This window comes from Bacillus rossius, chromosome 3 (genome assembly GCF_032445375.1).
Source record: "Bacillus rossius redtenbacheri isolate Brsri chromosome 3, Brsri_v3, whole genome shotgun sequence".
Lineage (NCBI taxonomy): Eukaryota > Metazoa > Arthropoda > Insecta > Phasmatodea > Bacillidae > Bacillus > Bacillus rossius.
Window position 1 is genome coordinate 57,985,208 of NC_086332.1, and position 50,835 is coordinate 58,036,042.

Here is a 50,835-nt window from a genome sequence, read left to right on the forward strand (position 1 = left end):
TCTGGAAGCAGGTCTAATTCGTTTTGAATTTGGCTTGGTTTTCAGACAGGGTTGAAGTGCTGGAGAGACAAATTGCTCCCAGCTCATGGTCCTGCACCTCCACTGCGAGTCACGTTAGAAGAGATGTTTCCGCGACCCGACGTTATCTGTTGAAGACCCGGGTGGTAATGTAAAATCAACATCCCCCCCCCCCCCCCCCCCCCACTTTCTAGCTACGAACTACATTAATTGAATGAATAGCCTACCAGCGAACAGTGATTTCCTCAAGAATATGTAGAATGAATAAAACTAATCATCGATGTAATAATTGGATGAATCAAATTTTGGTGTGATACTTATAAATTTTTGTTTATGTAATTGTTTGTTGTTAAAGTTGAGTATGTGTTGTTATACTAATATCGGGCCGGCCCTTTCTCGAAAAACGTAAGTATATTGTTAATATCATTAATTGGGAAACTTATAAATGCCAAATCAAATGGAAAACAGAATTGATTATTTACATTTTTAAATAAAACAGGGAACCTATAGACCCAGCTACTTGTGTAGTGTTAATTTATTTATGATATACCTTCTTCCCTTAAACGATCCACCAGCTCCCAAGTTGCTTGTGTCAGGGAGTTCCAAATTGTCTTGTTCTCCACCTCGTGCCACCTCTGGTCAATAATTTATTTTTCTTATTATTCTTACCCAGCAAGTTTCCAAGGCTCTTTTTAATTGATTTAAAATAAATTAATTTTGAGGCACGAGGGGCGTTACACTAGTAAGGACATATTTGGCATTTTTGATGACGTAAATATTAAGAATGTCCAATAAGCAAGTGTCCAGAATGAAATTACTTCACCTGCTCATACTATTGCAATAAGCTAGACTTTTAATAGTAGTAACACTCCAATAAAAAAATATTTATTATAAACAAAACAAGCAAGAAGATAACCAAAGCTTAAGTATTGTACATAACAGCTTTTTGAAATTATACATATAACCATATTTTAACACACAATCAAATGCAGTATTTTGCACCTTCGAATATGAAGGGCCTGAAATATTGGTAACTCCATCCAAACAAGTCTTCACAATAGTTGGTAACATGTTGCACATTTTCCATTAATGATGAACGTAGCTAACTAAGAAAGCGAATTGACATTTTCTGCTCAACATCAGTTCTCTCTAAAGCACTGCAAAACTCTTCAAATGAGATCATCTGATCACCATTCTGATCTGCTTCTAAAATGGTTCTTTCTGCAATGCTTGTCAACTGCTCCTCACTGCAACACATGTAGGAAACATTAACTAAATTTGTTTTTAACACAGACCCCAAATATTTATAGAGTACTAAAAATTGTGATATCAAGTCTGTGTTGGTATCAACATTCTACAAATCATGAATTTAATTTTTTTTTTAATTACACAGTGCATAATATTTATTATGTATGTATTCTATTAATGAATTATATTCAAAAACTATTCCTTTAATGAACCAGTTTCCTTAAAAGCAAAACTGATTTAGAATTAAGTTAAAAATAACACTGAATGAGGTGATACATGTGAGCAAGTTTTTATTTATTTAAAATTGTGACATGCCCACATGGATGGTGGGCACAACGAATATACAAGACAAACACAAGGTTATCACCGCAAACATATGGACTCCCACCCCCGTAGGCACCACAGCAGGTAAGAACAGCACATGGCCAACACATGAAGGCAAGAGTACCATATATTAGCGGTGACAACACATATAACAAACACAGCAACTACAATACCACCACAAATATTATTAAGTACATACAACACAAAATAATAAACAAAAAAGAGAAAAAAAAATTTGTTATAACTATTTACTAGAATGAAAAATTACAAATTTCAATTAATTCATCCGATAGAATTAAAAATCTAATTTATTGTAATTAAAAATTACCCCATAAATAAGGTCATTTTTGTTATTAATTGTACATAAAGTAGATCTTAAAGAACTATTGAATTGTGGTACTCTCAAGCCAGTATTTTCAAGGATAAACTTACATTGAATTTTAGAGTTGAAGCAATTTTGAATAAAGAGTACATCATTGTAGTGTCTACGAACTGACAGAGGTGTATGGATAGAATAAGTAAATATCTTTATATTAATTAATTTTATTGTTTTATTTTGAATGCTTTGAATTTTATTGCTATCAGTCAACTTGATGTTGTTCCAAATAATAGAGTAATATTCTAGTTTAGAGCAAATTAAAGAAAAATTGAGGGAAAGAATAGGAGTCTAGGAAGATCCCAAGATCTTTTATTAATGTAGTTCTGATGATTTGAGAGTCCAACAAGTTATAGTCGTACTTAACTGGGTAACATTTCCTCATAAAGAATATTAGCTTAGTTTTAAACCTTATCAAGTCTAAATAAATTTTGTATGCACCAATTATTTATTTTATTAATATCATGTTGTAATAATAAGTAGTTGTTAGGAGTACTAATTATCCTGTTAATTTTCAAATCATCTGCAAAAAGGACTCTGTGGAGTAAAGACACTAGTGATGATATTAATAAAGATATTAAAAAGAAGAGGGGGATAAAGTGTGACACGGAGGAACTCCAGAACTAGCATTGAAGAGAGGAATTATTATTTCTAGATACAAAAAAACTTATATTTATCAAATAACTGGAAAACCAATTTATAAATTTATCACATAAACCAAACTGAGATAACTTTTCGAGTAATGAAGAGTGGTTAACAGTGTCAAAGGCTTTGGCCAAGTTGAAATAGCAGACATTATTTTTAACTACTTCATTATATATGGGATTGAGAAATGTAATTATGTTAGTAGCTGTAGACATTCCTCTTCTAAAGCCGTGTTGACTACTAGATAATCTATTACTGAGATGAAAATTTAGAAATTTGGACATAATTTCTTCAAAGATTTTGGAAAAACCATTAAGTAGGGATATTGGACAATAATGGGAAACATTAAATTTTGAACCTTTTTATCGATAGGTGTTACCTTGGCTATTTTCCATTCATTGGAGAATACTTGTGATTTTAAACTTGTATAAAAATATGGGTGCAACATTTTAAAATGAAGTTCAGAATGCCATCAGATCCTGTTGATCATGCTGTGTTTAGGGCCTTAATTACCCAAAGGACATGACTTTTAGAAATGGTTGGTACAGATGGTCTAGGCCCATATCAGTATTTGGAATTGGAGAGTTACAAGTGGAAGACACACGGAAAAATATTTAGCAAAAACATTAGACAACACAGGATCACTACACATAACATCATTGATTTTTAAAGAGTACTGATCATAATAACCATCCTTCATTAATTTTACATAGTACCAAAATATTTTGAGATTACTCTTAATCTTAATGTTATAAAATTGGGAAACACCCCCCCCCCCCCCCCCCCGCCCACTCACTCTTGACAACTATCACAAGCATTGCTGACGTGAGGCACAAATGCACTTATGGACAGCAAGAGCCAAGTGTATAAGGGGAGAAGTGCATCAATAATATAGATTCACAGTTATATTTCTTTTTTGCATTATTATCTGTGATAACCTTGATTTGGGGAAATTAAATTTTTATCAACACCATCAAATTACTTGATGTAAGTTTTTGGACATACGCCATTGCTAAGAACTTTTTCTGTTAAAGAAAAACTAATAAATAAAATAAATAAATAAACATAAAAATACTCAAAAAAAGATACAAAAAACACACAAAATTAAGCAAACAATTGCTGTTGTCAACAAGGATATGAACACCACAAAATATTCCGAAACAGGAATATGGTCAGCAAACAAAGAAAAAACAAAGAAAAATGTACTAAGAGAACGAAAAAATCCCCACAAATGATGACAACACAAAAATATTGAAACCCAAAATAATTCAGCACAACAGTTGAAGCGAGACAAAAAACATGACAAAACGAAAAAACAAACAAATACAATAGTTTTACCTAAACAGAAACAAGCGACGTTTCGGGAACTGCTATCTGCTCCCGTCCTCAGGCAGAGACGCACATGGTACGGAAACACAGGTGCGACTGAGAAGGGGCTGGAAAATGAGGGTATTTATCAGAGAAAGGGCTACATCTTGCTCAGCCAATGACAGACGAGCTGTCTCCCCATTGGCTGTGCACCATGTAGTTAAAGCGGATTGGTTATGGTGGGTTGAGTATTGGCTATTGTTTTGTGCTGCAGGGATGTTTCTCTCTTTATCAAAGGGATCCACATATTTTTTAATTCAATGCTCTGCTGGCTGAAAATATTTTTATTGCTAATAATGAAGGCTGATTCTTTGATTTTCCTTTTTATTTTATCGGATTCCTGTATGAGTGGTGTGGAGTCTTCCCAGAGAATTTTGTGGCTATTTTCCCATGTATGTTCAGCAAGTCTGGATTTTAGGGTTTCACCCTTCTTGCAGTTGTTTTTGTGTTCTTTGATTCGGGTGGATAGAGCTCTGCCAGTTTCACCTATGTACATGTGGCCACATTCACAGGGGATTTGATACACACAGTTGTGAGTTTGTAATTTTTCTGTGGCTGGTTTCACCTTGGTAACAATACTTTTAATAGTAGATTTAGAACGGAATGCTGTTTGAAGTCCATATTTATTTCCTAGGCGTCTTATTTTTTCTGAAAGCCCTTGAACATATGGAATAACTAGGGTTCCTGCAGGTTTCTCAGTTTCTGTGGATTTGAGTGTTTTGTTGGATTTCAAATGCTGTTTGATGGTGTTGACAGGGTAACCATTGGCTATGAGTTCTTTTTTTATATGATTGTGTTCAACCGCAATAGATTTCTCATCAGAACAAATAATCTCAGCTCGGTTGGTTAGTGTGTGAATTATGCCAGTTTTTGTTGTTTTGGGATGGTTGGATGCAAAATTAAGGTATTGGCCTGTGTGCGTAGGTTTCCTGTATACTTTTGTTTCCAGGCTGTTGTTTTTTCTGCTGACTAGTACATCCAGGAAAGGAATGCTACCTTTGGTTTCTTTTTCATATGTGAATTTTATTGATGGCCTCAGAGAGTTGAGGTGGTTCACAAATTCCTCCAAAGTTTCAGGTCCATGTTGCCAGACAGTGAAGGTATCATCCACATAACGGAGCCAGATTTTTGGAGGTCGCACCTGTGTTTCCGTACCATGTGCGTCTCTGCCTGAGGACGGGAGCAGATAGCAGTTCCCGAAACATCGCTTGTTTCTGTTTAGGTAAAACTATTGTATTTGTTTGTTTTTTCGTTTTGTCATGTTTTTTGTCTCGCTTCAACTGTTGTGCTGAATTATTTTGGGTTTCAATATTTTTGTGTTGTCATCATTTGTGGGGATTTTTTCGTTCTCTTAGTACATTTTTCTTTGTTTTTTCTTTGTTTGCTGACCATATTCCTGTTTCGGAATATTTTGTGGTGTTCATATCCTTGTTGACAACAGCAATTGTTTGCTTAATTTTGTGTGTTTTTTGTATCTTTTTTTGAGTATTTTTATTTTTATTTTTATTTATTTATTTTATTTATTAGTTTTTCTTCAACAGAAAAAGTTCTTAGCAATGGCGTATGTCCAAAAACTTACATCAAGTCATGCACTCCCATTGCACAAATCTTTTAAAGATAACACCATCAAATTAATTGGTTAATATCATTATTTAGTTATAAAATATCTTCAACATGTATTTTTTTGTCATCAGCAAATAATAGCAATAATGTTGTGTAAGTCATGAGGTTGGTAACATAGGATACACAATATATTACCTAACAAAAAAAGTGGTTTGACTCACTTCAAAAGGAAACCAAAGTGGTTTGACTCGATTCAAAAGGAAGCAAAAAAAAAGCTTCAATGCATTTCACAGAAGCACACACACACACTGGAGGGAAAATATGCTGAGCTTTTTACTACACTAAAAATATGGTGAGACTTTTTGGCAAATGCCTCAGCTAACATCCGGACTTTGCAGCTTGATATTCTTATAAAATTAACAAAATAGTTGTGGATACATTATTTGCTAGTCAAGTGACAATATTTACTTCAATTTGCGCGGTTTTGAAGTAACGACGCCAATAAATTACAGCGTGATTTGAAGTTGCGCTGTCATAGATTCGAAATAGCGTTTCTTTTTGATCTAAATAAATTGGCAACTTGTGTGACATTAAACTCAATAATTTGAGTCTTAAAACAGGTTCACCTTTATTTAATAGCTATTTCCTTCCTTCGATCCCTAATTTTGTGCCCAATTACAATAGTAGAATAGTTTATATTACAATATACTGTCTTATGGAAAACCCATATTAGATTAGTGCTCTCTTTCCTATATGCAAGTTAAATCAAAAAATAAAACCATTAAATGCTGGATACTATACTTGCAGGATATACTTGTTTCCTCTACCATTTTCATTTTATCACCTAGAGAAAAATGTTATGTTTCTATGACCCAGCAGTAAGAAGTATGATAAAATAAAGACAACTATTCCTCCCTCTCTTTCAGCAGATTTGATGCCAACAGCACAGTCATGTTTGAGACACTGCCAGGTGACATCCACTTTTAGCAGTTCCCTCAGGTGTGCAGTTATTGTTTCTATGTTAGGAGACTGGAAGAAGATAATTGCCCTTACTGTCACATAACATTACCGGAGGCCCTTACTTCTCTAGAGGGTTAAGGGCATACATCCAAAACCAGTAAGTTAAAATAAGGACCTTACTTCACAGTTTTACTAATCAAGCACTCCAGGATCACGACAGATGTAGATACCTATCAAAATAGCAATTTTCTTGTACTGTCACTTGATGATAGTAGGTGTAATTTGCATTGAACCTATAAGGAGCACACACAACGAATAAACTATTACGAGTGCACAAGTTATTAACAATTGAATTAAACAATAATTGATTAACATTTCTACAAAACATTCACTATAATGCAATGTTAGAAATTATATTTATGGATTTGGAGTATTATGAAGCACTGTGTTCGGACATAACTATGGTCTACTGAAAATGTTTCAACTACCTGTTTCTTTGTGCTAGGGAACTTTTGACTCCACTAGATGCCATTTTTTTTTTTACCATTCAGAAATTAAATGTTGGGACTGCAGTAAATAGTACAAGTTTTTGGCTCTTTTTAACAATATCAAAACATGCTTCAATACAAACACAATTTAAGAGTCTTCATTAAAATAGTACTTATGTACTTTCATTAATTATATCACAAACACAAATAGTATTTATTTGATTATATATGTCTCTTTGTGTTTCTATTTGTATATATAACTAATGTCTAAATTTCTTAGACACAAACTTTTATAAATGTAATTCTATACAGTTACAAAAAAAATGCTTTATGTAATCTTCAATTTATTTGTTTAACCAATCAACATTTCAAACTCAGATAAGAAAAACTTGGCAATGAAAAACATTGTACATTAAATCTGTTATTTATTGACATGGAATACTAGAACATTAACAATGCCTAACTGGGTACACATCGTTTGCCCTACAGGTGTTTGCCCTAAACGTAGGGCAAACGACTTTAGGGCAAATGCCGTTTAGTGCAAACCACTGTAGGGCAAACGCCGGCAAGCACTTATGTTTTGAATTAACGAAACCACACCAACTTTTAGGGCAGACGCCTGTAGGGCAAATGCCTGTAGGGCAAACTACTGTCGAAAAACTTCTTTTAGGGCAAACGCCTTTAGGGCAAATGCCGGAGCTTGGTACGAATGGGATTATCAAACATTTTGTGCAAACGCCTTTAGGGCAAACGCCTGTAGGGAAAATGCCTTTAGGGCAAACGCCTGTAGGGCGAATGCCTTTAGGTCAAACGCCTGTAGGGCAAATGACTTTAGGGTAAACGAAGTTTAGGTTATTTTGGGTAATGTAGGTTTTTTCAAATATGTATTGATTCAAACAGTGTTCTTGTTTATATTTCCTCCGCAGGTGGCAGTACCTCAATAAATGTTTTCCCTCTAAATGCAAAGGTTTTAAAACCGTCGCTAGATGGCACTTATGTAAGCCTATATCGAGGTTTGGTGGGAATTCATGTGGTATGAACTTCCAAGATTCACCAACAGATGGTTCCCTGCACTGAGTTCAATGTTATCGAATATTTTTTCTGTAAAATATTTCGGAACATTAGGTGATGTAAGGTCTTCGACCAAAAAAAAAAAAATTGTATAAAAAAACAGTATTGGCGATTTAACAAAAATATCGCTGGAAAAAGGTTTAACTTTTTTTTCCGGGGCTTTGATTATTTCAATTTCAGCTGTCAGACGCGCATTACGCTATGATTACTTAAAATATAACGAGCATATAGGTAAATAATGTGAATACTAGCTGTTAAAAATTTTCTTAATTAGCATAATAGTAGGTACTAATGCGGTTAAACTCCTACATATTGTTCATACTATTTTATTCTGGAATGTATACACAACATACCGCTGAAGTACACAATGAAGAAGTATTCCATTTCGTTTTGTTCTGGGTTTTCCATAATTTGCATTCAGTTTGTAATGTTTGTGTTAGATCACTTTGATGTTCAGTTATAAGAGTTGGCCGATAATAGTCATTGATTGGCATGATTCTAAAAATAGACTATATCCGTAATATAATATATATTAAAATATATCCATAATATTTCCCATATTTCCATAGTGAATTACACTTATATTCCCAAAATAAAATATTGAAGATACGTAATGGTATTTCTCAATAATAATAATGTTACTTTAGCCCACCGCACACAGAACGACTTTCCTTGCGGAATTGTATCCATATTTGTTTGTTCCACAATATTCCTTCCTTCTTCCAAAGCGACTTGCAGTGACGCGATGTAATGTTCACACTTACTTAATAGTTCATTTTCAGGAAGATCACACCCTTGTACATCAGTAACTTGCCCTGATGAGGATCCATAGTCAACATTTGGTTTAGTCAATTGGAGTTCACGCCGTTTTAGTTTCAACCGACTATCTTCTTGGTAAGCCAGTTTACGCCGAGCTGTGCCGTGTCGAATCTTTTTACAAATGACTTTCTTGTGTATTGAACCAGGGCTCCTACCTGACATTTTTTTGAAAGGACTCTTCTCCCAAGCAAAACCTTTCTTGAATCTTGTCCTGCCATGTAACATTTACGCTGAAAAGAGCCTCGCTGTGTCTGTGTGTAGGTAATTTATTATTTTGTGTCCATTAAATTTGGCAACGAGGCTCGTATAGAATTCTGCCGAATTACTAGTTTTGTTTTCTTTGAGATATCTGTCACACAAAAAATGTCTTATTAAAAAATTAAAAACCTTTCGTTCGAACAAGATTGTTTTAGATATGAAGCGTCTGTGTGCATAATAGTGTGAAATCAAATCTCTCATAATTATAAATGAAAAATCCCCGATGGCAGCCAGTCGGAAAGGTAGATTTTGCCGTATGACCTACCAATATAAAAAAAACTTTCTGAAAAATCTTATGAATATTTCTAGAATATCCAATGTAACAATATATTGCAAATTAATTTTTGTCTCAACAATATGTATGGGATATAAATCCAATCCAACAATACATTACACATTCATATTTACCTCAATTAGAAATTATGAAATTCATAGGACCTAGATTTGAGAAAATATTGTGAAATTTTCTGTAAGTCGCTCTGCGAAATCTACCTAAAACTATCTCAGGAGAAAAAAAAATTATAGTCACGTACAAACTTAATTTGTGGAGATGAACTACGCGTGCACAAATAATACTATTTTTGATACATTATTGTTATGCTAACAGTTTTTGTTATGAATTGCTGTCCTGTAAGCCCGCCCCACACGACGCCCAATTTCTGCTTTATATTCTATTATACCCATGGGTATATAAATTTCATTAGCAGAAGTGAAGAAAGAATTTGTTTGTCCATACACACGATAGCCAGAGTTCTAACGAGAAAACAGCCAACATAGTTGCCGACCAAGGCAAGCAAGTCGGGTTGGATAAACCTATTGCGTACATTTAACCAAATACTGAATATATATATATATATATATATATCTATATATATATATATATATATATATATATATATATATAGATATATATATATATAGATATATAGATAGATAGATAGATAGATAGATAGTGCCCACTGTTAAAGTCGTAAGACTGTTTGTGGGCATGTGACAAATATGTAAGTAACTAAATAAATTTGCAACTGTTTATTTTGAAAATTATGTAATTCGGTGAATTATTTTTTAAATATTTATTTTCTAAGCTTCACTTGCAAAAAATATAGAGAAGTTGATTCAGTGTTTAAAAACAAGATCATAGCAATTTTGAAAATTAATTGTTTTGAAAATATATTAACTAAAATTGAACTTTTTTTTGTGAATATGCTGATTCATTAGCATCTGAAACAGAGTTATATTTAATGATCTTTCTTTGTTTATTATACTTTTACGTAATTCATTATTGTACATTCCACGACGTATCAAAATTGTTCCTAGTTTACACTTATACCTATGACATTCATTCAAATATTGTGGCAATATTGATGATATGATTAAATGCATTTTGAAAAGTTGTACATTTCATTGGCTGTCACACATTAAATCAGTCTTTAATTATACTTCACTTGTTCCCATAAAACTTATTAGGGGTTAAGCTATAGATGGTCTGGGCGAATTAGCAAAATATGCACACTATCGATTGAAGTATTTTCACCGCATTCTACAAACATATTAATAAAACGACAGATTCAGTTGGGCACATGTTATATAAAAATTGAAAATAGGCATGAAGGTCTCGGAGGCTATTTTAACAGTAACTTTTAAACAGTGAAAATGTTTTTATAAATGCATATGTATAATCCTCTGCCTTAAATTATTTTAGGGTAATCGTTTTTAGGACGACTTTATGTGAAAATAACAGCAGGCAAGGATGATAAAATTTTGTAAGCTCCTTTTGTTAACGCTTGTTTTTATATATACCAGCAATATTAAATTAAGTTAATTCATTTGCTAGTTAACCCACCCACCCCCCTCCCACCCTGGAAAATATTATATCATCAACCTCTCTGTTAAAAAATGATTTAAAAAATACAATCCAGTCACTGAGATTGGCGCACCATCTGTTGTAAGGTTCAATTACCAGCTGCATTCTTAGACTTCAACGTTTAGAAAGCAAACCGTATGTGCTGCCATCTAATTTGTGAATTTTGTACTTTGTACTCATTTGGAGAATGGTTCCAACATTTGTCAACAGGGGCGACACACGTAAGGACATCTATCTTCGAAAAGGTTCGTAGGGCAAACGCCTGTAGGGCAAACGACTTTAGGGCAAATGCCTTTAGGGCAAACGCCGGCAAGCATTCATTTTCGGATTATTGAAAATTCGCAAACTTTTAGGGCAAACGCCTGTAGGGCAAACGACTGTCGAAAAACTTCTTTTAGGGCAAACGCCTTTAGGGCAAATGTCGGAGCTTGGTCCGAATGTGATTATCAAACATTTTGTGCAAAAGCCTTTAGGGCAAACGCCTGTAGGGCAAACGCCTGTAGAGAAAACGCCTGTAGGGCAAACGACTTTAGGGCAAATGCTTTTAGGGCAAATGCCTGTTTGGAATGAGGAATGCGAGAATATGCTTCGAAAATGCGTTTAGGGCAAATGCCTGTAGGGCAAACGACGCACTCCCGCCTAACTTATGATTCTCAATTCCTAGCAAATTTTGTAAGGTGAGTAGCGACAAGCATGGGATAAATGGAGCTGATAACCGATATTATTTGAAGTAAAAATTTTTCATGAACATGGAGGGGGAATCACAATGCAGAGGGAGTTTATGAAACACACCAATATGAAGCATGCATGCTCTCAGCATTGACCGGTAGTAGTTGCCACAGAGCATAAGCAGGTCAGCAACATAACAGTAAGAGTTGATTGTGGCTCACCACTTGCTTCAACAAGCGATATGAGCTATTCATTTCCACTGAAGGTGGTGTGTTTGAACATCTGCTACAAATGCTGGTAGCCAATGAAATAACGTCAGACATCAGTTCCTTCATTTATTCCACTTCATCACCACTCATCTTGCACACGTATGTAAGTTATTTCACACACCTTACAAATGATCATTCTACCTACCTGATATTAGCACCAACCATCATATGCAAAATAGCCAACAATTCATCTCTTGAAATTTTGTCATCATTATCAAGGTCGTACATTTTGAATGCAACTGAAACAGAAACATAGTTAACAATAAAAAATGTCAAAAATTATTAGTTTAGTAATTAACTATTATTGTTTTAAGTTTTGTGTATGTAGATTGTGTCTTCTCTACTCATGATCGGACACAATGCGGTCAAAATTCTTAAGTATTTGTAGTATTTTGTCCTTATTTTGTCCTCTCTCTTTAAATGTCTTTAGTTTTGTGAGCACACATACGTTTTGTACTGTACTAGTATTTTCTTCTATAACAATTACTATTTTCACATGTGTTGTTTACTCACATTTCAACTTCTGCTCCCTGGAATTGAGGCGGTTATCACGACCCTTCTTAATTGGTCGAAAGCGTGCCAGCACACGCATGAACTGACGAAAGTTAACTCTGTCAGTGGATCCTTCTTCAAAAAATGCGTGGACAATGCGATCCCCGAGCGGATTGATGGCCAGCTCTGGAATACGGAGGAAGTCCTCTCGACTCAGCGTGCCGCAGTCTCCCCGGTCCAAGCTCGTGAACCGACTGTAAAGTCGCTCGATTTGATTAGGTGTGACTGGAAAAGTATTTGGACATGCACTAGTGTTAACTATTGAATTTAGACAAAAATTTAAAATCGGACAGTATATACAAAAATATTTGATAGAAAGAGAAAGTTGAATTTTCACAATTTTGCTTGTTAAAATTCACGTCCATGTTTTGAACATTCCTATCTTTATAGACTAAAGTTGGTAAGAACAGCTTTTTTCGCTCTTGGCTGGGTCCACGAGAATACTGAACACTCGTGATTCCCCTGAGAAATAACCAAGACCAGTTACAAATTACAAATTATGTGTATTAATCAATGGCATGAAAAGAAGCTGCAGTATTTTGAAAACTACCTTGAGATGTAACATTTCCGCAAAATACATTTGTCTCTAGTGTTAACTGATAATAACTCCTATCATGATTTACAAATTTGGAATAGTGCACAGCTATCTACTGGACAACTGATAATAACTCCTATCATGATTTACGAATTTGGAATAGTGCACAGCTATCTACTGGACAACTTTGGACACACTACAATATGGAATGGCAATACAAATAATTACAGTTGCAAAACTGAAAACTGCAATAGGATGAAAATACTGAACTTCACCTGAACATGGCTTATTTCATCTGCTGCCACTTAAATTGTCCATCTTACCTTTATATCTGTAATCTCACCCTACACATTTTCCAACATTTATAAATTATATTATAAATTAAATTTTGATTAGTTTCAAAGAACTATTTTCTGGGCCTTTTATAATGAAAAAAAAAACACACTAACAGATTTTAATAAAAAGAGCTCAAAACTGTAATTTTGATTCTAAATATGCTAATGTGTACTTCATCCTTTCACCTCAACAACATTATACACATCCAATTCGTATGGAGTTTGTATGTTCATTAATTTCACTGTGAATTGAGGGATTCTGCTTGAAGGTTTTTCTCAAGCGCACATATATTTCTTTAAGAAAGTTTCCAGCACTGAGTTTACTGTGAAAGGAATATTACTTGGTGTATCTAGCAGGCAGTGTGCTGTGCACAGCATTACACTGTAGCAGTTGCAGCAGAATACTCATATGCCTGCTGTAAGCAAATGCAAACAAATATAATGGTTCTGAAAAAATAATATAAAATGGAGGTGGGAAATGAAACAGTAGGATGAATAATTGTAAAGTTTAAATCATTATAAAGTCTTTACCCTGCCTTTTTGACTTTTTATAGCTATAAAAAAGTTATTTTGACATTAAATAACAATAAGTCATATGTATTACAAAAAAAAAAATTAGCAATTTAAAAAAATAAAAAAGATATCCTCTAGGTCTGTATGCACCTCATAGCAATTTTTAATTTTTTTTTTTTTAAGTAGTTTTTTTGTAATTGTTGACCACATTTGCTTCCGTATTTCTAGCTTAGTTTGCTGTTTTTGGTGAATTTTTTAACAATTTTTTTTAATCTCCCTTCCTCACTATTTTCTTCTAAATTAAAGGGCATCTTGCAATCAAAACATTTGAAACCTTCAAAGAATATAGCAGTGACATATAGCATTCAACTGAAACAAGAATTGTCAAAAAATATTAATAATACTTTTTTTAACAAATATTTAAATGAACAACTGAGTTATTTCAACATTGTGCAAGTAGATTTGGTTTGCTTTCAATAATGTTGTGTGAGTGTGTTCTGCCTGTGGATTTTCGTAGCGAAGCAAGGGTATATCAGCTAGTTATTTAATACTAGCTGCAGTACCCGGCGTTGCCCGGGCTGAACACAGGGTGAGGGGGACCTTTTTCGAAATCAGATGTAGTTAGTAATTGTCTTCTTAATTTGAATGTCAAGTGTGCAAAATAATTTATATCACTTTCAGATCTCGACAGACGTTGTTCTGCCAGTGTATAGTTATTTACCTGTAAATATCTAAAAGTTGGTGGTCTGTATGTAATCTAGACTCTGTAAAGCACTATATAAAAAAGCTGAAAAATAAGAGATTACTAATATTGAAAAGATTCCATTATCTAGCTAATGCTCTGCATGCATTGCAATGCCTCATTCAGTTTTTTGTTGTAATATGTTTGAAGTAGTTACACATATACAAATCATCTATCCATCTCTCTAAATATATATATATATATATATATATATATATATATATATATATATATATATATATATATATATATATAATGTCTATTTATCTCTCGAAAGAGAACAGATATTCAATATTTCTGAAATTTTTGAAATTTTGGAGCTATGTCCCTAGAGGAAGGGGTATGTTGAGGACCCTCAATGGCTCGGAAACACTCAAAATCTAAAGAGAATAGATTTTTGAAATTTTTGAAGCTTTGAAATTTTGGGGCTTTGACTCCTTGTGGGGGGAGGTTAGTTTGAGGACCCCGAATGGCTTGGAAACACTACAAATCGCAAAAAAAAAGTATATATTTAAAAATAAATTGAAATTATTCGAAATTTTGGGTTTTTGCACCCCCCCCCCCCCCCCAATTCACCCAATTTTGATGGAGAAGACATCTTTGGGTAAATTTTCCACACCATGTCCCGGACACTTTAGTTCATAATGACTTAATTTTAATACAATTTCCTCCAATTTTTTTAAATTTCGGGGCTTTCACTTTTGAGGAAGGACCTCAAATGTTTTGGAACACTCCATCTCAAAAGAATAGATATTTGAAATTCCTGAAATTTTCGAAATTTTGGGGCTTTGTCCCCAGAGGGGGAGGGGTGATTTTGAGGACCCTGAATGGCTGGGAAACACTAAAAATCGAAAGAGAATGATTTTTGGAATTTTATAAATTTTGGGGCTTTGACCCCTGAAGGGAGAAGGGGGGGTTATGTTGAGGACCCCAGATGGCTCGTAAACACTCCAAGTGGAAAGAGAATAGATTTTCGAAATTTGGGGAAATTTTTGAATTATTGGGTCTTTGACCCCTTGAGGGGGAAGGGTAGTTTGAGGACCCCGAATAGCTCGAAAACACTCCAAATAGTAAAAAATATATACTTAAATTTAAGAATTTTTTTGAAATTTTGTGGTTTTGCATTTCCCCCCCCCCCCCACCCCCCCTTCCTCAAATTTTATGGGAAAGTCGACTTTGGGTAAAAGTTCCATCATGCCCCGGACACTTTAGTTCGTAATGACTTAATTTTAATACAATTTCCTCCATTTTTTCGAAATTTTGGGTCTTTCACTTTTGAGGAAGGACCTCAAATGTTTCGGAACAATCCATCTCGAAAGAATAGATATTTGAAATTCCTGAAATTTTTGAAATTTTGGGGCTTTATCCCCAGAGGGGGGCGGGGGGTTCGAGGACCCTGAATGGCTGAAAACACTTAAAATCGAAAGAGAAAGATTTTTAAAATTTTTTAAACTTTCGAAATTTTGGGGCGATATAAAGGAATATAAGAATGTAGGCATTTACTGTACTCCAATCTACCATAATAACAATATTGACAAATAGAAAAACTTATTACCTAGGTACCTATGAATAATTTTCTAAATAAATTAATAAATAACTCAATGCTAAAGAATTTACATTTTATTAAACTTCAAACTACACACACCAAAAAAAAATTATGATGTTTGTGAAACTAATTTTTATTTAAGTCATAATGTTTAAAACATTTGTAGGATTTGTTTATATGTAAAACTGTGGTGGCCATATTCCGCTTATCCAAAGTATTATAGAAATTGATAGAGATTTCACTCCCTGTACACACCACAAATCTTTGAATTAAAAAAAAAAAAAGGTCCAAATTTAAACAAAAAGTATAAATAACAACCAATTTGACAAAAAATTTGTACTTCTCGAATGACATTGAAAACATACACGTGAAATTTAAAAGAATTATGGGTGCCCTATGTAGGGAGAAAATATATATAGAAGAAATTAAATAAAAAATATATATATAAATAAATTTACCTTGCGATCAACCAAACAAAATGTAACAATAGAAAATTACGTAATTTTAGAGGTATTTACAAAATTCCACTGGAAACGTACATAAAAATGAGCCTATGTCACTCTCCAGCCCATAAATATCTCTATGCAAAATTTCATAGCGTAGCAAACAAACACTTGCTTTTATAATATTAGTTAGAATGTGCAAACTATAAAACAATTAATAAAAAAAAACTAACAGTGACATCTACTGGTGTATTGTACTACAATACAGAGCTTTAATTTTTCTTACTCTCTACTCAATTCCTTACAATAGCAAAACTTAACGTAATGTCTTGAAAGCTATTGCTCGGCAGACATAGAGGAATGACACTTAACAATTTGTATATCTATGACACACATTAAATAAAATTAAGATATATTTTTTTAACCCGTTTAAAGATTATTTTTTTAGAAAAAAGATAGCCTATGTCCATCCCCAGGATATAATCTATCTCTTTGCCAAATTTCATTACCAGCCGTTCAGCCGGGAAAAGGTAACAGACAAACAGACAGACAGACAGACAGACAGACAGACAGACAGACAGAGTTACTTTCGCATTTATAATATTAGTATTGATCTGCATCAACTTGTTGAACCTGCAACATTTTTTTTTTTCCAAACAATAAATGGGTATTAAATAACCCAATTTCTTTTTGAATCAATCCCTTCATTCATCTACCAGTCTGAACTTCAGAAATCCAGTTATTTTCATAACAAGCATACTCAAAATTAAGAATAGCTGAAGCAAAAATTTGGATGCATCAATTTCATCTCCTAAGGCAAGAAAGAGAATTTATGAACTTATATGTTACAAGAAACCTATCACAGTATTTCAAATACCTCTGGCCAAGTTTGAGAGTTGTCATCTCTGTATACAAGTCATATTGGTTAAGTGATCAGCATGCCTATTAATTTTGTTTTTTTAATACATTAACTACTGGTATCATCTAATGACTCCAGCCTAGCTAGGCGGATCAAGCTGGAGAATCCATCAAGGACAAATGTGATCCAACCTCTGACCTAAATATGGTTCATACTGCTCATATGGACAGCTGGAAAAATATGGTGTGTAATAAATTTTAAATAGTTTACTACAGCAGAAATATGTAGAACAACACATAACTTAAGACATAACTTGAAATACAAGTTATTTTCTACTTTATAGGAACTATTTTTTTAATTCACTTTTTCACAAAAAAGAATTCTTTGAACTAACGCTATTTTAACTTCAGAGTAAAACATGAGTCTCACAATTTGGGAAACAAATCGCAACCAGACAGCAAAAGGACACAAACAATCCTGACTCTTCTTCACCAATTGGGCTGAATGACGTGATAAGTATTAATGTCTCGTCAAAATCAAGGGTATTACAGACGGGTGAGGGGTAAAACAACTGAATGATTGGTAGGTTAAATCCATTAGTTCACAGCAACGTCTGTCGGTAAAAGTTCCGTATCACGTATCCAAGTTTATCTCTTGATCCTGATGGCATGATCCTGTACATTTTGATCCTTTCGTACATGATGCTTGCTGTTTTAATTTAGTACATCAAAAGAGCCTGCACATAAAAAGAACTTGTGATATAACAATAAATTACAATCTTAAGTTAAATAAAAAGGAAAATATATTTTGTATTCAACTTGATCATTATTCATTGTTATATGACAAGTTTTTATGTGTAGGATCTTTCGACACACTAAATTAAAACAGCAACATGCACCACAGGATCAATATTTATCAGGATCAAGAAATAAACTTGGATAACAATTACCCTTCTGTCATTTAAAAAAACTACGGGCTTAAGAAAAAACAGAGCAAGCACTAGATGCAAACAGCAGCATTGTCCGATTAATCAATTAAAATAAGAGATAAAACTCTCCTGGCTGATGGGCATGCGCTTAGCACTCAGTCTCAAAAAGAAAGTTACAATTCTAAAATATACCTTAAGAGGATAGTTGACAAATTCAGCAGCAATTCAGGAGCTCACCTAGCCAGGGATGTATTTGTGTGAGGCGGGATGACAGAAGTGAACACTAGCTAAAGCTTCTAGTGCAGTAATGTCTCTAAGAGCAAGGCTTTGAACTAATGCGCAATTTTTTCTTCGAGCATAGGGCAACTACGAGATTTGAGCGGTAACCATAACATTATATGGCTGACAAATTAAGAAAAAGGTGTAATGCAAGACCCTAGAGTGCTTTCAAGAATCTGTACCGAGAGTACAGATTATTCTGAAAACAGGCATTTTAGACCTTTTCGTTCTTCTAAAAGTATGTACAATTTAAAAACAAAATAGGGAAACAGGACTTCTCGAACACTCTCCGTGCATTCTTAAATGCTTTTCGTAAACAGACCCCACTCTGATATCTTGGGCAGTTTTCAAATTGTGTTGTTTCTTCTGAAGCTCTGCATACTGTATGTGTGCCCAGGTAGGCAGGCCCCTTAAACTCTATATTTTAATAATGCTTCTTTCTTTCTTTAAAAAAAACTCATTGCCTTGATGGGTGGCAAGGGACTTGACTACTCAACTACCACTGACCCAAGCATCCAATGGGGAAAGGTCAACTGAATTCAGTATTGATTTAAATGGCAAACACATTTTGCGACATTTTTCCTGAAACTGCGAGGTAGCAATATAGCAACATTTGTGTTGATATTTTGCATTAGCCATGCGTCGGGGCATGTATTTTTCCAAAAAGATTTCGAGACTAGCTGACAGTTAATACACTGTAGCATCGTCTGTGTTTCATGATTGGTAGAGTTCCGTTCAGGTACATGTTTACTGTTGGTACACGAATCACAACCATGGCCTGAGTGACACTAGAGTCAATACCAAATACTAGAACCAAAAGGATTCTGTTCAGTAGGGGTCAGATTTTGTGGTGGGTTGCAATAAAATGAAAATAACACAAAAAAAGTTAATATATCCTGGATGCAATTAAAATTTAAAAAATTAATATGATTTTTTAAAAAATTTTAACTCAAAACAAAATTTGTTATGTTTTACATATGAAATTCAGTGAACATCATTTATTTAGTATAAATTTGTTCCATAATACATGTACCAAATGGATGGAAAATATTATGAAATAAACAAAAAAAAAGCATCATGTATCAAAATCAAAATTGTACTATTTTGGTGAAATAAGAATCTCATTAAGAGACATTTTGGTGCCATATTTGTTTAGTAAAACTATCATTCTAAATATAAAAAGAGAATTTATAACAATAAAATCAAAAACTAATTTCCTTTCTTTGAAAATTAACTCAATACTTAACGAAAACCATAAAATGTTGTCTCTACTGATCACCGCTACCCAGGAACTGAGGAAAATGGAGGTTCAATGGCCTCTATGATAGTCTCCACAATCCTATTAGGCTCCTTATTAGCGAAACCTGTAAATGAGGTGCTTGTGGTTAACTAATTTAGTTGAAGGTTTTTGTTTGGCACAATCACAAAAACAGCACAATGTTAATTAAGTGTTTTAATTTTTGCCTGATGCCAAAACAAAGCACTGATATTTCCCATCCCTCCCTGTGGCTGGCTATAAAAAAACCTTGTCGCTTCAGGCTGGAAAACCTCAACAAGTAAAGATTTTCTCCAAAAAATAACATCTGATAATAATGTTTTTGGGGACTGCAGATGTTCCTTGATGATCCCTGATAACAATGTTTGAAATTCATACACTGAATTCTGAAATACTTGGTAGTGCGAACAGCAATAAAGTCTGGCAAAAATTTGTGGTACAAACCATTAAATACAAGACAAAATATTGATTTGAAAACTATTAAATTAGCTACAAGAAAAAATTAGAGCAAATTAAGCAATTTTCAATCAATTTTTAATCCATTTTTAACTTGCTAAACCACCAGTTTCTGAAAACATCAAAGTCATTATTGGCTACCAAGTTTTCTAGGATCCAGTAGAAATATAAAACCCAATTTAAGGCATTTTTAATGTAGAAATGACCTTGGATATTAAATGCTTCAGCTAAGATGGTTACGAATATAAATATTAAAGAATATTAAACAATACTGAATAATATTCACTTGAAATGCTATATTCCCAAGGCCGCCGAGAAGGGGGGGGGGGGGGGGGCAAAAGGGGCAAATGCCCAGGGGCCCGGTAGCCTTAGGGGCCCGGGCGCCCGGCTGTGAAGTGGAAGATAAATGGCTGGAAAAACATTTTCCCCCCTGCTATTAAAACATCTTGTACTATATATATATTATTAATATTTATATATATTATTAATATATATATTAATATATATATATATATATATTAATAATATATATATATTAATAATATATATATATATTAATAATATATATATTAATATATATATATTAATAATATATATATTAATATATATATATATATAAAATTGTTTTGTGTTCCTAAAACTACAGTCGATAACCAATAATCTAACCGAGCAGTAGGTACTTGTAACATTCAGTTCACACCAAAATACTTGCGTAGTAGCAGAAATGGGATCGTTACAGGTACGTCGGAACAGGGGGGGCAGCAGGGACGAGTCGCCCCCGTGCTGTTATGCATGGGGGGGGGAGGGGGGCCCTGAGAGTAGCATTTCGCCCCCCTTCTTTTCCCAGAATAAATGTTTGGTCGTAGTAGTATTTTTCGCAACCTGTAGTTACAAACGTTGCATTGGTGATCACATTGATAGAAAATCAAATTTATGATTGTCAATATACTGTAAAATGATTGCAAATTCCTAGATGGTATTTTATTTAAATTGTACTACATCTACTGTCAGAGTAGTATTTAATACATACTACGTCATCAAATGTTTGGAATGGTAAATTTAATATTTTGGTTTGGAAACTCATTAAATAGCACAATTTTGCATCTAAAATTCCAAATTTTTCCGGGGGAGGGCCCCCCGACCCCCCACTCTATGACTGAGGTAAGTGTGATACATCTGTTCGTCTCCCCACTAATGAAAACGTTCCGACGTCCCTGGAACGTTATAAATAATTAATATGTATTACAAATTTGTCAATGCAATCAACGTGGTTCAGTGTGTTTGATGTTTTCGAAGTAATATAATTGATTATTACTTTACATTATTTTAATAATATTTACATTCAGAATAAATTATTTTACTTATGTATTTTAAACACTCATATAATAATGCAATTTCTGGTTACCATTTAAGATTTTTTTTGTTTTTTTTTTTAGCAATATATACATCAAAATTAATTATTATTTGTATTTTGATGGGATTAACAATGTAAAAGTGCACTGAGATAATACATGCAAATGCTCTCTTTTTTTTTGCGTAACTAGGAAATCGTTATGTATGTTCAAATGAAGGATGCAATTTTACGATACCATATGTATTTATGGTATAGGCCTATGTAGTAGTGGTATGCAAAAAAAAAAGGAAGGGGGCCTACTACCCCAGCTGCCCAGGGGCCCACAAATTCTCTCAGCGGCCCTGTATATTCCTTAGGATCTCTGGACCACCACAGGATCAAGTTGCAAGAAATAAGTAAGGTGGCGACAACAGAATCACAGCACTCTCTCATTGAAAAGAGTCTTGGCTATGCTATTAAAGCACAACACAAATTTACAAAACACATTATTTTAATTATTGGTAATATTTACAATAATTTTACATTAACCATTAACACGAAAATAACATTCTTCATGTGTAGCTACCCTAACATAACAAACACTTAAAATGGTTATTTCTGAGGAATCACTAGTACCAATGAGAAGTAATTAAATGCACATAGGAAATATTTTTAAAAACATTTGCATTTTAGTAGTAGTATTCCAAATACATTTGCTCCAAACTACTCAATTACTCTGTTAAGCAAATAAAAGACATAAAACTTACTCTAGCAACATCCAAGCTGAGACTAAAGATAAAGGTAGACATTTTACTTAAAATTTTTTTTGTATTTATAGGTATTGCTGACATGAATTGAATCTGAATTGGCTATTACACTCACAATTGGGCTTTCACTCGGTGGCAAGGAGTCCTCCCTTTCGCACAATTACCCCCCCCCCCCTTTTTTTAGTATTCTCCTCAGATCCTTTGCATCTTTCAACCCATAGCATCTCTTCATCCAGCCCATTCCATTCCCTTCCTGTCCTGCCAAGAAAAGTGTTCCTACCCCTTTCCGTTCGCAACCAGTCCCTCTGGCACCCGTGATCTCTTTTAAACCTACCTCTGTGTATCCTAGTCCCCAGATGACCCTAGCCCCCCCCCCCCCCCCCCCACCCTTCCTTTATCACCTTATACAGTCTGACTAACCTTTCCACCCTTCTCCGCCCTTGTAATGCATCCCACCCTAGCTCCTTAATCATCAAAGTCAGACTATGCATTTCCCTCTCTTGCCCTTCCCTTCTCTTCCACATACCATCACCCACCTCAATGCACTACGCTGCACCTTCTCCAACTCCTTTACTTCAGTCACAAGGTAGGGGTCCCAGATCACAGCCCCGTACTCTATCACTGGCCTCACCAATGTGGAGTATGTCTTCTCCTTTACCCTCCTCCCTGCCCCTGCAGAGTCCTACCAAGCAATCCCATCGCCCTCCTACCCTTACTCACCACCCACTGAACCTGTTTTGCCCATTCCAAGTTATTTTGCAGGGTCACCCCCAGGTACTTGTACTCTTCGACCTCCTTTATCTCCTGACCCTTCCACATATACACTTCCCTCATAACCTTCCTCTTCCTCGTGAACATAACCACCTTTGTCTTTTCAACATTCGGCAACATCCCATTCTGCTCCGTCCATTGTTCCAGTCTGCTCAAGTCACCTTGCAGATGAACCCCTTCCCCCACCACCTCATACACTATGTAATCATCCGCAAATACTATCATACTGGCCTCCGCTCCCTCTCCAATATCGTTCATCATTATCGTGAACTACAGGGGCCCCAACAAAGTTCCCTGCGGAACGCCTGACGTCACCTTTCCTCACCCAACCTAACCCTCTGCCTTCTATCCCTCAGGAAGTCTCCTACCCAGCTAACCACCCTCTCATCCTCCACCATCTCTACCTTCTCCATTAGCCTCTTGTAAGGTACTCTATTGAATGGCTTTTCAAAGTCAATGAAGATTGCATCCATCTGCTTCCACCACTTCCACCAGATCCTCCAGCAACACCATCGACTGTGTTTCACATGAGAACCCTCCCCCGAATCCATGCTGTCTATTGTACACTCAATCTAGGTCAATCATTACTCCCACCCTTTAACTGTCTACCAGCCTCTCCATTACTTTCCCTACACAAGACGTAAGGCTGACTGGTCTGTAGTTCGACGGATGTGCGTTATCCTGACATACCTTGTAAATTGATACCACTACCGCTTCTATTCTATTAAATTGCCAGCTTCCCCTCTCCCAAGGATTGTTTGAACATCACCATTAAGTAACTACATACTTCTTCACCCTCCAACTCAAGGTGACTGTTCCCTATCCCATCTAATCCAAGTGCCTTCCTCTCCAAACTTCTGACCCCTTTTCACACTTCTTCCATTCTTATATCTAAACCTCTCCGTTCTACCGTGTTTGCTACTTTCCAATACTCCCATACCTCTCCCCTTACAAACACAGATAGGTACTACTACTGTAGCAAATTTGGCTCCACCCTGTCCTCCCCATACATTCCTGCCCCTCTTTTCCCATTAACACCGCTATTCCTTTCTCTGCCTTCACCTTTCGCACATAGCTGTAAAGATCCGCCCCATTTTCTTTCCCCCTTTCTAACCCATCGTTCAAAAGATTTTTCAAATGTACCTAACATAACCAAATATAAAAATATAAAAACAATCGAATATTCTTTACCCTTTACTGTCAAATACAGTCTTTAAACTTAGGTGCGACAGTAAAAGGGACTATCCAAAACATTGTAATGAAATAAAATATCTTACATCCCGTCTCTTCTTGGATCTGCGCTATTTCTTCTTCACGCAGTAAAAGTGATGATTTATTTCCCATCTCTTTTACGAACAATAAAAATGAGAATTAATCTTTAACCTGCAACAGGAAAACAACACCCCAATTAGACAACACAAAACCACAGTAATATAAAAAAATCTGGCAACATCCTATCCTTTGCCTTGGCGTGTCTCATCTGCTTAGTAAAGATTGCGGTGGCCAGAGAACTAACGGCGCTAGTATTAGGTGTCATCTTCATTAAGTTAGATTAAATGGATAAATGTAAGTATATTTTTTAAAAACTGTTTCGTTTGAAACTTCGGGTTTTTAGTTTATTTGGAAGGTTTTAATACCTAGCAATAACTTGTAACTTTGCCGCAATTGTCAGTTAAAATTTTAATGTAACTAAAATACTTTTTAAGCAATTTTTTTTTATATATATCCCTACCTACTTTCATATGAAACTCCCAATTCATATTACGTTAATGAAGGGGACATGCACGACAAGCGCCGTTAGTTCGCAAGCCACCGCGCGCTAAACTAAGCCGTTGGAGAATGAAGGTAAGTTGCCAGACCTTGTCGCCGCCGTCGGTGCTCCCTCTGAGAGCACAGGCCGTTATGTGTACTCAAAACCTGAACTAGGACATGTGTAACGAACACGCCCGCGCGTGCTAAGAAGAGTAGGGTAGGGCAGTGCATCGAGCGGCGTGACACTAGTCACGGCCGGCTATGTTCTGCGAGCGCCCGGCCAGGTGTGGCAATGTGCAATATGAATATAGTGCACATGCATATTTCATTAGGAGAAATAACTAAAACTTTTTATGTATTTAATATTCATGAATAATTATTACATGTTAATTGATATGCTTTTGTGTCACAAAACTGGCTGTCCCCATCTTACCGCGCTCCGCAACTTTCCGCGGAAAATCGAGTCCTCCCTGGCCGGGTTGCCAGGGAGACTCGTTAGTCGCCATCTAGCACTCACCAGGGCCAGCAGCTCCGTGCACGTGGAGCCTTCAACCTTCGCGCCAAAACCAGTATGTAGCCGAGTCACACAGGAGCCAGGCGCGAGATTTCGCCGCGCGGACAGGGGACACAAGCCCCGGGAAGGTGCAAGAGAGAAGCCCACAGGCTAGTGGGGGAGGGGTGGCTTGCATAAGGGTGACGTCGTCCGACCGAAGGCCACCCTAAAGCCCGACCTGCAACCGCCAGTATTCAACCCCGCTAACGGAACGCGCCCCTAGCCATGGCCCACCCGAGTCAGGCGAGCCACCAGCAACCAAGGTAGAACCCGGCCCCATAATAAACAGACCGACATTACAGCCGACCACGTTACAAAAACAAACACAGATTATTAAACAATATTATGTATATATTAAAAGCTGATTAACGAAAGTGCGACTTAGGAGTGCCCGGGCACTTACGTTGCCGTCGTCCGGGGTCTCGGGCTCGAGTCCCGGTGTGGCTCCTAGTGGGAAAAGGCGGTTCTTGATCTGTGTTGTCCGGGTGGGCGCCAGACTAGCTCGTTTCTAGTCGTGAATTTGGGGTCGTGGATGTATGTGCCCCTGCGTGGCCCACTAGGGCCGGCGGCGGTGTTGCGTGAGATGATTTTAAATAAGAGACGTGGAGTTGAGGTGGCGGTGTCGTACCTTTTATTCAGAGGAGCGAGTCGTACACAATACAACACTCTACAGAGGTCCTCGGGGGGTTTTTACTTGTTATTCCGTGGCGCCGTATTGTTTGTGTTCCGCGTTACGTGGCCTCGGATGCTGTTATGTCTCAGACGTCTCACTGGGTACGCAGGTAACGTAATTTCGTAACACAAAGGCGGGACACAAAATACACTGAATTAAGGGGGCGCGCGATTGGAGACGGCCAATCCCGTATGCAAATGTCTCGGCGCGGGTGTTGTGCCCACTGTGGTGAAACACGCACCGCAATTAAGTTTGTCCAAGTTCCCTTGCGGGTTTGTGGTCAGCGCCGTGCGCGTGACCTTAAATAAAGTTCTGTACGTTGCGGGAGACGGCCCGTGCCGTATGCTGAAGAGCAGCCCCGTTGACCAAGTGTGGTGCAGGGTGTCCTTAAGTTGATGCGGCCGGATTAGGTCCTGGACCGAAAAAAGGGACCGGGTACTCACGGAGAGGTTAATTAATAAAAGGGGTTTGGTTAATTAGTGGCTATAGTTACCGGACGTTACTTTCAATGTAGACAAAGGATGTTGCCTCTCCGTGGGACGTAGGTCCGCCCCGGTCCATGAGCTGCGCTGAACTGCCGAACTGGCATGGCGTCTGAGGGAGGCTCGGCCTCTCTCGCGCCAGGCGTGACCTCATTACGCTAGACTCCAAACGGGTGTGTCTGGAAGAGATTTTATTGTCGCTAAAATCCTAATTTAATGTTTTAGGAGGAATGGGTACGGTTCTTCTCTTGTCTACTCAGGTTTCCGCGGCTTTGTCTTTGATTGCTGTTCGGGTCGCCTGACTCGGGTGGGCCATGGCCAGGGGTGTGTTCCGTTAGCGGGAGCGTATACTGGCGGGTGCAGGTCGGGCTCTGGGGTGGTCGTCGGCCAGACGACGTCAAACGCCCCCCCCCTGTGAAGCCCGACCTTGCGCCGCTTATGGTCCCGCTAACATGGGGCCACCCCTAGCTCCGGCCGCTCCATCCCGGCGTGGTTCGCGGCTCAGCAGCTGGTTGGCTCCGCGTACTGGACCTGGTGATCAAGGCCGACTGGGCCAACGTGCGCGCCGCCCCGGTTGCCGTCGTGGCAGGCGTGCCGGGGGCGGCGTCGTGGCGTCTGGGTGGGGTCAGCGGCTGATAGGGTCAGCGCACTGGACCTGGTGAACGTGGCCGACTGGGCCAACGTGCGCGCCGCCCCGGTTGCCGTCGTGGCAGGCGTGCCGGGGGCGGCGTCGTGGCGTCTGGGTGGGGTCAGCGGCTGATAGGGTCAGCGCACTGGACCTGGTGAACGTGGCCGACTGGGCCAACGTGCGCGCCGCCCCGGTTGCCGTCGTGGCAGGCGTGCCGGGGGCGGCGTCGTGGCGTCTGGGTGGGGTCAGCGGCTGATAGGGTCAGCGCACTGGACCTGGTGAACGTGGCCGACTGGGCCAACGTGCGCGCCGCCCCGGTTGCCGTCGTGGCAGGCGTGCCGGGGGCGGCGTCGTGGTGCCTGGGCGGGGTCAGCGGCTGATAGGGTCAGCGCACTGGACCTGGTGATCAAGGCCGACTGGGCCAACGTGCGCGCCGCCCCGGTTGCCGTCGTGGCAGGCGTGCCGGGGGCGGCGTCGTGGCGTCTGGGCGGGGTCAGCGGCTGATAGGGTCAGCGCACTGGACCTGGTGAACGTGGCCGACTGGGCCAACGTGCGCGCCGCCCCGGTTGCCGTCGTGGCAGGCGTGCCGGGGGCGGCGTCGTGGCGTCTGGGCGGGGTCAGCGGCTGATAGGGTCAGCGCACTGGACCTGGTGAACGTGGCCGACTGGGCCAACGTGCGCGCCGCCCCGGTTGCCGTCGTGACAGGCGTGCCGGGGGCGGCGTCGTGGCGCCTGGGCGGGGTCAGCGGCTGATAGGGTCAGCGCACTGGACCTGGTGAACGTGGCCGACTGGGCCAACGTGCGCGCCGCCCCGGTTGCCGTCGTGGCAGGCGTGCCGGGGGCGGCGTCGTGGCGCCTGGGCGGGGTCAGCGGCTGATAGGGTCAGCGCACTGGACCTGGTGAACGTGGCCGACTGGGCCAACGTGCGCGCCGCCCCGATTGCCGTCGTGGCAGGCGTGCCGGGGGCGGCGTCGTGGCGCCTCCTAGCTCCGGCAACAGCTCCACCCGGGTGGTGCTCGCGGTGGCCGCAGTTGGTAGGGCCCGAGCACCTGTCCCAGGTCGTCCCACGCCGAACATCCGGGGGTTGACTCGTCGAGGTGGCCTGTTGACGTTGGCCCTCAGCGTCTGGTACGGCGTGGATGGGTACAGCCTCTTCTCCCGTTCCGGTGTGCCGGGCGGGTTTGGAGTAGAGGCCTCCTCGTCCCCGTCGTCCAGTTCCATCATCATGAGGGTGGTGTCGGCGTGGTCGTTGTGCGGTTGTGCCCTAAGCCCCTCCCCGGACTCGTTCGCGGGGGGTGACGGTGGTTCCGAGTGTGGCTGCGGTGTCTCGCAGCGTGCGGCGGTGCGGTGGTGGCCAGGGTGCCGGCCGGCAGGGGCGGCGGCGACCAAGGTCAGGCGGCTCTCGGCTGGCGGGCAGCAAGCGCGGGCGGCGCTCGGCTCGGCCCGGCTCAGCCATGTCGACATGCGGGCGTTTCGCGGCCCGTCGTGCCATACGGATGACAGGCGTCATCATCTGAGTGACGGTCACGTGCGGTGGTGGGGCGGTCGGGGGTCCAGGTGCCGTGGCGTCGACCTGCATTGCGTCAGGCAGATGCAGGGAGCTCGGGCGACCCGGTAGCCGCGGTGTCGTCACGGTGTGGCGTCGTGGCGCCTCTTGAGGGCGGAGTGCGCGTCGCCTCGGCAGCTGCTGTGGCAGGCCGGCCGAGGGGCGGCGTCGTGGCGCCTCTTGAGGGCAGAGTGCGCGTCGCCTCGGTGGCTGCTGTGGCAGACTGTCCGAGGGGCGGTGTCCTGGCGCCTCTTGAGGGCAGAGTGCGCGTCGCCTCGGTGGCTGCTGTGGCAGGCTGTCCGAGGGGCGGCGTCGTGGCGCCTCTTGAGGGCAGAGTGCGCGTCGCCTCGGTAGCTGCTGTGGCAGGCTGTCCGAGGGGCGGCGTCGTGGCGCCTCTTGAGGGCAGAGTGCGCGTCGCCTCGGTGGCTGCTGTGACAGGCTGGCCGAGGGGTGGCGTCGTGTCGCCTCTTGAGGGCAGATTGCGCGTCGCCTCGGTGGCTGCTGTGGCAGGCTGGCCGAGGGGCGGCGTCGTGGCGCCTCTTGAGGGCAGTGTGCGCGTCGCCTCGGCAGCTGCTGTGGCAGGCGGTCCGAAGGGCGGCGTCGTGGCGCCTCTTGAGGGCAGAGTGCGCGTCGCCTCGGCAGCTGCTGTGGCAGGCCGGCCGAGGGGCGGCGTCGTGGCGCCTCTTGAGGGCAGAGTGCGCGTCGCCTCGGCAGCTGCTGTGGCAGGCCGGCCGAGGGGCAGCGTCGTGGCGCCTCTTGAGGGCAGATTGCGCGTCGCCTCGGTGGCTGCTGTGGCAGGCTGTCCGAGGGGCGGCGTCGTGGCGCCTCTTGAGGGCAGATTGCGCGTCGCCTTGGTGGCTGCTGTGGCAGGCTGGCCGAGGGGCGGCGTCGTGGCGCCTCTTGAGGGCCGAGTGCGCGTCGCCTCGGCAGCTGCTGTGGCAGGCTGTCCGAGGGGCGGCGTCGTGGCGCCTCTTGAGGGCAGATTGCGCGTCACCTCGGTGGCTGCTGTGGCAGGCCGGCCGAGGGGCGGCGTCGTGGCGCCTCTAGCGTTTTTGATGTTTCAGGCGGTGCCGAAGACGGCGTCGACGTCGATGTCGTGCGCGTCGTTCTCGTTTTGGTGGGCTCCATCCCCTGTGCCTCGAAGCCAGGCGGGCACCGCGGGGCGAGTCCCGGTGGCGGGGCCTCGCACAGGCGTCTCGGCGTCGTGGCCCTGGGCATTCCGTTTTCCAGCGTCCCTTTTGAGACCGCGCGCTCATGTGGCAGTGACGACGGCTGCATGTAATTGAAGCTAGGCGGTGGCGACGGTGTGGCGCGACGTGTCGGTGCCGAGTCTGGTGGCGTCCCGGATGAGGCGTGTGTCGTAGACGACGCGGATTGCGTCGGAACGGTCCTTCGCGGCACTGTGACAGTGGTCAGGTGCGGTGGCGAGGCCATCCCGGCGTCGTGAGGTGTCTCCGACACGCTGCGGATTCGGGTCGTCGTGGCAGACTGCGGTGGGACGGTCGGCGTCGTGCGTCGTTCGGTCGGCTTTGGCGGGTCAAGCGTCGTCGCAGTCATGTTGAGTGGCGTCAGGTCTGCGATGGGTGTTGAGGCTGGTGGCGTTGGACCCGGAGGCGGAGGGAGCAGGATTGGCGGCGAGAGGGTGACGAGCGTCGGCGTCGGGACGGAAGGCGTCCTTGGTGAGGCGTAGTGCGTCGGCGTGAGTGGCGTCAGGTCGATGAAGCGTGGACCCGCTGGTGACTGTGTTTCCAGACTTGGTTCGGGAGGCGTCAGGTCTACAAGGGACGTCGAGGTTGGTGGCTCCGGGACAGGAGGCGGTGGGAGCGGGATTGCTGGCGTCAGGAAGCCGAGCGTCGGCATCGGGACGGAAGGTGGCGGGAACATGGTACGTGACGGTGCGGATGTCGTCGGGACGTGCGTTCGTGGTACGTCGTGCGTCGGCGTGGGTGGTGTCCGAATGTCGTGGATCGTCGCGGCGTATCGTCGGGGAGGAATTATTAGCGTCGCTGCCCTGTACTGCACCTGGGTGGCTCGTTCTGCGGTACATCGCGTGCACGTGAACGTGAAGGACTCGCGCCTCAAAGTCCCTTCACGCTCGTTGGTGCAGTCACGATGCCACAGGCGGTCACATTCGTCGCAGTGGTAGCCCCCGCTACTTCCTCCGGGACACGACCGGCTTCCACACATCGTCATCCCGTATGTGCGGTACTCTTCACAATAGCCGCACTCGTACCCAGCGGCGGTCCTGCCGTATAAGTACCCACTCGGGCAGGGGTGGTAACACCCGATGCATCTGTCCGCATCCATCTCTGCGCACTTGGTGCTCCTGTTATCGTGCGTGTTCAGCTGTGTCGATGCGTGTTTTTCACTCGCGGCTCTGTGCGCGCTGTGCAAGTCTGTGCGCGGGGTCGCGTTCTCCGGCTGGGCAGGTGCCCGGACAGCCGCACAAAACGGAGGCGAAAACGGTCCGCGCGGAGTGGGGGTATCAGGATGGTTGCCCGAAGCGGAGAGCGGGAAGAGGGGTGGCGAGGTGGGGGCAGGTGCCCGGACAGCCGCACAAAGAGGAGGCGAAAACGGTCCGCGCGGAGTGGGGGTGGTGACGTCGCTCCGTTGCTCGCCTCGCCGTGATGACGTGCGGGGGTGAGGGTGGTTGGAGTGTCCTTTGTCCGCTTGCCTCGTCGCGCCGGTCTGTCTGGCCTTCGACCCTTCCTGTGTCCAAAATGGCTGTTTCGTGTCTCCGCTGTCGCCTGTTGGTGAATTTATCTCGAAAATGTCCAGAAGGGGGGAAAAAAAATTTTTTCACGTTATTTTCTGCCCCACGCAGCGGGCGCCAAATGCCGTCGTCCGGGGTCTCGGGCTCGAGTCCCGGTGTGGCTCCTAGTGGGAAAAGGCGGTTCTTGATCTGTGTTGTCCGGGTGGGCGCCAGACTAGCTCGTTTCTAGTCGTGAATTTGGGGTCGTGGATGTATGTGCCCCTGCGTGGCCCACTAGGGCCGGCGGCGGTGTTGCGTGAGATGATTTTAAATAAGAGACGTGGAGTTGAGGTGGCGGTGTCGTACCTTTTATTCAGAGGAGCGAGTCGTACACAATACAACACTCTACAGAGGTCCCCGGGGGGTTTTTACTTGTTATTCCGTGGCGCCGTATTGTTTGTGTTCCGCGTTACGTGGCCTCGGATGCTGTTATGTCTCAGACGTCTCACTGGGTACGCAGGTAACGTAATTTCGTAACACAAAGGCGGGACACAAAATACACTGAATTAAGGGGGCGCGCGATTGGAGACGGCCAATCCCGTATGCAAATGTCTCGGCGCGGGTGTTGTGCCCACTGTGGTGAAACACGCACCGCAATTAAGTTTGTCCAAGTTCCCTTGCGGGTTTGTGGTCAGCGCCGTGCGCGTGACCTTAAATAAAGTTCTGTACGTTGCGGGAGACGGCCCGTGCCGTATGCTGAAGAGCAGCCCCGTTGACCAAGTGTGGTGCGGGGTGTCCTTAAGTTGATGCGACCGAATTAGGTCCTGGACCGAAAAAAGGGACCGGGTACTCACGGAGAGGTTAATTAATAAAAGGGGTTTGGTTAATTAGTGGCTATAGTTACCGGACGTTACTTTCAATGTAGACAAAGGATGTTGCCTCTCCGTGGGACGTAGGTCCGCCCCGGTCCATGAGCTGCGCTGAACTGCCGAACTGGCATGGCGTCTGAGGGAGGCTCGGCCTCTCTCGCGCCAGGCGTGACCTCATTACGCTAGACTCCAAACGGGTGTGTCTGGAAGAGATTTTATTGTCGCTAAAATCCTAATTTAATGTTTTAGGAGGAATGGGTACGGTTCTTCTCTTGTCTACTCAGGTTTCCGCGGCTTTGTCTTTGATTGCTGTTCGGGTCGCCTGACTCGGGTGGGCCATGGCCAGGGGTGTGTTCCGTTAGCGGGAGCGTATACTGGCGGGTGCAGGTCGGGCTCTGGGGTGGTCGTCGGCCAGACGACGTCAACGTGTGTAAATACGTCGATACGTGTGTGAGTGTCCCCCTGGCGGCCTTCTGCCTAGATTAGTTAATTAACCATGTGACATAATTATTAAACCCTAGTGTTCGTTATTAACCCCCACCAGAGCAGTCCGGCAAGAGACGAACAGTCGCTGGTGTGACGTATAATTTAAAGGACATAATTCGTAAACATACTAACTCCAATTCGTAGAAGGGACGAGTGATGTTAATTCAGCCCTAATAATTAATGTAGGAATTCAGCGCCCTTAAAATCTATTATTAATGTGTCACATTAGAAATTAACGTAATGTGATCAACCCTGGCGCGAGGGCCACCGAGCCTCGCCTGGGCGGCATGACATCACACCAGTACAGCGCGACTCGTGGACCGGGGCGGATGCACGTCCCACGGAGAGACAACACCCAATGTCTGCATTGAACTCACTTCTGGTAATTATAGTCACTTCTTCGAAACCCCTTTTTAATTATCTCTCTGTGCGTACCCGGTTGAATTTTCGGTCAAGGACTTAATCCGTCCACATAACTTTTAAAACTTCCTGCACCACACTTGGTCTGCGGGGTAGTTTCAGCATACGGCACGGGCCACCTCCCAAAGAACAGAACTTTAACTAAAACCAGTCACTCCGGCGTTGACACCACCCCGTAAGGGAACTTGAGCGAATTTATCTGCGGTCCGCGCTCCTCTACAGTGGACACGAACACCGCCTTGAGACATTGATATACGGGATTGGCCATCTCCAATCGCCCTCACCCCTCTTTTGAGTAACCAGGCTCAGAACCGCCTAGTGCCACGCTAATACATAATATTTAGTAACTTTGTGCGACGCCTTGAATCTAGAACGTTTTCTTTTGTAAACTGGTGCGACGCACCTTCGCGTAACATTTTTTGTGAACTTGTGCCACGTCTTATTACATAACTTTCAGACTAACTTTGTGTAATTGTGTAACTTCTGTATTGTGTGACATCACCCTCTGTACGACGTGGCGTGTAATCAACGGTATTACACCAAACCCACAGTCGCATGAATAAACGACGCACGTCATTTGTTGCATCACTTCAGCGTATGATTAATTAACAATACGACTCCCAACCACCGCCAAGTAGGGAATTCCTCATAACCCACGCAACACCGCCGACGGTCCTAGTGGGCCACGCAGGGCAACCGACCCCACTACCCACCTATCGACTAGAAACAGAGCTAGTCTGGCACCCACCTGGAAACACGACATCGACAACCGCCATTCCCGCTAGGAGCCGCACCGGGACTCGAGCCCGAGACCCCGGACGACGTCAAGGGGGCGGGGCCATAGTCCGGCTTCATCGCAACACGGAAAAGCGGAGCATGTGTCGTGTCTGGAGGATCAGGAGGGGGGAAAGCAGATGCCGGAAGAGGAACCCGACATAGGTAGGTCACTGGAAGTGACGGGTGATAGGGATAGGGGTACGGAGGTACTGGAGTCGGGGGAAAGGAATTTGGTAGCGTGGCCATCAAGCCACGACCTGGCTGGGGAAGGGAGAGAAAGAATAGTCACTGAGCTGGAATCGGACAATGAAGACACGGAGTCTTTAGGGGACTGGTATAGTCCCGTCTGGCCAGTGGATATCAGCCTGACTAACTCGAGTTTTACGGTTTCGGTTACTGAACTGGACTCGGAGGGAGAGGAGTCGGACGAGAGTGGGTCGGTCCAGGGGAGGAGCAACCCGCCATGTCGACGGCAGGCACCCAAACAGACGTGTTGTCCGGCGAGCCCGGCTAGATAGGGTCACGACCACACAGAGGTACCGGTGGGGAACTTAATAGACACGTCGTGCGATGTGTAGGACGAAGATGTCCAGGGACTCACGACATCAGGGGAGGGGTTGGGACCCGCAGTACAGGGGGACGAGAACGGGAGGACCACCCGTGCGCGGAGGGCGCCGGCCTACATAAAAGACTATGAGTACGACCCCTTACAGACTCATACAACCACCCGTGGGAAGATGTCATGTATCAGCGTAATAAACCTGCTGACCTGGTTCGCCCGGACGTGTGATGCCGACAGGACACCTCCAGGACGGCCAGCCGGCATGTAGACCGTACCCGAGTGGGACCTGTTGTATATATGTTTATTGTAGAAGGACGTTGGCACACATAGCAGTCTCTTTGAGAAGGGGGGGGGGAATTCTGATATCAACCCAAGTGTCTTCCCTGCTCATGAAGACCGTTATGTTGCGCCAACACCTGATCCACCCTTGCCCCATGCAGTGTGTTGAGTGTTATTGTGTTTATTTGTTAAAAAAAAAACATTATGACGGGACAACATGAACATACCTATATGTATTGAACTCTAGTGTTATTTATGTAATGTTTTGTTTGTAAGAATAATTAAATGTTTTTCATAAATGTGTCGAATATTTGTACAACATTTTCCACCGGGCGACAAAGCCGAGGCCAATACCCGGAAGCACCCGAGCGCTTAGCTTGTCGCTGGGTGGGGGTAGATGGGTGGACAAGGGCGATGCGGGGCAAGGGGGCAGTGGGCGTCTGGTGAGAGGACGACGCGGACTTGTGCAGAGGACCGGGTCGGAGAGCAGAGACTGGTGAGACCAAGCGTGATAAGTGGGGAGTACAGCGAACTACTTAGCACAATCAGGGATCTGTTCGTCAGGCCCAAGTGACGAGTGGACACTGAGACGATTTGAGAACCTGCGAGACGTACGCGAGTTGACTGTGCCGAGGGCGACGTAGAGTCAGGATTACCCGTGGTACATCGCGAATCATATCTGTAAATATTCATAATTGTAAATAAGGGTTTCAGTGTCAAGACATTATGTGTATCATTGGACGTGTCACCACAGCAGCGAGACGGACATAACGCCTCAGTCGTCAACATCTTAACGTAACTTCATCCCGACTATCAACGAGAGGGGGCAATAGCTAGTCTATCTTACGAACGTATCACTAGACCACGGGGGCAGTCTGCACTAGATGCTTGCCCACCGAAACACGTGCAGCCGAGCATCACTCTGCGGGTGTAAAGAGACTCTGTGAGGAGTTAATTAAAAAAACTGTACCCGAACCTGCAAATTTTTACTTGTACTGCCGAGATGCCAACCGCCCCCCCCCCCCCCTTGTTTCAAGGCCTGAACCCCGACCCTAGTACTGAGCTCGGACAAGCATCGCATGGGGGTTGATATCCACGACTAGGACAGTATAATCCTCTTCATTTTATACTGTGAATATAATTTATTTGAATTTTAATAAGAATACATGCAACTCTTGAAATAAATAAACAAAATCAATGTTGTAGTTCCCAGATAGCTTACAAACTTTTGTTTTAAAAAGTTTATTTTTTAAGTTTCCAGGAGAGGATGCCCAATTCCTCTCTCTGGAATTCTGTGTCAATTTTAAGCCAATCAATAACATCACCATTCCAGCATCACCACCACTCATCACCATTAACGAGGGACTCACTGTGTAAAGAGATGCTCGCATTTTCACCTCATTGAAACTGAAGTCGGGGTACTGACAAGTGCTAGTACGACCTGAGGATTGCCCCACGACCGCATTCACATTGCCCGATGGTCAGCGCTTCCAGTTATGTGTGACACTATTAGGGCTGATGGACGTCCCTGTGAAATTGCAGACTATGATGGTCCGCATCCTGGACAGGTATGTCGGTAAGTTTGCCGCTGTGTACCTAGACGACGAGATCATCTGGTCTAGGATTTGGAAGGACCACGCACATCATTTATCACTCCATCTTCAAACAGCTCGCCATGCATGGATTCACGTGCAAGCCACACAAGTGCCACATCAGTGTCAGTGAAATTGAATTCTTAGGACACGTCGTCAGCACCGAGGGCTATCACCTCCTTCTCAAGCTGCTGATGCTCACTGACAGAAAGCAGGTGCCCCACACCCGAAAGCAGCTTCAGAAGCTGATAGAGCTTGCCGTCGTCCGAGTTCTCATGTTCGAGACCGGGCGTGGATCCTAGCGGGGAGACAGGTGTTTAATGAAAGTGTATCCGGGAGGGTGTCAGGCTAGCTCTGTGTTTCGGTAGCGGATCCAGGGGGGGGGGGGGGCTAAGGGGCTCAAGCCCCCCCCCCCCAAAAGCATCTGGGTCCACTTCCATTATGACTACACAAAGCACACACAATTATGCACCAACAACAGGTTCGCGCGAGACGTAAACGAAATGTATATAGTGCTTGTAATAAGAGCTTCGGCTGCAACAAAGATTATGTGGAAAGGGAGTGCGGGAAAGGGGGAGAGCGCACGGTATCACCTCTTCGCTCTCCTCTTTCCAAAAGGCCCGCCCCGCAGTCGCGCCTTGTACTCGAGATACATAGGCTTTCATGTATGGTTTGTGGGATCCAACACAATAGAATGAGCTATTCAAGCGATTATTAACTGCTATCGCGGTGTTCTTTTATTTGCTTTTGTCAAATTTTCAAAAAAAATGACAGAGAAACGTAAACAAGGGGATCTTCGTTCGTTTTTCTTACGGAAGAGGGCGAACCGAACGAAAATGAAACACTATTACCTGGAAACAATGTCAGTGACATCATTCTTGACTCAAAGTTCATCAGGTAGGTACATCCTACTGATTATTCTGTATGTACTTAAAATAAATTCATATTAACACAGTTAGTGCCGACCTCCGTAGCGTAGTCGGATGCACACCGGCTTACGGTGCGAGGGGTTCTGGGTTCGAGTCCCGGGTAAGGCATGGGTGTTAATTTACCGTAAGAGATTTGATTGCTACGATATGATTAAGATTGGAATGATTTAGTTCTGGTTGTGGGCGAAAGCCGTTAACCATACAAACAACTAAAAAAAAAAAAAAAAAAAAAAAAAAAATAACAGTTAGTCGAGGAAAGCTGTTGATGACTACTATTTCAACACCTTAAATGATTATGTGCCATTTTTAAATAAACCTGTAATTTAGTGTGATATTACTATGCACCACAGAACACTGAAACTTTTAATTTAAATCATTTATTTATATTTTTCACTGTTTGTTTACTTTGGTGTGAGCATAATTATTTATGTACAATTTATATATTTTTCATTTATATAACCTCTAAAAATCGTATTGGATTACGTTTTTGAAGGCCGATGATTGGCCCGGAAATCGGCGGAACTTTTGAACTTTGTATTGAAACATTGTTCCTAGTGACGTTATTATTTTGTTAGCTGAATTATTGAGTATTCTGTCTGGTGTGCCATATTGTGGCTAGTGTAGGGTTCCACGTCGGGCCTTTTCGACGCGGGATGTAAGGAATATCTTACGTCGCAGATTCGCAAATCCTGTGAATAATTACGCCCCAGAACTTCAGCGAAGTTCTGTTACAATTGTTTTTACTGGGGTCGTAATAGTAATTCATGAAGACAGCGGCAATTCAAGTATGGCTATGTGGTATGCTAAATCCTGAGAGGACGCTATACTAGCATACTGCGAATATTATCACTAATTTTTCGTGTTATCTGTTGTTGCTTCGGGACATAAACTATCATAAATAATTATTTATTTATATTTTTGTGAACAACGTTTTAAGTCTAAGTATTCATTATTTACGGCACAATTTCTAATCACACAACATACACTCAGAAGTCTTTTGATTAAAGATCTTTTGCGAACCGACTGATCATGAGCTAGCATCTATTTTCTTTTAAATTCTTTATATTATCTGAACTCTTGTATTTTTTGTGTCCAACGTAATCCCACACCTAATTTATTATTTTGCCGTCACCCGCGGTCTCGTGATCGAGACTCGGGACGGTCCTAGTGGTTTTAGTGGCTCTTAATGAAATCTCCGGCGGGCGCCAGGTTAATTTGAGTATTAACCGAGGTGGTCGTGGGTTTTTGCCCCTGCGTGTTCCACTAGGATCGGCAGCTGTTGATGGTGGAAGGGAGTCCCTGCTTTTAATACGCACTGGCCCTAAACAGTGTAGAGGACTGTTTCCTAACTGTTCAGGGGACGTCTATGAAATAAAGAACACGTTAATTAGGTGTTGGTTTTTAATCCCGCATCTCACAAAGTGTGGATGGGCACAAGTTATACAATTACACTGGACAAATACGCTGACACTACACACACTCGCACTGAATAATTAATTACGTGTTACGTTGCGGCACTTGCAAATAAGATCCCTACATGGGCTTGGGGGTCGTCGCAGAGTTTGAGTGGGTTAACGGCCACTCCCGTGATAAACTGGAATTAGCTTCGTGCCCGGGCTCACCTGTGTGAGTCGCGGGCCCATGAAGGTAATGTTAAAAGAAAAGTCTTTACGTTTGTAGTCGACGAATTAAATTAAGTTCTGTCCGCGGGAGTCGGCCCGGACCGTAAGGTGACTGCGTCGCGAACCGTTGTTGCGCGACAAGCAAAAATTAACGCGGCCGGGTTAAGCCCTGCACCGGAAAAGGGCACGGGGGCACGCGGGGAGAGGAAAAAAGAGGTTTTAATGAATTATAATATTTACCAGTATGAAGAGATCAGTAGCACAAAAGTTGAAGTCTCCCCGCGAGATCACGTGTCCGCCCCGGCCCGTGAGTAAAACTCTACTGCCGCTTTGTGCCGGCTTGGGGGGGGGGGGGGGGGGGGGGGGGGAAGCGTCACGACGCGCCGAACTTTCTAATGTGCCGTTATTCCAAATTTATAATTATAATTAGACATTATTATTTCTAGAACCCTCATAATTTAATGACATCTGTCTGAATTAGTTGGCGGAAGGCCTATAATAATAATACATAATAAAATTAAGATTAATAATATTTGAAAATAGAAAGTCAAGCTGGAGACTGTCTGTCACTTGTTGACTACTCCAGTGGCTATTTGCAGGTGAAAACGGGGAGGTTAATTAGGTTGATTTATGCTGTTGTTAATTATTGGCGGAAGGCCGCAAGGGATGTTCCGAACGTTTATTAATTGCGGTTTCCCACGGGGAAAACCGCTGCACCCTTACGACGCACTTTCACTCTTAAGGGTTGTTTTGATAATTAAAAATCACTTAATTACTCCCCGTAATTAATGAAGCATAAGAGTTGTTTGGTGGAGTTGGCATACGGGCGTAATCTATTTAAACACTCACCGACGTCGTCGGCTCGCTTGACTCACGTGACCTGGACTAGGGTTGCGTTCCGTTAGCGGGGTTTAATACTGGCGGGTGGAGGCCGGGCTTTATGGCCTCCGGACGGACGACGACAATTTGTTTTATTTTATTACATGACACGACAGTATAAGCAACCTTGTTTAATTTTATTTTTAAGTTTAGTAATAAATCCTGTTTAATTTTGGAGTCCAGATAATTGTATGTATATTTTTATATTTTATTCTCTATGTTAATTACCCATGGGCGTCGCAACCGGGGGGGACGGGGGGAACACATCCCCCCCAATAATAAAAGTCTTCAATTTCGTCCCCTCCAATAATATGTTTAGCTTCGTAGTTATATTAAAAATATCATTTCTGTGATACAACCCATATGTTGTGCATGGTGCATTTAGTCCAATCGTGGTAATGTGAGCAGTGTGTTTTACAAATTTGTTCTCTGAAAATATTTTTTATAAAAAATAAATTAGATATTGCAACCAACTAAAATTAGAATATTTAGGAAAGAAAAATGCCTAAAAACCACCTTTTTGCACCTTCAAACCCCTAAATTTCCCGGGGGAGAACCCCCGGACCCCCCGCTTATTTCCAAGGGATGGATATTCCTCAACAACTAAATCAATTGAAGTCCCCCGCAAAAAATATATCCTTGCGACGCCCATGACCTATGGACAAGGTAATTTACTCATTGCGTTACAGCGACATTAGAGAGAGTAAATAATTAAATTACATTATAGCAGTTCTGAAGAGTTAGTTAAGTTGTTGGAAAGTTGTTGATTTAGTTGTGATTCAATTTTATTCATAAAAGTATGCAGTCATTTCATCAATGTTTTGTTATGACGTCACGTTAAACTATCGTCCGTAAACCGACTTTACAGACAACCAATTTTTTTGTAGTGAAAGTAGACTTTGTCATTTAAGATAATTATCTGTTCTACAAAATAAAATCACTAGTTAATCAAGTCATTTGTAACTTGGTAGTCTTGGATTTTTAAAATGATATGCTGCACGATTTAACTTAACCGGACTCACATAATTTCTAAAAAATTCTTGTTAAAACTAATGAGGACTAAGAAATGTTTTTGAATAATATTGAAATGAATGTTGGCAACACTTAATCAGTGTGATCTACACACACATGAATTATTATTCAGGTGTATTGTTTGTACATTTTGGATGTTTAATAAATATTTATCCTTTTGTACAGTAAATAAATAACAATTTATGCTTAAATTGGTATTTATAAATTTTGAAACCATTTGTTTGATGTGTCAAAGTAATTGCTAAAATTTTTAAAATTAAATTTGCTTCAGTTCCCGTTAACAAGAATACGATCTGTGGTGTTTCTGTAAGTTTAGTTAAACATACAGAAATATATATATATATATATATATATATATATATATATATATATATATATATATATATATAATTGTAATCACATCTAAATAGTTCAGGGTAGGGGGAAATATGTCACACTAACTTATGGATGTCAAATAGTTAACTTAACATTGCCCTCAGCTAGGTCAAGCCCCCCCCAAACTAAAATCCTGGATCCGCCACTGCTGTGTTTAACCAAGAGTTGGGTCGGTGGGTGCGAATGCCCTGCGTGGCCCGCTAGGACGATCGGCGATGGTTGCAGTTGGAGGTATCCCTGGCTATTAACACGTTACAGGCCCTGTGCAGCATGACACGCTGATTCCAGGCTGGGTTAGGGAGACTCACACAATAACACACACGAATTCCGTTTTGTACTGTCGGCGACACATCGCGCACGGAGTGTGCGTTTAATTGGTTTGAACAGTTACAATTACAGTTTACACTTACACGAATTACATTAAATTAACACTGGGCACTCTGACGCACTGTCACTAATCTTAAACCCTCACGCCAGTCGAGGTTAAGGGGAAGGTCGATTGGAGGCAGTCAATGAGAGAGGGAGAGAACAATTATTTTTTTTTTTCCTAACCTATCTAAAAACTAAGTGTATTTTGTTTGGGAGGGGTCTGGGTTAGGGAAGACTCTAGGTGCGTCCCAGGCCGAAGCCCTTACGCCTAATCATGCTGGGTTTAAGCCATGCAGAAAGGGAGGCATGCATCGTGTGCTTTGCTCGGGGATTGGCCAGCCATGGCAGTAATTGGCGCCATGACTAACTCCCCTATCTCAATTCTAGACTAATTACTAGATAAGTTGGGCCCAGGTAAAACCTCTATAGACAGAGGGAAAACCCTGGGCACTTTCATGCGGGATGCAAAAATATCATGCATTATTAGCAGGCAGGTTGAGTACAGGAAAAGAAGGATGGTCCTGGAAGAAGAGTTGGGCAGATAGAAAAATTCTACTAAGCAATTTGGGAGCTTGGACCTTTTGTCCGCATTTGTTTTGGTGGGCACTGGTCTTTAGGGGCAACATGTTGTTGTTCCCACCAAGCTGCCAGTCAGCTCGCGTACCTAAAATAAGGAAGAAGTGTAATATGTTGTGTACGCACGATATTGTTCATTGCATTAATTAACCGCGAGTATTGGCACTGGGTCATGCTCCGGAACAGATACAGCCCATATCGCCAGACGCCAGCAAGGGCAGTTGGCAGTTAGGGAAACTATCTGATCCGTCATTGCAAGACCCTAGCCGCAACATCTACGCTATGAAGCTACGAATAATTAATTTGTATTGTGTTACCCGCAAGTTGATGTGTCGGGACACACTCTGGAGAGGACATAGCTTCAGATCGCCTGTCGCCAGCAAAAGGCAGTCGGTCGGTTAGAGAAATTGCCCACTCCTTCATCGCGGGTCCCTAACAACAACTCCTACGCTTTATTTCTAACGGTGTTGTACGGGCTGTGTGAGAGCTTGATGTAAGTGTTTGAGCTGCCAGCAGGCTCGTGTATTGTGCCCAGCGGCATGGCCACCCATTACAGTATAGCCACACTCGGCGCTGGACGGAATTCTCTGAACAGTCCGCAACCATTTGGTCGGGGTCCGGACTCTGGGCGCGCGCGCGCGCTGTGATTGGCCGGAGGGTCCGGCCAATCACAGCACTTTACGGTGGTCGGTGCGCAAGTACCATTTTCGGTCGCTTAAATTTAACTATTTCATCTGGATCATATTGTCCTAGTGATGAAACAAGTGGATTTTCGTGTGTTGCACATTTGTCATAAAATGTCTGTGTGGTTCGGACGTAAAAATCATGTAATGTTTCTGTGTTCGTTTCCCGATGGAGAGCCTCGACTGGGCAGTATCGGGGAGCGTCTGTGGCGATGCGAATGCATCTGTTCTGTATTCGCTGTAGTTTTGCAAGGTGTGATTTAGCTGCTATAGCCCACACAGGGGCTGCATATGTAATTATTGGGCGGATGAGGGCGTTATAGAGCAGCAGTCCGTTTTTAACTGTGCCTCCGAGGCGCCTACTCATTACTGGGTACAATGCACACATTCTGCCATGTGCCTGTCCCTTCTTTGAATCTATGTGAATCCTGTATAGTAGTTTGCGGTCCATTTGAACACCTAAGTATTTAGCAACGTCTTTATGGGGAATTTGGTCACTGAACAGGTTTAATTCAGGCCTGCAATCGTGTGGTGGTAGATTTTTACGCGTGAAAATTACAGTTTCTGACTTAGTAGTGTTTATTTTTATGCGCCATTTTGTGCACCAATCTTGCATGGAGCTCAGTGCGGTTTGTAGCCTATTTGTGGCTAATTGTAGCAAATACTGTACAGGGAGAATACAGGACAGCTCGCTGGTTTTCGCGAGAAACCGACGGTGCTGCGCTCTCGCGGCTCGGCGTGATGACAACCCCTAGCTGCCGCGACCACGGCCGCGCCATACGAAAACCTCTGAAACTAAACTCGCTGTTGTATAAAGAGTAACCGTCAGAATTGAAAGGAATTATTATTAAATATTTTTTTTTAATTCTATTGCCTTATAGAACGTAATAATTTTCCCTAAGTCAAAATATTTCTCTTAGAAAAACATACTATCGTGAGTATTATTTCTTGCAGGAATGTCAAATTAAAAATGATTAGATTGATTGAGTAACCCACTGAAATCGAAATGTGTGACGAATGCTTAAAAATTTTTGTTAACAAATATTTTAATGTCATAATCAATTGTTTTATAAAAGGTGTAAACGATGAATGTGGGAGAACCCGGAGTAAAGAAAACAAAAAAGCAAAAAAAGGCATGTACATGTAAATTGTATGGAATATCTAGCATAGCAATGGTTATAAGGTATGATCGGGGAAAATAAACTTCTTGCTACCTATTTAGGTACAGCTGGATAAAATTTTACAAGCATATTCGTCTCTTGTATATTATTTGCCTTTTTCATTTACAATGGAAGTGAATCTTGTACAACTTGTTCTAGCTCTGGTACCATTGTAATAATGCATTTATTTAAATATTATTATTTTAAAGTAACGAGGTATTAATACATATTTAATATTTATGGTAGCTTAAGATGGTGCAATTGTAAGTTCTAATGAAATTATGTATTTTTTCATCTCCCTTTAATTTTCAATATTATTTAAATGTTTATGTTATTTAATTTCATAATATCGTGCTCTAATATCTTTTAATTGTACATATAATTATTATATACGTATTATACACTATATAAACAACTGTACTCATTACATTGCACATATTCATAAAATTTTTTTTAACCAATAGGCTGTTGAACGATAGCAAATCAATAGTATTTAGTGGCTAAAAAATTTGGAAAATTTAATTAATTCATTAGATAATTGCCTAAATGAACGATGATTAGCAATAGAATGCTTTGAAAATTTTTACTTCAATTTTTCTTGAAAATATTCTGTTCATTGTTAACTATTTTTTACATCGAAAGCAACTAACTTTTCAGCAAATAAATTTACATCTGCATGGCCGCAAAGAATACGAGGGTCAACAAAATTTTTTTTAAAAGAATCTGTTGATTAGTCTAGGTGCAATGACGAGTTGAATTTAATACATTTTAGGCTTGGAATGCATGGCCGTGGGTGCTGTTATCACGCCGAGCCGCTAGGTAGCAGCGCTGACGCTCTTCGCCCGCGCGGCTGTGCTATTAGTATAGAGCTGTCCTGTATTCTCCCTCTACAGTATTTGATTGTAGGTTATGCGATCGGCTGTATAGGACTGTGTCGTCCGCATAACAGCCTAATTTTACAAGGCGGTGTGCAGGTTTTGGCATGTCGCTCACGTATATATTAAATAAAACAGGGCCTAAGATGCTGCTTTGTGGCACGCCTGCATTTATAGGTTTTATGTCTGATTTAGAGCCTTCTGTTGTGACTCTAAATGTCCTATTGGCTAAGTAAGATGTTATTAATTTAATGTAACAGTCAGGGAAGCCTGTTTCATACATTTTATAGATTAGACCTGCGTGAAAGACTCGATCAAAGGCTTTTTCTATGTCCAGGAATGTAGCTACTACATAATCCCGCACATTAAATGCACATACGTCTATCTCTTTTGATCTTTTGCATTTTACAATATTATTTACACGTCTACAAAACATACTTACAATATAAACTTAAGAATCTACATAAATATTTACAATAATAACATATATAACATTACTATAACACATTGTCTCTTTATATTTACAACTGCCATCTGGTGACGAGTGGTGGCACTACCGGGACCATTTCTGGAGTGTTGCGCCGTGGACAGGACTGTGACCCGGGTTTTTGTTTAATAAAGAGGAGGTACGACGTCAACGAAAATGGTATGAATAATGACTATAGTTACCAGTAGTGAATTTCAGTGGAGACAAAGGAAGACTCCCCGTGGGACGCACGTCCGCCCCGGTCCGCGAGTCGCTCGGTACAGGCGTCTGGCCTTGGCGCGAGGGGAGGCCTCAGCGTTCTCTCGCGCCAAAGTTTCTAAAGTTCCGTTATTCGGAAATCATTTAAATAACAGTAGACTGAGAGTGGCTCTAAATTCGTACATTAAATAATAAAGATTAACCTAATTTGCATATACTCTCTAAGAATGAGATTTAACAAGTACACATAAATTAAGTTTAAATAATACGAGTCACACCAGAGACTGTTCGTCACTTGTTGACTGCTCCAGTGGCGAGTTATACACAAAAAACACCTTGTGGGGGTGGGGGGGTCATAATTACGCTACACAATACTCTAATTAAATTTAGGCTGAAGGCCGCAAGGGAGACACTCACAAATGTATTAATGTAATTTCACACGTGTGTGACCCGGGCACTCCTACGTCGCACTTTCCTTGGGCGGGTTTTTTAATAAAAAGTGTAATTACTATTAAATTGTGTCCGATTTCTAATGAACGGGGTCGAGGTGGCTGATTAATTTAGACATGCCTTGTTTCTACCTGTTCCTCCGGTGCTCGCCTGACTTGGGTGGGCCGTGGCTAGGGGTGCATTCTGTTAGCGGGATCGTATACTGGCGGTTGCAGGTCGGGCTTTGGGGTGGACTTCGGTCGGACGACGTCAAGCTGCTAAACTGGCCGTGTTTATTCATCCCTAATTTCGCCACCATAACAGCCCCATGACAGACCTCCTCTCTCTGAAGTCGAATTTCTATTGGATGGAGGCGGCAGAGTGGGCTCTCGCACTTGTGAAACATCAGTTCTGGGAGTGCCACACTATGTCGCACCTGGTCCCGGATGAGCCCATCTTTGTTCAGACAGATGCCAGTCAGGATGGCATGGGTGTGTTGCTCTACCAGATGGGAAGCTATGGTGATATACATGTAGTGGAGTACACCAGAAGGAAGTTTAGCCTTCTAGAACAATGTTATCATGTAAATATGCAGGAGTGCCTTGCGGTGGTGTAGGCCGTCAAGCATTACCAGCACCACTTTGAGGGGAAGCCGTTTACCTTGTGCACTGATAGCCAATGTTTGCAGTGGCTGGGCCTTGCCCAGGGATGGAAGTCCAAAGTTCACCCGATGGGCACTAATGCTGCATAGTTTCACATTAAATGTCTTTCTGTGTGGGAGAACCAACTGGCGAACGAGCTGCTTCATCACAATGACCAAGATAATACTCTCTTTTTTACACAGCAGGTTGGCCCTGCTATTCCTGTAGAGTCCCCACTCACATTGGACACCTTTGTCAACTTGTGCAACTTGCACAACAGGACATCCCCGACAAACAGAGCGACCTCGCAGGATGCATCTCGGCCAGTACATCATAATCTCTTCCAGGACTAGCCACATCTGCACCGCAGAGCCCTTCAACCTTTGTATCATTACTGACTACATTTCTTAACACTAGTGTTAAGTTTTTCAAATCCTTTTCCATCGGCTCTGAGGCTAGCCCTCCACAGCTGATTTGTACTCACCAGCCACAGCCAGCTTGTAGTAAACTTTATATTAACCTTTAAAAATATATTTTCAGCAAAAAAAAAAGTTGAAATAAACCAGTAGCATTTGATGAATTTCATATCTTGGTTGGTGGAAATGATAGATTTTAGGATTTTATTTTCCTTTGACGTCGACCCAAGTGTCTCGCCGGCTCCTTCAGGCCGTTATGCATCGTCAGCGCCCTCTCTTGCTTTAGTGGTGCAGCTCAGTGTAGTGTTTTGATCAGGGACGCACCCGCGTGCGCCCTGGACCGCTCACGGACGGCCACGTATTTGTATCATGTTATGTACTTTATTTGTATTTTTTATGTATAGGTTATTTCAGTGCATGTGTTAGTATGTAAATCCGCAGCATGGCCCGCCGCGAGCTCGTGTTCTCCCGTGCCTGCCTACTTCCCCTTCCCCTCCTCCACAGCCCGCGCGGGCGGGTGGAGTGTCATTCACCGTCCAGCTGCCGCGCGGAGCAGCCCTGCGTCGCTCCGCTCCGCTAGAAGTAACACGTCACGTACAGTCGAGTTTCGCGATTAGCTGAGCACATCACGGGGCCGCCTTCAACCGCCCTACAAGACCGCGTTTTCATCATTATTGTAATTAGGGAGTCCGGGTCGCGGCTTGGGAGAAACGTCCTTCTCGCGACGTGGTCAGCCAGGCTGCGATAGGGCTTCCGTTAATAAACCCCGCTCACGGAAACAGACAAGACGTACTTTTTCCTACCGCCTTCGCCAGTACCTCCAATTTCCCCGAAATCCTTTCCCTGTCCCACTTATTCCGGTCCCGGCCACGTAGGCCTGAACTCACCACTCTCCGGCTGGAGCTACGCGGGCAACTGAACGAGTTCTCAGGGCAATCTTCGACGGGGACCAAGGGACATAGGGCCGAAAGGACAACACCCTCCTGAAACACAATAACACTCACCCACATGCTTCAAAATCCTAAGAACGTTCTTGGCTCACCAATCCTATTACAAGCGATGTAGACTATAAGTATATATAATACATCCAGTTTATGATTTAATTGGCTTGAGAAGTATTCAGATAGAGGTCTATACATATTACACCTAATCTTGAATTATTTGAGGTAGGTATGAATGGTGACATGGTTAATGCTAATAGTATGATAAATGAAGAGCCACTCCTCCTCCTCCTCCTCCGTTTGCATAACTATATTTTCTATAAGCAGTAAACTGTGCCATCAATCAAAGGGTTGGAAACTAGTATCATTTTTAGTAATCTAGGTATTACTGGGTTATTTGCGGGGAGGTGGACAGAGCACCATTTACTAGCCTGAGTCCTTCAGCTGGCAATGTGTGCTCGAGAATGCAGGCACTGGCTGTGGCTGCAGATGTAGGTATGGGCTCCTGTTGAATTAAAACTGGTTTTGTTGGCAGGAGGTTACACGCTGGGCCATGGCGGGGAGCTGAAAGCTTGGTCGCGGGTGTTGAAGCCTCAGAATCTTAAAGACGACCCTGTTTTTCTTATTTTGGGTTGCCTTTTTCACATTAGAGCATGGCATTTGACTACATCTTTGCAAAGAATTTCTGGAAGGCTGTTTGTGATTGTTGGAAAACAGAACAAACAACCAGGCTGTTTTTTCTATTGCATGTTCGCTCTGGCAGCTAGCTGTGCATGGTAGTGTGTCCACTTATGCACGGTGCTTCTCTGTGGTTGTGCTGGCTTAAGATAGTGTCATGCCTACCCTGGGTACAGGTTGAGGAGGCAATGATTGCAAGGCTCTTGAGTGGCATGACTGTTGTTCTGTTTATTGGTAGTGAGAAACCACTTTTCCTTTTTGTTCTTGTATTCTGAGCAGCCTTGATAACCAGCACATGGGTTTCTACCACAGTGTGCATACTTGACCTAACTGTAGTTGTCATTCATTATGCATGCTGTTTTGAGGTTAGGCCCACTTCAGTAGCACTACTCTCAGAAGCGGCACGGGCAAATCGCTGGCATCTTGAACATTGGGTGGGGCCTTTGGGGTGCCCGTAGTCACAGGCATGGGTGTAGAGAAGGGTAAGGATAAGGGAAATGTATCCCCCACCCCCAACCTTTACAATGAGGGGGACCATCTTCCACAATATAAAGTATTTTAATATTTTGCTCATGAACATGCTATTTTCTTACAGTAAAAATTAAATTGAAACTTATCTACATAAGGTTACAGAAATTCACCAAATTTAGTCACAATTCGTGACCGATATTCAATTTACTACTTTTAATTTTTTTTAACGAGCAATTAGCAGTAACAATGAGAAAGTTATTTAGAAATTACACATAAGTGTCTATTTTAAGGCTAACAATGGCAGAAATATTTTTTAGGAACATTCATTTTTTTTTACAATGAATGAGTTGTAAGTTAATTTTTATCTTTAATAACTTTAATCAAAAGCCTGAATAATTCACTGTTAAAATATTAACGAAAACCTGTATACTAAACAATTACAATCCAAGATCTGTGAATGATATCTCTCAAATCCTTTTCAAGTCTGCACCAAACACTGACAGTTATTAACACATCTATTCTTAATTCAGGTTATAGCTAGCTCATCTTGCTCAGCTGACAGAAATTTTAGAGCCATGTGAAGGCTGAAAAATTATCTCACATGTGTTTTGATTTTAATGAAACCATTGAACATTTCTTTAACTCTAAAATAAAAAATTAAAAACGAAAGATATTTTCTAAGTAGCCACCGATCATTTTCATTTTTAGGTAATACATTGCAAATTTGAATGTCTTATAATCATGTTGCATTTTTTGTTATATTTCTGGTACTTCTGAGAATGGACCTTCAAATTGACTTAAATTTCACATACCTGTTTATAAACAATATTGAGAAAATTATAATGTATTTGGTAAATGGTCACACACTATGTGAATCAGAGCAGGACATTATTAAAAAAACAGTTTCTTTAATTCAAAGCTTAGAACAGTGACATGTATTAGTGATAGAAAAAATCAGACTTTTAATATAACATGAATCTAAAATTGGGTGTGGATAATTATGCAAAATTTGTTATAATTTATACCAAAAACAATTGTGAATACAATTTTAATTGTATATGGATAATATTCTACTTAAAACCATCTGGTAGAATGCTATGCTGGAATATGTTTTGTATTAAAATTATTTTATAAAATTCTTCACTTAAATTTTGACGTGACGTCTTATAAATATATGAACGCCGGCTGCACGCACAAAAAATTGTCACGTTCCGGTCGAGAAAATCTTCTATAATATCAAACATGTTAAGGCGGGCTTTTAACTAATTGTTCGTGATTATAATTAAACAAATTAATTAAATTAAATTTGCAAAAACAATAAATTATATTTGAAAATTAAAAAGTATGCAATTTTTCATCAATGTTTTCTTATGATGTTATCACGTAAAATTATCATCCGTAAACCGACTTTACAGACAACCCCCTTTTTTTATGTTAAAAAACTAATTTTTTCACTAGCGGTATACTCAATATTTGAGGTGTGAAAAAA

General features: G+C 42.0%; 1 protein-coding gene across 2 annotated transcripts; it reads right to left on the reverse strand.

Moving 5' to 3' along the window:
- Positions 1-869: 869 nt before the first annotated feature.
- LOC134530753 (calcineurin B homologous protein 1) lies at positions 870-24,764 on the reverse strand. Of its 2 annotated transcripts, none has more exons than XM_063365889.1 (4): positions 24,553-24,764; positions 12,454-12,717; positions 12,086-12,179; positions 870-1,265 (listed from the first exon to the last, which is right to left on the reverse strand). In XM_063365889.1, the coding sequence occupies exons 1-4, from the start codon at positions 24,617-24,619 to the stop codon at positions 1,121-1,123; spliced, it is 570 nt and encodes a 189-aa protein (XP_063221959.1). In that variant the 5' UTR covers positions 24,620-24,764; the 3' UTR covers positions 870-1,120. The 2 variants fall into 2 exon arrangements, with proteins under 2 accessions (XP_063221959.1, XP_063221960.1); XM_063365890.1 differs by lacking the exon at positions 870-1,265 and adding an exon at positions 6,689-6,795 and having other exon boundaries at positions 24,553-24,723.
- Between the last annotated feature and the right edge of the window lie 26,071 nt (positions 24,765-50,835).

Coding starts and splice junctions, on each gene's coding strand:
- LOC134530753 (XM_063365889.1), bottom strand. CDS start 24,619: ATGGGAAATAAATCATCACTTTTACTGCGTGAAGAAGAAATAGCGCAG. Junction 12,718..24,552: donor GATCCAAGAAGAGACGGGAT/GTAAGATATTTT, acceptor ATACTTTTCCAG/TCACACCTAATCAAATCGAG. Junction 1,266..12,085: donor ATGGTTGGTGCTAATATCAG/GTAGGTAGAATG, acceptor CATGTGTTGCAG/TGAGGAGCAGTTGACAAGCA.